General features: G+C 38.8%; 1 long non-coding RNA gene and 2 other non-coding genes across 3 annotated transcripts; 2 read left to right on the top strand and 1 right to left on the bottom strand.

Annotated features, from left to right (window-relative positions):
* The first annotated feature begins 7,572 nt into the window (after positions 1–7,572).
* Positions 7,573–8,415, top strand: LOC130955041 (uncharacterized). The gene is made up of 3 exons (XR_009076568.1): positions 7,573–7,634; positions 8,129–8,173; positions 8,345–8,415. It is a non-coding gene; the product is annotated as an uncharacterized LOC130955041 (long non-coding RNA).
* Positions 8,416–26,693: 18,278 nt separating this feature from the next.
* LOC130959776 (small nucleolar RNA R71) lies at positions 26,694–26,801 on the bottom strand. The gene has a single exon (XR_009078843.1). It is a non-coding gene; the product is annotated as a small nucleolar RNA R71 (small nucleolar RNA).
* An 11,843-nt stretch (positions 26,802–38,644) lies between these two features.
* Positions 38,645–38,752, top strand: LOC130959716 (small nucleolar RNA R71). The gene has a single exon (XR_009078784.1). It is a non-coding gene; the product is annotated as a small nucleolar RNA R71 (small nucleolar RNA).
* The last annotated feature ends 33,337 nt before the right edge of the window (positions 38,753–72,089 follow it).

Below are 72,089 nucleotides of genomic sequence, written 5' to 3'. Positions count from 1 at the left end.
TTCTGAACCTCAGAGGATAAAGTGAGATGCTAAAACTGTTTGGAGGCAAAAAGCTACTAGTCCCGCTCATCTAATTTGGAGCTAAGTTTCATTGATAATTTGGAGTCTATAGTATATTCTCTTCTTTTTATCTTATTTGATTTTCAGTTGCTTGGGGACAAGCAACAATTTAAGTTTGGTGTTGTGATGAGCGGATAATTTGTACGCTTTTTGGCATTGTTTTTAGTATGTTTTTAGTATCTTTTAGTTAGTTTTTATTATATTTTTATTAGTTTTTAGTTAAAATTCACTTTTCTGGACTTTACTATGAGTTTGTGTGTTTTTCTGTGATTTCAGGTATTTTCTGGCTGAAATTGAGGGATCTGAGCAAAAATCTGATCCAGAGACTCAAAAGGACTGCAGATGCTGTTGGATTCTGACCTCCCTGCACTCGAAGTGAATTTTCTGGAGCTACAGAAGCCCAATTGGCGCGCTCTCAACGGCGTTGGAAAGTAGACATCCTGGGCTTTCCAGCAATATATGATAGTCCATACTTTGCCCAAGATTTGATGGCCCAAACCGGCGTTCAAAGTCACCCTCAGAAATTCCAGCGTTAAACGCCGGAACTGGCACCAAAATGGGAGTTAAACGCCCAAACTGGCACCAAAGCTGGCGTTTAACTCCAAGGAGAGTCTCTACACGAAAATGCTTCATTGCTCAGCCCAAGCACACACCAAGTGGGCCCGGAAGTGGATTTTTATGTCATTTACCCATCTTTGTACACCTTAGGCTACTAGTTTTCTATAAGTAGGACCTTTGACTATTGTATTTGACATCTTGGTAGCTATCTTTGAGTTTTATGCTATCTTAGATCATTGGGAGGCTGGCCTCACGGCCATGCCTAGACCTTGTTCTTATGTATTTTCAACGGTGGAGTTTCTACACACCATAGATTAAGGTGTGGAGCTCTGCTGTACCTCGAGTATTAATGCAATTACTATTGTTCTTCTATTCAATTCCGCTTGTTCTTTGTCCAAGATATCACTTATTCTTCAACTTGATGAATGTGATGATCCGTGACACTCATCATCATTCTCACTCATGAACAAGGTGACTGACAACCACTTCTGTTCTACAAGCAATCAAGGCTCTAGTGTTTATCTCTTGGATTCCTGATACATGATGCATGGTTGATCGCCTGACAACCGAGTGCTCGCCTGACAAACGAGCCAGCCATCCCGTGAGATCAGAGTCTTCGTGGTATAGGCGAGAACTGATGGCGGCATTCAAGAGAATCCGGAAGGTCTAACCTTGTCTGTGGTATTCTGAGTAGGATTCAATGATTGAATGACTGTGACGTGCTTCAAACTCCTAGCAGGCGGGGCGTTAGTGACAGACGCAAAAGGATCGATGGATTTTATTCCGGCCTGACCGAGAACCGACAGCTGATTAGCCATATGCTGTGACAGAGCATGGGAACATTTTCACTGAGAGGATGGGAGGTAGCCACTGACAACGGTGAAACCCTACACGAGCTTGCCATGGAAAGGAGTAAGAAGGATTGGATGAAGACTGTAGGAAAGCAGAGAGACGGAAGGGAAGGCATCTTCATACGCTTATCTGAAGCTCTCACCAATGATATACATAAGTACCTCTATCTTTATCTTTATGCTTTATTCGTTTATCACTATACCCATTTGAGTCTGCCTGACTGAGATTTACAAGGTGACCATAGCTTGCTTCATACCAACAATCTCCGTGGGATCGACCCTTACTCACGTAAGGTATTACTTGGACGACCCAGTGCACTTGCTGGTTAGTTGTGCGAAGTTGTAGTGATCACAATTTCGTGCACCATTATTCCACCTCTGGTTTCCATTGTTATCTCTGACTCCTCTGTTATGATTGTCCCTCCAACCCTAGTTAGAATTATCTCTCCAGCCTTGGTTGGGGTTATCCTGCCATCCATGGTTGTAGCCGCCACCTTGATTGTACCCTTAATTGGGGCGGTCATAGAAGTTGTGGGTGGCTGCCACAGTGTGGTCTTCCTATTGGAGTTGCAGACATTCATCAGTATAATGACTGTAATCGGCACAGATCCCGCATACTCTTTGTGGAACCAACTGTTGGTTGTGCTATGGTGGAGAAGGGTGAACTTACTGAGCTTATTGTTGACTTAGTTGCATCTGCTTTAGTAAGTTGGTTGGTGCACGAAATTATGATTTCTAATAATGGCATTCAACTTGGTATGCGCATATACTAACTCAGCACTTTCTTCACAACTCTGCACAACTAACCAGCAAGTGCACTGGGTCGTCCAAGTAATAAACCTTACGTGAGTAAAGGTCGATCCCACGGAGATTGTTGGTATGAAGCAAGCTGTGGTCATCTTGTAAATCTCAATTAGGCAGATAATAAAGGATTATGGAATTTTTGAATAATAATAATAAATAAATAGAAAATAAAGATAGAAATACTTATGTAAATCATTGGTGAGAATTTCAGACAAGTGTATGGAGATGTTTGTCCCTGTTGGATCTCTGCTTTCCTACTACCTTCCTTCAATCTTTCTTACTCCTTTCCAGGGTAAGCTGTATGTAGGGCATCACGATTGTGAATGGCTACATCCCATCCTCTCAGTGAAAAAGGTCCAAATGCTCTTGTCATAGCACGACTAATCATCTGTCGGTTCTCGATCATGTCGGAATAGAATCTATTGATTCTTTTACGTTTGTCATCACGCCCAACAATCGCGAGCTTGAAGCTCGTCACAGCCATTCAATCCCTGAATCCTACACAGAATACCACAGACAAGGTTTAGACTTTCCGGATTCTCATGAATGCCGCCAACAATTCTAGCTTATACCACGAAGATTGTGATTAAGGAATCCAAGAGATATGCGTTCAGTCTAAGGTAGAACGAAAGTGGTTGTCAGTCACACGTTCATAGGTGAGAATGATGATGAGTGTCACGGATCATTACATTCATCATAGTGAAGTGCAACGAATATCTTAGAACAGGAATAAACTGAATTGAATAGAAAATAGTAGTAATTGCATTGAAACTCGAGGTACAGTAGAGCTCCATACCCTTAATCTATGGTGTGTAGAAACTCCACCGTTGAAAATACATAAGTGATGGTCCAGGCATGGCCGAATGGCCTGCCCCCAAAGTCTAAGAACTAAACATCCAAAGATGTGGTCAAAAGACTAGACACTAGTACAATAGTAAAAAGTTCTATTTATACTAAACTAGCTTTCCCATCAAGAGAGAATGGGAAAGCTTTTAACAGAATAGAAGTTTCATCAGTACCATCACGCTTAACGGTAGAACAAGCTGTCTGAAAATCTCTAAGGTGCTTGATAGGCTCTTGAGCAGGTAAGCCATGAAACTTGGGCATCAAGTTGAGTAGTGCAGTCTTTATTTCAAAATCCACAACCACTGCTGGGTGGCGTGCCTGGTATAGTTGTAGTGTAAAATCAGGGGCTCCAGCCTCCTGGATAGTGACTCTCCTAGGTGCTGCCATGTCACCTGCACGTGAATCAACTGGATCAGTAGAGGGGGAGCTTGTTTCTTCCTTAGATGACGTTTCAGATTTGTCCTCGGAGAGGACTAGCCGACACCGAGCTTGCCCTATACGTGAAATAGTTCTTTCAATCTCAGGGTCAAATACTAGCAAGCTTGGATAAGGAAGTGAACGCGTCACTTAATGAAAGAAATGTGCAGCTCATAGTAACAAAATAAAAAGAAAAAATGCAATTAAATAGATTCCAATCAATAAATTAGCACACTATTGCAACTCCACAGCAACAGCACCAAAAATTGACGTGAGCGGAAATTGATAGATTAAGAATTAATGAGAGAAATAGCGTTGCGAGTACAATTCTTAACCGGTGAAAATCCACTTATCAATTTAGAAAAAGGGTTGTCACAAATTTTAGAAATAAAATACTGGGAGTATGAGTCCCAGGTCGTCTCCCAACGAGTTGCAGGAAGATGTGCTATTTTATCAATCAGAGGTTTTCAAAAGGGGTTTTGAGTTTGATGAACAGAAAATTAAATTAGAGAAATTATATGATTTAAATAAAATCTTGACCGAGAGAAGATTAATTAGAAGTTCTATCCTTGTTAAAATTTTATCAAGAGCAATTAATAATTAGTCATTGTTTACATTTAGTTAACCCTCAATGAATGAAGGAAAGTCAAATTAAAAGTCAACTTCTATTCACAAGTCCTAATCCTCTCCCTTGGGAAAGATTATAGTTAGTGACTAACAAGCCAACCAACAATGAACCAATTACAATTGAACTCTTGAGTATTCTAACTCAAGGTTCTCCTTTTAATCAACTCCCAATCAAGTTGGGGGACTACTCCATCATCATAATTTTAAACTTCACAAAATCAATGAGAGAAATAAGAGAAGACATAATAAATAATAATGAAAGAGATTAATTAAAAGTAAAAATAGTTTTGTATTAATAAACTATGAAAATAATCCAATGTCAACTCTGGAAAAATTAGGAATATGGAAGAGTAAATGAAAAGTAAATAACAAACTATGATGACCAGTACCGGAGGTAGACTCTTCTCAAAAGCTAAAGCCAAAAATCTTCAAATCCTAATTTCTGAATGTCAAAAGAGAAAAACCTAGAGGATGAGTAAAATCAGATCTAAAAACTTGAAATTATGCGGAATGAATTGTTATTCTTGTCTTTGCATGTTCCCTGGCTCTAATCTGTATTTCTGGGCCGAAAACTGGGTTGAAATGTGGTCCAGAATATGTGCCAGCGACTTTTGTAATTCTGCAGATTGCGCACGTCACGCGGCCGCGTCGTTTACGCGTTCGCGTCACTCAGCGTTTTTCGTACCACGCGTGCGCGTCGTCCACGCATTCGCGTCGTTCGTGCAGCTTCCAATCCGCACGGTCGCGTCAGGCACGCGAGCGCGTCACTGTGATTTCTTCCATTTCGCGCAGTCGCGTGAGCCATATGACCGCGTGACTTCTCGCTGGTCATCTCCTCAATTCCTTGTGTTCCTTCTACTTTTGCACGCTTCCTCATCATTCCTTATGCCATTCCTGCCCTATGAAGCCTGAAACACTTAGCACACAGATCACGGTATCGAATGGTACGAAGGAAAATAAAAATATACAACTAAAAGGTCTTTAGGAAGCAGGTTTTCAATCATAGAATATTTTTAGGAAGGAATTGTAAAAACATGCAAATCATATGAATAAGTGGGCGAAGACTTGATAAAACCACACAATTAAATACAATATGAATCACAAAATAGCAGTTTATCATGGAGCCAAAAATTGATGGGCGGAAAATTGCCGATTAAGAATTTATAATAGGAATAACGTTGCAGGTACAGTTCTTAACCGACGAAAATTCTGCTTATCAATTTAAAAAGAGTTGTCACAATTTTAAGAATAAAATACTGGGAGTAGAATTCCCAGGTCGTCTCCCAACGAGTTGACAAAAGAGTGCAATTTATTAGTCAAGAGTTTTCTGAGAAATTTTAGAATTGGGGAATAGAGAAATAAATGACTATCAATTAAAGCAATAAAAATTAACACGAGGTTTTATGTAATTGAAATAAAAATTCTTGACTAGGAGAAGATTAATCGGAAGTTTTATCCTTGTTGAATTTTCCCAAGAGTAATAGTAAAAGATTGTTGTTTCTACTTAGTTATCCTTTACCGAATAAAGGAAAGTCAAGTAACTGAACCAACTCTGATTCACAAGTCCTAATCCTCTCCTAGGGAAGGATTAGCATTAGTGGCTAGAGAGTCAGGCAACAACTTCCAATTACAAATTAACACTCGAGTATTCCAACTCAAGAGTCTCCTATTAATCAACTTTAAAGTCAAGTTGGGAGCCTACTCCATTGACATGGATGCCATTGTCGCAAACATGTAAAGGGAGTAGAAAGGAGACATGGTAATTAAAATTAATTTAGTAAAAGCAATATTTTTGAAATAATAAGTTAAGGGAAGATGACATTCAAACAATTGATGAATTTAAATGTAAAAATAACTCTTGCATTAATACTTTCCAAAATCAAAGATATCCATATGTAACTCTGAACAAACTGAATGGAAAATAAAAGAGTAAGGAAATAAGGAAACAAACTGTAATGACAGAGACTTCAAACGGGCGTAGTAACTCTTTTCAATATCCAATCCAAAGGTATAAAACTAGAAAATCTATGAATGTGAAGAACCCTAGAGAAAGTATTAAATTCTCTCCAAGATTCAAAAACGAAAACTAAAACTAGTGAATGAGAATGTGTGTTGAATCTCTGCTGTCCCCTGGCTCTAGTCTGTGTTTCTGGGACGAAAACTAGGTCCAAACTCAGCCTAAAATTGCCCCCAATGTCTTCTGCAGTTGCAGCACGTGACGCACGTCACGCGTACGCATCGATGATCTTCTGCGAGTGTCACGCGTACGCGTCGCTGTGCAACTTCACTTGTCACGCGTACGCGTCGCTATGAAAAGCTCCAAGTCACGCGCACGTGTGAGCCACGCGTGCGCATCGGTCCTCGCTGGTTAGCTCCTTAGTCTCTTGTGTTCCTTCAATTTTTGTAAGCTTCCTTTCCATCCTCTGAGCCATTCCTGCCCTATAAAGCCTGAAAACACTTAACACACAGATCACGGCATCGAATAGTATAAAGGGGATTTAAAAATTGACAATTTAAGGACTTAGGAAGCAAGTTTTCAATCATAGAACAAAATTGGAAAGAACTTGTAAAATCATGCAGATTTTATGAATAAGTGTGCAAAGAATTGATAAGAATCACTCAATTTAGCACAAGATAAACCATAAAAAAGTGGTTTATTAGATTTCTAAAAATTCATTAAAAATTATCCTATGACTAAAGAATCATTACCAAGATTTTTTATGTGAAAAAAGTTATCATAAAATATAACTCTCTAAAATGGCATAAGAGTTAAAACTTGAATTTTTTCAGAGTCGAAAATAACAAATAGTTATATAATATAAAAAAGACCAACCATATTTATACTATATATGTAACTTGAAAAATAATTAAATTATATCAATTAAATTATCATTTAATTTAAGTAGTAAGCAGAATAAGTCTAATTCGAACATTATAACAATTAAGTACACTACACCAAATTAGATGAATAGCTACACTTATTTTATGACCCTTATTTAAACAGTCGTTATTAAATAAAATAGTGACACTTATTTATATAATTTTTTCAGTGTCACTAGCAATTTATTCCTTTCTCTCTTTTTTCTTTTTTTATTTTCTATTTCTGATAACCATTTCTATATTTTAAAATGAAATTGGATGGTGCTTGTTAAACGGCACCGTTTTGGTTTTTTCCCCCAACGTTCAGCCCTCACTCACCCCCTTCCCCCAACACCCCCTGTTCATGAATCACTATCTCTGAACTCAAGCAAAGTTCAAAATCACCCAGCCAAAACCCTAAGTTCTCTTTGCAACGATTCTGAGACAATGTCACCGTCGTCCGTACTGTCGGTGCCTCCGCGTCCTCTCTTGTAGCCCAGGCCCTCTCTTGTAGCTCAGCGTCCTCCCTGTCTTCTCTATTCGAGGTTGGAGTAGCTCACCGCCGTGTCGCCGCCGTGTCGCCGCCGGTCTCCGTTCGTGTCTCCATCGAAGGTTAGTCGCACTACTTTCACTTCTTCGGTTCTTCTCTTCCTTTTATGCTTTGTTTGCTAATTTTTTAATGTGAAATTGTGAATGGATTAATGTAAATCAAATAACCTATACATGATTGTTATTCTTTGGTACTGTTACTTGTGATTTTAAATTTTTCATTGATTCTTCGTCTGAGAGATCATGCTTTGTATCTTATTATATGGAGGATTGTTTTGTTGGAAGCTTTAAATTTTGTTTGTTTTAAAATTTATTTTGATTTTACTTGCACACAACCTGTTCGATGAAATGTTTCAACTAAAATTATGGCTGACTTGATACATTTCTAATTAGAAGGATAGATAATATAAAATTGATGCACTGATATGGTAGACCTCTCCTCGTCATCTCTCTCTGTTTCAAGGCTTCAAGCTCTCTCTTCGACAAGTAGCACTCCTCCACTATAATAATATCCCCTTTTAGAGTGATTTTAATTTCATTTCTATTGTGTTTCGCAGTGGATTACAAGATTTTTACTCACTTTAATTCCTCACTTCAGAAAGGTATGTGTGCTTTATCCTTATTGAGTTATGGTAATGCTTCAATAATTTCTTTCTTTGTCTTTTTAAATAGAAATTTATTGTGTGCTTTAATTATATGATTAATTTTTGAAGCATGAATTTGTGATTATGGTATGTAAGCATAATGCATTGTTGCCTTTAACTTTTGTGCAGATTTTGTTGTCGGCTTTTGAGTGTCCTCATTGTGGTGAGAGGTGAGTTACTCTTTATTGTGAAGTGTGTTTATTGGCTGCAATGTGATTGCTTGCCCTAATTTCATATCAATTTTCTTTCGTAAGAAGAACAAAAGCCTCTGGATTTATTAACTAAGAACATTATGGATCCAGGTGAAACCAATTGAATGTTCTAGATGTCTTGGCTTTAATTTTTTATGCAATTATTAATAAGCTAAGCTTTTTTAAGATTTTGTGTCATTTGAAGGAATTTCCAGAAGAGGCATAATGTAATAGCTGAATCCCACTTTATTGCCGTGCAATTGTATGAATAAAAATTAGTGTTTAACCTTTTCTTTCTTTAGTTTAATTTTTTATTTTGTATTTATTGTTTTTTAGCAACTTTGAAATTGAGGAAAATTATGAATTGTGGAACTTGAACTTTTGGGTGGGGTTCTTCTTAACCAGGATTATTGAGTGGAACTGTAATTTTTGATCCTATGCTTCACCTACTGAATTATAGTTCCCGCTTTGATCTCCAAAGGAGAACTATCATCTTTGTATGTCATAGTGTGAGCAGAACTTAGTATGATAAGATGAAAGTATTCTTTCCATAAGCTTAATTACACCGACAATAGTGAAATAGTTTGAATGAGCATGAATGTTGAAGCATATGTTGCAAACTGAAAGGGTTAAAATTACTTTTAAATAAAAAGAAATAGTTGATTTACTTTTCCCCAAAGGTAATTTTACAGGGGAAATGGGTGTGTTTTCAATCACAATTTTGTGAGCTCTTTAAACACACTTTATTTATTGTTATCTACTTTTTAGAGCATTTTGTATACTCTGTTATATTCAGGCACCAATGTCATACACTAAATCTAAAGTCTCAATGCATAACAAGAGAACAGATTATTGGATAATTTCCAATGTCATACATGATGACTACAACAATAATTGTGGATAAAAAACATGAGCCGGGAACCTTTTAGCTTCGTGATACACCCTGAGTTAGTCTATCAGATTTAAGTTTAGCTCCCTTCCTCTTCATCCCAGATATGTACGTCCAAATTTTATCTTTGACATGCCTTATAAACCTACCAATATGGTCATAACCTATAATTAAATAAGCTTAGGGAATTTTATAGGCTACCATTATTTGTATTTTCTAGCAAAGAATTTTGGTTTTAGCCCTAGGACGTGAATATATATTGTTATGGCTCATACATTGTACTATTAGTTATAGTTCTATGTCCAAGTTCTGACATACATAAATCATATGGTAGCTTTAAAAGTAGGCCGTAATGGGTGAATACTTTTTCGCCATGCTTATCTCCTGCTTGATTCTTTCTCTTTTGTTATTTGGTCAAAATACTTGTTTTGGCAGTGAAGGCAATAAACATTTATTCTTTCTAAAATATCTTCTCTCATCACCCTCCAATGACAAGCCACATCATGCAACTCGAGTGTTTGACATCTTTGATGACTTTTACATTGCAGATTTATGTGCTATTGGAATTTGGTTGTATCTAGTTGCTTGTAGTATGCAAGTCACATTTCCTTTAATAGCTTCACTAATTGTTACTTGATAATTCTCGTTATTTCTAATAGTCTGTTTTCACTGGTTATCAGGCAATGTTGATTCATCCCAACAAAAATATGGGTAATGAAAAGGCTGCAGAAGCTTTCAAGGAACTTCAGAATGCATACGAGGTATAATCTGTTCATGGTAGAAAAATCATAGGCTATAAAGTGCGGTGGATGACCATCAATTATCCTTCCTTGATTGATTTTGGTATGCTATCGTTCATTGTACATTGTTTTAAATGGTTTGTTATGTTGTTGCTGGGACTAAATCCAAACATGTGCAATTTATCCGGTGTTGCTTTCAGGCTCAATGATGCAAACTCTGACCCATTTCATTTTGAACCAGTTGAGCAACACTAGTAAGTTAGTTGTTTTCCATTATTACCCTTAGATATTTTTGTTCCTATCTTGTAAATCTAGTATTTATGTGATGATCTTACTTTGTCAGAGGTATTTTTCATAGAGGAAAAACCACTGAAGTTGAAGTTGAATTTGAGAAGCTCTTGCACAAGAGGTTTTATGCAATCTGCTACTACAAGTGGACCATCAAGAACCGAATATCATATATTTATTTAGCACTTAGATATATGAATTATGTTACAGGGTTGATACTTTTATTGTGTATGGTAGTATTTACTCTTTATAGATACATGAATTTTGAATCAAATGAACAATGAATTAGATCTATGATTGTATAAATATTTTGGTGTAGAAAATTTTATTAAGAAGGAAACTTTTGATGTTGTAGTATTTATATACATATAAATTATTATTTATAATAGAAATAATTTTTGTAATAATTAATAAAAGAAAGTTTTGATGTTGGAGAGATTATGACAGTTTAAAACCGTCACTAAGTACAGGAAAAACTATCACAGAAATTAGTAACTTAGTGATGGTTTTAATTCAAAAAACTGTCACTAAAAATATTGCGACAGTTTAAATAGTCACTAAATATACCTAAGAACTGTCATAAAGACAAGTAACTTAGTGATGGTTTTAAATTGTTGCTAAATATTGTGACTGTTTAAAACAGTCACAAAGATATAAGAAAAAACTGTCACAGGATTTAGTAATTTAATGACAGTTTTAAAATGTCGCGAAATATAATATAAAAAATACGTTTACAAGTGTTACAAATTAGTGACGGTTTTATACTTTAAAAACCGTCACAAATAATTTAGCGACACTCCTTACCAACGGTGGTCCAAAACCGTCACTATGCCAGCTGGCGACGCTCAAATCTGTGACGCTTTTTTTAGCCGTCGCAAAAATATTTAGTGACAGTTAAAACCGTCACCAAGCATTAAAAAAAATCGTCGTCAAAATGCTGTTTTGTTGTAGTGGTATTAAATCGAATTGATTCGATTTACTGTTATATGCTGTTAATTCGAATTAAGTTGATTCGATTTACTACTGATATAGGATAAAATGAAATTAATTTAATTCGATTTATATAAATATATTCAGGACAGGACGTAGATCAGAACTAATTCTGATTTAGAACATTAATTAGCATAAATTACTCTTAATTTTTTTATTTCTTTTTTAATAATTATTATTATTATTTTGTTGTTTCATTTTTTTTCTTGCTTCTTCTTTTGTTTTTTTTCTCTTGTTTCTTCCTCTTCTCTATCTTATTTTTTCTTTTTACTCTTCTCCTTTCGTTTTTTTTTCTTAAAAAGACAAAGAAAAGTTAAACAAAATAAAAACAAAAAATAAAATGGATAAATACAGAATTTTTGTGTTTTCATCCATAAATTTCTATATTTTTCAAAAGTTTCTATGTTTTTAACTAAACGTCACTTAAGAAAAACATTTATCCTTAAAAATAAAAAAAAAAAAGACAATAGTTTCAATAACAAAATACATAAAAATTTGTAAAGTTACAAATAGAATAATCACATAGATAAAATAAAAAATATATACATTTTTAACTACACAAATATAAAAATTTCATAAAAAATGACATCTCAATAACTTGATATATATCCTACCAAAATTAAATATAGAATTATGTTTTAATAAACATAAAAGCTCAATTTTTGTGATTTTTTTTTCTATCTTTCTCTTGTAAAATTTATGTATTTATTATAAAAAAATTCTATATTTATTGTCAAAGAGGAGCCAAATGAAGTAAACATAAATAACACAGAATTTATGTGTTTTTATCTATAAATTTCTATAATATATTAAACATTTGTTATAAGAATTATCTTTAAATAAAATAATAAAAAATACAAAAATTTCAGCAAAAGAAAATACAAAAATTTCAATTAGAAAAAATATATAAATTTGTAAAGTTATACACAAAATAATTATGCAAATAGAATAAAAAAATATAAAACTCTTAATTATAAAACACAAATTTTTGCTACATAAATACAGATTTTTGTGTTTATATATATGAATTTATATGTTTGTTATTTAAAAATGTATGTATTTTTTTATTTCTTATGCATTTTTTTTGGGTTTTACTTTTTTTTTTCACTTCTTTATTAAAAACAAAAGGAAGGAAGGAAGGAAGGAAGGAAGGAAGGAAGTATTTTGTCGAGTTTTAGTAAATCGATGGTGGTTCGATTCTAATGGTCTTGGAGAGAAACCTACTCCTCTTTTGCAGGTACCAGTTCTATAAGTGCATCAATGGTTCTCGAATTAGACGAGTATTAAGATAGAAAATAAGTTCAAAAAGTGCAAGAAGGATAAAAGAAGTGTAAAAGAAAAGATTTGAAAAGTAAACTTGACTAAAATCGAAATGACTTATTCTGAATTATAAAGAAAGTGATTAAAATGCCTTCGATTTGATCAAAGGGCTTTTGACAGAAAACTTAAAGATGCTGAAACATAAATGGGACAAATAAGTAAAGGAAACTTTGAACGTAAATCTGACAATAAAATTAAAGGATGCTTTGAAGATAAATCTGACAGGAAAATGTAAAGTTTACAGAAATTATAAATGGAAAACTAAAGACAATGGAAGGAACCTTACAGAAATCGAACTCGAATGCAAACTCAAAAATTCGTTGGGGATGTGAGTGTACTTGAGTGTATTTCTGAAGAAAAGTTCCAACCCTTATTTCCTAGAACTCACTAATATTTATAACCCATATCCGTAACCGACCATTAATTATACGACGCTGCCTTGTATGCAGACTCTTAGGTAACTATTCCTGCTCTTTTGCTCATAGACATTACCCATAAATTCTTTACTCAGAGAGAGAGCCTTCAACTTCTCTACTTTCATAACTGCTCGATTCTCTATTCGAAAGTACCATTCGATTCTTTATTCGGATTAATTTCCCAATTCGTTAAGGTATCAGAATCGAGTACGTGTCAGATAACTTCCATTTAACACTTGCACGCGTATCTTTTCGATTTCTACTCCCTTCCTAACATCTTTCCAACCTTCCAAATTAGCTTATAATTTTAAAAGTATTTTTCGACCAATAAATTGCTCCCTAGGGTTAACGTGTTTACCTTCAAAGTCATTCTTTGGAAGATGAAACACTTAATCCTAATTTAGTTTTCAATCACTTTAACTGACCATAATTATCATTTACCTTTTCCATTAATTCTGACCCGTTTGACACGTTTCTCGCGACTTGCGCTTTCTCTCTCCACCGCTTCGCCTTCTTTGCAAAGTTACCTCTTTTCTCTTTGAATCCCCTTCTGTAATAACGGCTAAACAAAAATCCCTTTAAATTTGTTCAACTTTCTCGAACCCTTTCTTCCTCAATTTCTTTTGCATTCACCCTTCTTGCATAACTTTTACTCTTCAATCTTCAATCTTCTTTGCGCTTCAATGGCTACTTCTTCATCCCACGTTGCTGCACAAGACAAAGGCAAAGGCCCCATGGTGTAACCACCAGCTCCTCCAACTCTTCACGTGTTAAATCAGGTTAATGATGAAGTCATCAATGACCCACAACTTCAAATCAATGACCCTAGAATCCTTGTTTCTTTTACTGTGGGTGAAGATATCCATTGTTTCATTGGTCCCATCGAGAATTTAGAAAGGGCAAGCAAAAAACTCCTTTTCTTCCCCAGTGCTCAAAGGGAAGACTTGTTGACCAATAAAGACCTTGATATCTCTTTCTTCACCAACCAAAAACCATTTAGGAACAACCCTAAGATCACTCCTCTAGGAACTGACTTCACAGCCTGGTATAAACATCTTGCTCCATCAAAGAGTACTGCTTGGGGGACTCTCGGGATTCAAGATCTTTTAAGACTTTCTCACTTTCTCGACACTCCCTTGGATGATCGGAGCCGTGACCTTTTTCTAGAATAGGACTACCAATAATTTTCACCTTCCTTGTGGGATGATTGGTATGTCACTCCCGATGTGGCATCCAACGCAACAGTACAACATTGCCCCCACAACTTGTTACAGTGACTTTATTGCTCATCACATGGGCGCAGATGGCACTGCATTGCAGATGATGAACATGTAGCCTTTCTGTTCTACTGGCTAAATGCAATTGTCTTCTGCTCTCGAAGTGTACAAATGTCAAAGCTTTTCCTTTCTCTTGCCGCTCAACTTCATGAAGGGAACAACTTTAACTTGGAGAGTTTGTTAATTGTCTTCGAAATAACTATTTAATCAGTACAGGTAGTCCTCTCTGGTTTCTTCAACTATGGCTCAATGCCATTTTTGAAAAGTATATGACAAAGATTGGAGGTGGCGCTACAGACAAACAACACGTTGAAGGCTTCCGATTGGCCAATTTCAAGCCAAATTTTTCAGAAGCACAATCGGATGAAGACCAATTTTGGGCTGTCTTTTCTCTTTTTCATTCTTGCAAAGACTTCCACAATGAAGACCTCAATTTCACCCTTTTTTGCGTCGAAATTGTGGTCCTGCTTGGCTTGAACGCCTCCTCTTCCCCCATGATACTAAAGAAAATGAGCTTGCTAATAGGAGTTGGGCAAATTTACTGGTTGTACAGGTAATTCCTACAGGGCTACCTCAACATAAAAAAGAACGTTTCATGGTAACTCTATATGCCCCTCATTACACAGCCAGACAGCTTGGCTTCTCAAAAGCTATCCCAACTCCACTCCTCAAAAACAACAGGCTGATGAATGGTTTTTTGTGTGGTCTAGAATTTTACAATAAACTCTCGTTGCAAGTATAGTTTCAAAACCAACAATAATCCTTTCATACAAAAAGCTGTATGTCAAAAGTACAAACCCCTAAAATTAATAACCGAAGTATTCAAACCTCGGGTCGTTCTCCATAGGAATTGCAACAAAGTATTCTTGTTATTGGTTATGAGTTATGTTTGGGGTTTTGATAAGAGACATGAAAAGTAAGTGGCAATGTAAGTAAACTAATAGCTATAAAGGTCTTGGCAAGGGTTGGTGGTCAAGGATCTCAATCCTAATCACTAACCACTTGAGAATTGGCAATGATCAATCCCATTAAGTCATCTTCTAACTAGTAGTAAAGGAAAGTCAAATGAGCTATATCAATCCTAGTTCATAAGTCCTAACTCTCCACTAATTCATTTAGTGAGAACTAGAGTTAATGGATCCCAATCATCAATTACTTAGACATTAGTAACTCAAAAGTTCCTAAGTTACCTTTCCAAGCCAAGAGCAAAAAAATCTACTCTAACATCCTTCCAAGCATAGTAAAATTGGAAGGAAAGTAAATTTACACTACTCAATTACAAGGAATTAAACAACAACAAATCAAATGAACAATAAAGGAAATCAAAACATGAATTGCATAAAAAGGAAAATGGAAGAACAAAAATGCATCAACATAAAAGTAGAGAATTACAAGAATTAAATGTTAAACTAGAGAGAAGAGATGTAGAAGAAGAAGAATTACAAAAGGAAAAGTGAATCAAAGCATGAAATTAACCTAGATCTAAAAATTCTAAATCTAGATCTAACCTAATCCTAATCCTAGAGAGAAGTGAGAGCTTCTCTCTCTAGAAACTAAATTTTCCTCCTAAAACTTAAACTAAAACTAACTATGACTAAAGATGCCTCATCCCTCTTCAGTCTTTGGGTTAAATAGCATCAGAAATGAGTTGGATTGAGCCCAAAATGCTTCTAAAATCGCTGGCCACGAGTTGCATTTAGTGAATCAAGTGCAGCCATTGGTGTGTACGTGTATAGTGCGCGTACGCGTCCCTATACACGCGGCAACTATGGCAAATCTTATATCATTTCGAAGCCCCAGATGTTAGATTTCCAACGCAACTGAAATCGCATCGTTTGGACCTTTGTAGCTCAAGTTATGATCGATTAAGTGCGAAGAAGTCGGGCTTGACAGCTTTGTGATTCCTTTATTTCTTCATGAGTTCTCCATTTCTACATGCTTTTTCTTCATTCCCTTGATCCAATCATTGCCACTAAACATGTAATCTCTTAACAATCATATCAAGGCATCTAATGGAATCAAGGTGAATTAAACTTAGCTATTTTATGTCCCAAAAAGTTTATTTTCACTCTTAAGCACAATTAAAGGAGAATTTACAAAACCATGTTATTTCTTTGGATAAGTGTGAGAAAAGGTTGACAAAATACTCTAAATTCAACACAAGATAAACCCTAAAAATGGGGTTTATCAACCTCCCCACACTTAAACGATAGCATGTCCTCATGCTAAACCAAGAAGGACAAGAAAAGGGGTATGAACATTTATTCAATACAATCTATCTATATGCATCCTATCTAAATGAATGCAACTAAATACAAAATGATCCTACCTACTTGGTTAAAAAATAAATCAATCCTCCAAGAACATGTATAAATGGGTAGGGCTAAGGTCATATGACGACTCATGAATCCTACCAATTCAAGTATAAAAAGGAAGTTCAAGTAGACTTGCAAGAAGAACGCTCATGAAAGTCAGGAAGCAAGGAATTGAGCATCGAACCCTCACCAGAAGTGTTTGCACTCTAGTCGCTCAAGTGTGTAGGGTCGATTCTCTCAATTCTCCCCTAATCATGCTTTCCAAGATTTGTTTTTCATCTAACAATCAATAATTATTCAATGCATGCATACATTCATCATGAGGACTTTTTCAAAGGTTGTAATGGGGCTAGGGTCAAGGTAGGATCATATATGGATAAGTGGACTAGAATTTGAATCTTTGATTGACTTAAGCTTTCCCACCTAACCTATATAATAGCCTATACAATTAAGTGCTAACATAACTATCATCCTTCACTTTTTCACATACTCATGCATTTTCTTTTTTCATTTCACAACACTTATGCATTGACTCTTATTGGACTCACTTGGGGGCACTTTGTCCCCCTTTTTATTGTTTTTCTTCTTTTTATTTCTTTTTCTATTTTTTTTTCTTTTTTTCTTTTCTTTTTCACATTTATTTTTTTTCTTTTTCTTCTTCTTTTGTTTTTCTCATTTTTTTTCTTTCTTTCAAGCTACATACAAGAACATCAATGCATAAGGTTTATACATTTAATCAATACATGAGTATGCACCCAATTCCTAAATATAGAAATACAAAACACCCTTTTATCCCAACCAATGTTCCCAAATCTCCCTAAATTTGAATAATAAACACTCTCACTAGCCTAAGCTAATCAAAGATCCAAACAAGGGACTTTTATTGTTTTCCGCTTTAGGCTTGTAATGTGCTAAAATAAAGAACAATTGGGTTAAGCGTAGGCTCCAAATTGGTTAACAATGGAGAGTAAAAGGTAGGCTATTTGGGTAAGTGAGCCAATGAAACAATGGCCTCAATCATATAAGTGCTTGAATACAAGGAATAATAGGCATATAGAATTAAACAAATCAAATATCGCAATCATAGAAAGAGAACAATTACACACAAGAAGGGAAAATAAGTGGTTATAAGATGTAACCATGTCATTAGGCTCAAAACTCACAAGCTTGTGTTCTTAGCTCAAAAACCATGTTCCAAAATAAATTCTTCAAGCAAGTTCAACAAAAAAAATTTTACAAATTGGTAGGGTGCCCTAAAACAGTTTCTTGGAAAAGAAATCATCACCCTAACCAAGTAGTCCTAATAAGAAAGAAGTGGTAAAAAATATGTACAAATTCTAACTACATCCAACCTATCATGCAATGCAACAACTAGCTAATATTGGTATTGAAAAAGAAAATTGTTACCCATGGAGATCGGTCGGACGATCTCCCTACACTTAAAAATTGCACCGTCTTCGGTGCATGCAAAGAAGAGCAACGTGGATGGGTTGCTACAATTGATTAGCCTCCTTAAAAGATTGTGCGGATGAACTTGTTTGTTGCCCCCATTTAGAAACTTTTTCTTTTTCCTTCTTGGTGGCCAACCTAAAAGGAGAGAAAAAGAAAGAAAATTAAGCCTACAACAAAGATATCAATGCAAATAGAACGTAGGCGGGGGCTAATGCCAAGTAAGAGTATGGTTCTCTACTACATGGTAGCTACGACATGTGAGTGAGAAAACAATAGAAGCCAAGGCATATCAACTAATACTTGATGCAAGAATAGAGTCAAAGCATGAAGAGCATTTAAAAGCATCAAGTTCGAACAAGAAAGAGTGGGTCATAAAAGACAATATGAGATCATATCAATGCACAAAGACACAAGAGTCATAAAAGATTGAGCATTGATGTTAAAAGTTTCATCACCCAACAATATTAAACAAGTCAAGAGGCACAAAAATAATGCAAGAAATTCTCAACAATTGAGTAGGAATATGCAACACCATTATTAAAATGAGAAACGTAGAAAATAAAATGAAAACAGACTATAAAAACAAAATTGAAATGCAAAGAATAGAAGTATACGAATGCGATAAACAAAAGAAAATGGAAGAGGAGAAAAAAAAAACTCTTTTTTTTAACCGATGTGGACGCGTCATGCACGCTCACGCGTCGATGCGCAGATTGGCATAAGGACGCATACGCGCCAGGTGCGCGCACGCGTGGGTCGGATTAGGCGCAGGGCATAGCGTTAGCCCAAGGTTGGCCCAACTCTCTGGAAAATATACCAGGAGGGTAGGTGGCGCTATCGACGTGCGTGCGTACAGCGTGCGTACGCATGCATTGCGCAATTAGTATCAAGGACGCGTACGTGCCAAGTGCACATACGCGCGGGGTAGTTTGTGCCTAAGGTGCAATGTTCGCACAGTACAGGTATAACTCTCAGGTTTTTAGCTGGGGTGGAATTTTTGCATTCACGCGTACGTGCCATGTACGCGTCCACGTGGATGGTCGAAAATGCTTGGATCACACGTTCGTGAGCATGATGCATACGCGTGGGTTGGTGCTCTGTTTTTCAAAATTTTTCCAAGTTCTTGCACCAAGCCAAGCCTTCCAAACCTCCAAACAGCTACCAAAATGCCATAAAACCTTATTCAAATTGCTAATCTACCAAATAAAATTAACTAATCAAACAAAACTTGAAATTAAACCTATTCTTAGCAATATTTACAAAAAAAGAAAATGAAAAAAATTTACCATGGTGGGTTGTCTCTCACCTAACACTTTTGTTTATTGTCCTTAAGTTGGACTTATGGGAAGCTCCTCATCAAGGTGGCTTGTGCTTGAACTCATCTTGGAACTCCCACCAATGCTTGGTTCTCCATTGTGCCCAAAGATTTCTAATAAGTTGCACCAAGTCTTGATGGAGTTCCTCACAAGCTTGGGGCTCCCAAAGTCGTTCCTCTTCTTATAATCCGGGATCCCATACCTTATTTTTACACCCGTCTTGAAGTTGATTCTCATTATTAGTCCATCCGGGTGGTGAGCAAGATAAATTCTCTATGAAGTGCCCAACAATCCTCCTAGACCTATCTAGTTGAGCACTATTCCAACCTTTATGTTCCATCTTTCATGTATCAACCATAATGAACCTTGATTTGCAACACCAACCACGAAACATCTTTGTTTACGCTTCATCCCACAAAGCATCCTAAGTTGACCATCCGTTTCAAGCAAGCCATATACGAGTGGGATAATAAAGGTAATAGAAATAAATTTACCCACTCAAATGTAGGAGTAGATGGCAAGATAGGCAAAAAAGCTCCTATGGGTCTTGATAAAGCATAACTAACTCTCATCCTTCTTTTTCTAAGGACTTCCACCTCTTTACAAGATTCCTCAAATGTAATCCTTTATTCAACAATTTTATCTAAGCCCTTTCCCTTACCCAAATCATAGTTAGGAGGATGAGAGAAGTTTACCTCCACAACACTTCCAAGTTCACCGGGAAAAGGTTCTCCAAGTGCAAAGGATTCTTCACCACTAAGACTTGATGCTTGATCTTGATTGCCAAGGGAACTCAATTCTTGCTCTATCCCGTCCAACTCTTCATATGGGATATGCCTTGGAGGTTGTGCACATTCCTCCTTGACATCAATTTCAATCTTTTTAGAGGGGTTTTCTTCAACTCTAGGTTCCCATGGGGGTTTCGCATCTCCTAGGTCCTCAACCACTTCTTCCTTTTCTTCAATAATCCTAGCTTCCTCCAATTGTTCCAACACAAAGCAACTTCCCTCATTTCCCACCGGAGTTTCCAATCTCTCCTTCATGATATGCTCTTCATTAGATTCTCCACATGTAGCCATGGGAGTTCCTTGAGTGTTCAAGCATTGGGAGGCTAATTGATTTGTTACCGCATCCAAGGCGGCCATGAAATTTTGCACATCCCTTTTCATCTCTTCTTGCCCTTGAACAAGAACACCAAGGATGTCATCCATTGGAGGTTGGGGTGGATGGAAGGGTTCATCATTTTGGGGGAAGGGTTCATAATAGGAAGGTGGTTCATCATAGTGAGGATGTGGTGGTTCTATGTACTCCATTTGTTCTACTTGTTGCTCAACACACTCCAAACCAAGTTGAAATTCTGTAGTTCCCTTCATGCTACCCTCTTCGGTTACTCCTCCACAATCATTCTTGGACCTATGGTATGAGTCCCATGCATCTAACCTTTCACGGATGGTTGCTTGAAGCTAATCCATTGCTTCCTTAAAAGACGGACATGTATATTCTTCCATGGAGGGTTGTGGTGGAAGGTAGAATCCATCTTGTGGTTGAAAATTTGCATCTATTGGAGGTGGTTCATCTTTATCATAATATGGAAGAGGTGGTTCTTGGAAGGGTTGATATTGTGGTGGTTTCATATATGATTCATATGGCTCAAAGGGTGGTTGGTATGGTGGATATGGATTAGGATCATATGGATGTAGTTGGTGAAAAGGAGCTTGTGAGTATGGTTAAGGGCTATGTTGAGGACATGGCTCATAGGCATATGGTGGTGGTTCTTGATAGTCACAAGGAGATTCACCATAGTCATCGGATTGGTATGCATCATAGAATGGCTCTTATTCATAGTGTATTGGTGGACGTTGTTGCCATGAAGATTGATCATATGCATATGGCTCCTCCCACCTTTGGTTGTTCCACCCTTGATACATCTCTTCAATGTAATCTCCACTTCCTACAACATAGTTGTAATCACACTCATAGCCAAAGTGAGAATTCATGATGAAAAGAAAATAAAAACAAAAACTAATAAGAAACAATGAAACAAAGTCCTAAACTAGCAAGACCAACAAGCAATCCAAAAATCAAACTATTCACACTAGCAACAAAATTCTAATGGAAAACAAGAGAAACAAAATTCTATAACTAGCAAATAAAGCAAAAAGCAAGATATTCACACTATTCACATATATACAATAACCAATAACATAACACCATTGCAATTCCTCGGCAACGGCGCCATTTTGATGAATAATTTTTTGTGTGATTTAGAATTTCACAATAAACTCTCGTTGCAAGTATAGTTTCAAAACCAACAATAATCCTTTCATACAAAAGATTGTTTGTCACAAGTACAAACCCCTAAAATTAATAACCGAAGTATTCAAACCTCAGGTCGTTCTCCCTAGGAATTGCAACAAAGTGTTCTTGTTATTGGTTATGAGTTATGTTTGGGGTTTTGATAAGAGCCATGAAAAGTAAGTGGCAATGGAAGTAAACTAATAGCTAAAAAGGTCTTGGCAAGGGTTGGCGGTCAAGGATCTCTATCCTAATCAGTAACCACAACTTCAAAATTAGCAAGGATCAATCCCATTAAGTCATCCTCTAACTAGTAGTAAAGGAAAGTCAAATGAGCTATATCAATCCTAGTCCAGAAGTCCTAACTCTCCACTAATTCAATTAGTGAGAACTAGAGTTAATAGATCCCAATCATCAATTACTTGGACATTAGTAACTCAAGAGTTCCTAAGTTACCTTTCCAAGCCAAGAGCACAAAAATCTACTCTAACATCCTTCCAAGCATTTCATCAAACACTTAGAAGGCATAAAAGGAAAGCATAGTAAAATTGCAAGGAAAGTAAATCTACACTACTCAATTGCAAGGAATTAAACAACAACAAATCAAATGAACAATAAAGGAAATCAAAACATGAATTGCATAAAAAGGAAAATGGAAGAACAAAAATGCATCAACATAAAGTAGAGAATTACAAAAATTAAATGTTAAACTAGAGAGAAGAGATGTAGAAGAAGAAGAATTACAAAAAAAAGTGAATCAAAGCATGAAATTAACCTAGATCTAAGAATTCCTAATCTAGATCTAACCTAATCCTAATCCTAGAGAGACGTGAGAGCTTCTCTCTCTAGAAACTAAATTTCCCTCCTAAAACTTAAACTAAAACTAACTATGACTAAAGATGCCTCATCCCTCTTCAATCCTTGGGTTAAATAGCATCAGAAATGAGTTGGATTGTGCCCAAAATGCTCCTAAAATTGCTGGCCATGAGTTGCATTAAGTGAATCACGTGCAGCCATCGGCGCGTACGCGTACAGTGCACCTACGGATTCTTATACGAGTGGCAACTATGGCATATCTTATATCATTTCGAAGCCCCGGATGTTAGATTTCCAACGCAACTAAAACCGCATCATTTGGACCTCTGTAGCTCAAGTTATGATCAATTAAGTGTGAAGAGGTCGGGCTTGACAGCTTTGCGATTCCTTTATTTCTTCATGAGTTCGCCATTTCTACATGCTTTTTCTTCATTCTCTTGATACAATCTTTGCCACCTAAACCTGTAATCACTTAACAAACATATCAAGGCATCTAATGGAATCAAGGTGAATTAAATTTAGCTATTTTAAGTCTCAAAAAGCATGTTTTCACCATTAAGCACTGATGAGCGGATAATTTATACGCTTTTTGGCATTGTTTTTAGGTAGTTTTTAGTAGGATCTAGCTACTTTTGGGATTTTTTTATTAGTTTATATGCAAAATTCATATTTTTGGACTTTACTATGAGTTTGTTTGTTTTTTTGTGATTTCAGGTATTTTCTGGCTGAAATTGAGCGACCTGAGCAAAAATCTGATACAGAGGCTGACAAAAGACTGCTGATGCTGTTGGATTCTGACCTCCCTGCACTCGAAGTGGATTTTTCTAAAGCTACTATACATCAAATGGCGCACTCTCAATTGAGTTGGAAAGTAGACATCCAGGGCTTTCCAGCAATATATAATAGTCCATACTTTGCTCGAGTTTTGACGATGCAAACTGGCGTTCAAACGCCCCTTCTCTGCCCTATTCTGAGGTTAAAACGCCAGAACTGGCATAAAAGTTGGAGTTAAACACCCAAACTTGCACCAAAGCTGGCGTTTAACTCCAAGAGAGGTCTCTACACAAGTAAAGCTCAATGCTCCGCCCAAGCACACACCAAGTGGGCCCAGAAGTGGATTTCTGCATCATTTACCTATTTCTGTAAACCCTAGTAGCTAGTTTCATTATAAATAGGACTTTTTACTATTGTATTTTCATCTTGGAATCTTGGGACCATTGTTCACGTTTTGGGAGGCTGGCCATTCGGCCATGCCTACCCTATTTGCACTTATGTATTTTTAATGGTGGAGTTTCTACACACCATAGATTAAGGTGTGGAGCTCTGCTGTACCTCGAGTTTTAATGCAAGTACTACAATTTTCTATTCAACTCAAGCTTATTCTTGTTCTAAGATATTCACTCGCACTTCAACTTGATAAATGTGATGATCCGTGACATTCATCATCATTCTCACCTATGAACGCGTGACTGACAACCACTTCCGTTCTACTTACGATTGAGCGTGTATCTCTTAGCCTCCATTCCGAAAGATCAGAGTCTTCGTGGTATAAGCTAGAATTATTGGCAGCCATTCCTAAGATCTGGAAAGTCTAAACCTTATCTGTGGTATTCCGAGTAGGATTTGAGAAGGGATGACTGTGACGAGCTTCAAACTCGCGAGTATTGGGCGTAGTGACAGACGCAAAAGGATCACTGGATTCTATTCCAACATGATCGAGAACCGATAGATGATTAGCCGTGCGGTGACAGCGCATTTGGACAATTTTCACTGAAAGGACGAGAGGTAGCCATTGACAATGGTGATACATGAACATACAGCTTGCCATAGAAAGGAGTATGAAGGATCAGATGAAGGAAGTAGGAAAGCAGAGATTCAATAGGGATGAAGCATCTCTATACGCTTATCTGAAATTTCCACCAATGAATTACATAAGTATCTCTATATTTATTTTATGTTTTATTTATCTTCTAATTATGAAAACTCCATAACCCATTTCAATCTTCCTGACTGAGATTTACAAGGTGACCATAGCTTGCTTCAAGCCGACAATCTCCGTGGGATCGATCCTTACTCACGTAAGGTATTACTTGGACGACCCAGTGCACTTGCTGGTTAGTTGTGCGAAGTTGTGACAAAGTGTGATTCACGTTTGAGATCTCCAAGTCTTTAGCGCCATTGTTGATGATCACAATTTCGTGGACCAAGTTTTTGGCGCCGTTGCCGGGGATTGTTCGAGTTTGGACAACTGACGGTTCATCTTGTTGCTCAGATTTGGTAAATTTTCTTCTTGTTTTAACCATTATTTTGCTTTCAAAAAAGTTTTCAAAAATCTTTCAAAATTTTTCCTCTTTTTCGTTCTTCTAAAAATAATTCTCGAAAAAAATCCAAAAAAAATCATAAAATCATAAAAACCTAAAAATATTTCATGGTTCTTGTTTGAATCTAGGGCCAAACTTTAAGTTTGGTGTCAATTGCATGATTTTAATTGTCTTGCAATTTTCGAAACACATGCATTGTGTTCTTGATGATCTTCAAGTCATTCTTGATGAATTGCTTTGTTTGATCTTCATGATTTATTGATTTGCACTGCATGATGTTCTACATATACATTATTGCATTCATATGGCCCAAACATGAGAAAGTTCTAAGTTTGGTGTCCTCCATATTTTCTTTCATTAAGAAAACTGAGTTTTTGATGTTCATCTTGATCATCAAGATTGTTCTTGGTGTTCATCTTGACGTTCATAATGTTCTTACATATATCTTGTGTTTTAATCCAAGAATTATATGTTTTTACTCATTTTGTTGTTTTTCAAAATTGAAAACATATCTTCTTGAATAAAGGATTTAGCAAAATGAAGATCCAAGAACATAAAGCAGAGGAATTATAGAGAAAAAGATGGGCGTTCAAAACGCCCAGTGAAGAAGGAAAACTGGCGTTTAAACGCCCAAACTATGCAGCAATTGGGCGTTAAACGCCCAAAACATGCAGCTCCTGGGCGTTTAACGCCAGGATGACACAAGGAGAGGAATTTTGTTTTCAAATCAAATCTTTTTCAAATCTTCATATTTTTTTTTAAATCAAATCTTTTTCAAATCAAATATTTTCAATCATGTCTTTTTCAAAATTATTCAAACATATCTTTTTAAAAAAAAATCAAATCTTTTTAATTTCCTTTTCAAATCTTTTTCAAAATAAATTTCAATCATATCTTTTCAAACATATCTTTTTTAAATCATATCTTTTTCTAAATCAATTTCAAAATCTTTTCTAACTTCTTATCTTTTCAAAATTGATTTTCAAATCTTTTTCAACTAACTAATTGACTTTTTGTTTGTTTTAGTATTTCTTATCTTTTTCAAAACCACAACCAATTTTTCAAAATTATTTTAAATTTTCATTTTTTTCAGTTATTAAATTTTTCGAAAATTTCCCCCCTTCTCTCATCTGTTTCTATTTAAACACTAACATCCCTCCTCCATTGTCAATTCGAACTCTATCTCTCTTTGTGCGTTTGAAATTTTACCTACCTCCTTCTTTTATTCTTATTTTCCTCTGACACCTCAAGGAATCTCTATACTGTGACATAGAGGATTCCATATTCTCTTTGTTTTTTTCTCTTTCATATGAGCAGGAACAAAGATAAAGGCATACTTGTTGAAGCTGATCCTGAACCTAAAAGGACACCGAAGAGGAAGCTAAGAGCAGTTAAAGCACAAAACTATAAAGAGGACCTCACTGAAATTTTCGAAAAGGAAGTAGCAAAAGAAACAATTATGGCCAAACCAAACAACAATGCAAGGAAGATGCTTGGTGATTTTACTACACCAACTTCCAACTTCTATGGAAGAAGCATCTCAATCCCTGCCATAGGAGCAAACAATTTTGAGCTAAAGCCTCAATTAGTTTCTCTACTACAACAGAACTGCAAGTTTCATGGACTTCCATCAGAAGACCCTTATCAGTTCTTAACTGAGTTCTTGCAGATCTGTGATACTGTTAAGACCAATGGAGTTGATCCTGAAGTCTACAAGCTTATGCTTTTCCCTTTAGATGTAAGAGACAAAGCTAGAACATGGTTGGACTCACAACCTAGAGATAGCATGGACTCTTGGGATAAGCTAGTCACGGCTTTTTTAGCCAAGTTCTTTCCTCCTCAAAAGCTGAGCAAGCTTAGAGTGGATGTTCAGACCTTCAGACAAAAAGATGGTGAGTCCCTCTATGAAGCTTGGGAAAGATACAAGCAATTAACCAAAAAGTGTCCTTCTGACATGCTTTCAGAATGGACCATGTTAGATATATTCTATGATAGTCTGTCTGAATTTTCCAAGATGTCACTGGACCACTCTGTAGGTGGATCCATTCACCTAAAGAAAATGCCTGCAGAAGCTTAGGAACTTATTGAAATGGTTGCAAATAACCAATTCATGTATACCTCTGAGAGGAATCCTGTGAGTAATGGGACACCTCAAAAGAGAGGAGTTCTTGAAATTGATGCTCTGAATGCCATACTGGCTCAGAACAAAATATTGACCCAACAAGTCAATATGATCTCTCAGAGTCTGAATGGATTGCAAAATGCATCCAACAGTACTAAAGAAGCATCTTCTGAAGTAGAAGCTTATGATCCTGAGAACCCTGCAATGGCAGAGGTGAATTACATGGGTGAAGCCTTTGGAAACACCTATAATCCTTCATGGAAAAATCATCCAAATTTTTCATGGAAGGATCAACAAAAGCAAGGCTTCAATAATAACAATGGCGGAAGAAACAGGTTTAGCAATAGCAAACCTTTTCCATCATCATCTCAGCAACAGACAGAGCATTTTGAGCTGAATCCTTCTAGCTTAGCAAACATAGTCTCTCATCTATCTAAGGCCACTTTTAGTTTCATGACTGAAATAAGATCCTCCATTAGAAATTTGGAGGCACAAGTGGGCCAGCTGAGTAAAAGGGTTACTGAAACTCCTCCTAGCACTCTCCCAAGCAATACAGAAGAGAATCTCAAATGAGAGTACAAGGCCATTGATATAATCAACATGGCCGAAACCTTAGAGGAGGAGGAGGACATGAATACCAATGAGGAAGACCTCAGGGGACGTCCAATGGTCAGTACGGAATCCCCTAATGAGGAACCAAAGGAATCTGAGGCTCATACAGAGACCATAGAAATTCCCTTGGACCTCTTTTTACTATTCATGAGCTCTGATGACTATTCATCTTCTGAAGAGGATGAAGACATTGTTGAAGGGCAAGTTGCCTAATATTTAGGAGCAATTATGAAGCTGAATGCCAAGCTGTTTGGTAATGAGACTTGGAAGGAAGAGCCTCCCTTGCTCACCAATGAACTGAATACATTGGTTCAGCAAAATTTACCTTAAAAGAAGCAGGATCCTAGTAAATTCTTAATACCCTGTACCATAGGCACCATGACCTTTGAAAAAGCTCTGTGTGACCTGGGGTCGAGGATAAACATGATGCCACTCTCTGTAATGGAGAAACTGGGAATCTATGAGGTACAGGCTGCCAAATTCTCATTGGAGATGGCGGATAAATCTATGAAAAAGGCTTGTGGACTAGTAGAGGACGTGCTAATCAAGGTTGAAAGCCTTTACTTTCCTACTGATTTCATAATCCTAGACACTAGGAGGGATAAGGATGAGTCCATCATCCTTTGAAGACCCTTCCTAGCCATAGCAAGAGCTGTAATTAATGTTGACAGAGGAGAGTTGATCCTTCATGTGAATGAAGAATGCCTTGTAGTAAAGACTCAAGGTTCTCCATCTGTAACCATGGAGAGTAAGCATGAAGAACTTCTCCCAATACAGAGTCAAACAGAGCCCCCACATTCAAGCTCTAAGTTTGGTGTTGGAAGGCCGCAGCCAAACTCTAACTTTGGTGTTGAGAGATCTCAACCATACTCTGATCATCTGTGAGGCTCCATGAGAGCTCACTGTCAAGCTATTGACATTAAAGAAGCGCTTATTGAGAGGCAACCCAATTTTATTTTAATTTTATCTATATTATTTTGTTTTCTTTTAGGTTGATGATCATGTGAAGTCACAAAAACAATTAAAAAAATAAAGAAGAAAATCAAAAATAGCATTGAAAACAGCACACCCTAGAGGAAGGACTTATTGGCGTTTAAACGCCAGTAAGGGTAGCATAATGGGCGTTTAAACGCCCAATCTGGCACCTTTCTGGGCGTTTAAACGCCATAATAGGGCACCAGACTGGCGTTTAAACACCAGAACAGGACAACAAACTAGCATTTAGACGCCAAAACAGGAAGGAAAGCTGGCGTTTAAACGCCAGAACAGGGCAGTAGACTGGCGTTTAAACGCCATGATTGCACTCTAAGGAGTTTTGAATGCCCAATTGGAGCAGGGATGAGAATTCCTTGACCCCTCAGGATCTGTGAACCCCACAGGATCCCCACCAACCTCAACTCACTCTCTCTCCTCTTCACACCTTTCTACAACACTCTTCCTCAAATACCCTTCACCAATCACCTCCATATCTCTTCCCCAAATACCCTTCACCAATCACCCCCTTAACTCTTCCCTAAAAACCCCACCCACCTTTAAAATTTAAAATCATTTCCCTCCCAAACCCACCCAAACCATTCGGCCACTCTCCCTATAAATTCCCCCCTTCACCCCTTCATTTTCACACATCACAACCACCTTTTTCTACCTTTGGCTGAACTCTATACACCCTCTATCTCCTCCATTTTCTTTTTCTTCTACATCTTTCTTTCTTCTTTTTCTCAGGGACGAGCAAATATTTTAAGTTTGGTGTGGTAAAAGCATTGCTTTTGTTTTTCCACAACTATTTATGGCATCTAAGGCCGGAGAAACCTCAAGAAAGAGGAAAGGGAAGAGAAAAGCTTCCACCTCCGAGTCATGGGAGATGGAGAGATTCATCTCAAAGGTCCATAGCTCAATAGTAGAGCATTTGACTGCACATCAAGAGAGCCCACTCATGGACCTCAACAAAAGCATGAGGAATTCCCTCATCAAGAAATTCCTGAGATGCCTCAAGGGATGCAATTTCCTCCACACAATTATTGGGAGCAACTCAACACTTCTTTGAAAAGCTTGAGTTACAACATGGACCAATTAAGGGTGGAACACCAAGAGCACTCCATCATTCTCTATGAGATTAGAGAAGATCAAAGAGCTATGAGGGAGGAGCAACAAAGGCAAGAAAGAGACATAGAGGAGCTCAAGAGCACCATTGGTTCTTCAAGAGGAGGAAGACGCTACCCTCACTAAGGTGGACTCATTCCTTAATCTCCTTGTCTATTTATTTTTCTATTTTTTGGCTTTATGTTGTATGTTCTATCTATGTTTGTATCTTCACTACATGATCATTAGTGTCTAATGTCTATGTCTTAAAGCTATGAATAAATCCATGAATCCTTCACCTCTCTCACATGAAAAATGTGCTTAATAACAAAAGAACAAGAAGTACTTGGATTTCAAATTTTATCTTGAAATTAGTTTCATTATTTTGACGTGGTGGCAATACTTTTTGTTCTTTGAATGAATGATTGAACAGTGCATATTTTTTATCTTGTTGTTTATGAGTGTTAAAATTGTTGGCTCTTGAAAGAATGATGAACAAAGAAAAATGTTATTGATAATCTGAAAAATCATGAAATTGATTCTTGAAGCAAGAAAAAGCAATGAAAAAAATGGCGAAAAAAAAAAGAGAGAAAAGAAAAAGAAAAAGCAAGCAGAAAAAGCCAATAGCCCTTTAAACCAAAAGGCAAGGGTAAAAAGTATCCAAGGCTTTGAGCATTAATGGATAGGAGGGCCTAAAGGAATAAAATTCTGGCCTAAGCGGCTAAATCAAGTTGTCCCTAACCACATGCTTGTGGCATGCAGGTCCAAGTGAAAAACTTGAGACTGAGTGGTTAAAGTCGTGATCCAAAGCAAAAGAGTGTGCTTAAGAACTCTGGACGCCTCTAACTGGGGACTTTAGCAAAGCTGAGTCACAATCTAAAAAGGTTCACACAGTTATGTGTCTGTGGCATTTATGTATCCGGTGGTAATACTGGAAAACAAAGTGCTTAGGGTCACAGCCAAGACTCATAAAGTAGCTGTGTTCAAGAATTAACGCACTGAACTAGGAGAATCAATAACACTATCTAAAATTTTGAGTTCCTATAGATGCCAATCATTCTGAATTTCAAAGGAGAAAGTGAGATGCCAAAACTGTTCAGAAGCAAAAAGCTACAAGCCCCGGTCATCTAATTAGGACTAAGTTTCATTAATACTATGGGATTTATTGTATATTCTCTTCTTTTTATCCTATTTTGTTTTCAGTCGCTTGGGGACAAGCAACAATTTAAGTTTGGTGTTGTAATGAGCGGATAATTTATACGCTTTTTGACATTATTTTTAGGTAGTTTTTAGTAGGATCTAGCTACTTTTTGGGATGTTTTTATTAGTTTTAATGAAAAATTCATAATTTTGGACTTTACTATGAGTTTGTGTGTTTTTCTATGATTTCAGGTATTTTCTGGCTGAAATTGAGGAACCTGAGCAAAAATCTTATTCAGATGCTGACAAAGGACTGCTGATGCTGTTGGATTCTGACCTCCCTGCAGTCTAAGTGGATTTTCTGGAGCTAAAGAACTCCAAATGGCGCGCTCTCAATTGAGTTGGAAATTAGACATCTAGGGCTTTCCAGAAATATATAATAGTCCATACCTTGCTCGAGTTTTCACGATGCAAAATGGCGTTCAAACGCCCCTTCTCTGCCCTATCTAAAGTCAAAACGCCAGAACTGGCATAAAAGTTGGAGTTAAACGCCCAAACTGGCACCAAAGCTGGCGTTTAACTCCAAGAGACGTCTCTACACATGTAAATCTCAATGCTCAGTCCAAGCACACACCAAGTGGGCCCATAAGTGGATTTCTGCATCATTTACCTTTTTCTTTAAACCCTAGTAGCTAGTTTCATTATAAATAGGACCTTTTACTATTGTATTTTCATCTTGGAATCTTGGGACCACTGTTCACGTTTTGGGAGGCTGGCCATTCGGCCATGCCTACCCTATTTGCACTTATATATTTTCAACGGTGGAGTTTCTACACACCATAGATTAAGGTGTGGAGCTCTGCTGTACCTCGAGTTTTAATGCAAGTACTACAATTTTCTATTCAATTCAAGCTTATTCTTGTTCTAAGATATTCACTCGCACTTCAACCTGATGAATGTGATGATCCGTGACACTCATCATCATTCTCACCTATGAACGCGTGACTGACAACCACTTCTGTTCTACTTACAATTGAGTGTGTATCTCTTAGCCTCCATTCCGAAAGATCGGAGTCTTCGTGGTATAAGCTAGAATTATTGGTGGCCATTCCTGAGATCCGGAAAGTCTAAACCTTGTCTGTGGTATTTCGAGTAGGATCTGGGAAGGGATTACTGTGACGAGCTTCAAACTCGCGAGTGTTGGGCATAGTGACAGACGCAAAAGGATCACTGGATTCTATTCCAACATGAGCGAGAATCGACAGATGATTAGTCGTGTGGTGACAGCGCATTTGGACCATTTTCACTGAGAGGACGGGAGGTAGCCATTGACAACAGTGATACCTGAATATACTGCTTGCCATAAAAAGGAGTATGAAGGATCAGATGAAGGCAATTGGAGAGCAGAGATTCAAGAGGGATGAAGCATCTCCATACACTTATCTGAAATTCCCACCAATGAATTACATAAGTATCTCTATCTTTAATTTATGTTTTATTTATCAAACTCCATAACCCATTTGAATCTGCCTGACTGAGATTTACAAGGTGACCATAGCATGCTTCAACCGACAATCTCCGTGGGATCGAGCCTTACTCAAGTGTGTGCGAAATTGTGATCACTACTTTTCACAACTCAAATAATCCCTAGTAATGGCCCCAAAGACTTGGTGCTCAATACCATGGCATAAACACAACTTTGCACAACTAACCAGCAAGTGCACTGGGTCGTCCAAGTAATAAACCTTACGCGAGTAAGGGTCGATCCCACGGAGATTGTTGGTATGAAGCAAGCTATGGTCACCTTGTAAATCTTAGTCAGGTAGACTCAAATGGGTATAGATGATGAATAAAACATAAAGATAAAGATAGGGATACTTATGCAATTCATTGGTAAGAACTTCAGATAAGCGAATGGAGATGCTTTGTTCCTTCCGTCTCTCTGCTTTCCTACTGTCTTCATCCAATCCTTCTTACTCCTTTCCATGGCAAGCTTATGCAAGGGTTTCACCGTTGTCAGTAGCTACCTCCCATCCTCTCAGTGGAAATGTTCAACGCACCCTGTCACGGCACGGCTATCCATCTGTCGGTTCTCAATCAGGCCGGAATAGAATCCAATGATTCTTTTGTGTCTGTCACTAACGCCCCGCCCTCAGGAGTTTGAAGCTCGTCACAGTCATTCAATCATTGAATCCTACTCAGAATACCACAGACAAGGTTTAGACCTTCCGGATTCTCTTGAACGCCGCCATCAGTTCTAGCCTATACCACGAAGACTCTGATCTCACGGAATGGCTGGCTCGTTTGTCAGGCGAGCGCTCGGTTGTCAGGCGATCAACCATGCATCGTGTATCAGGAATCCAAGAGATATTCACCCAATCGAAGGTAGAACGGAGGTGGTTGTCAGTCACACGTTCATAGGTGAGAATGATGATGAGTGTCACGGATCATCACATTCATCAAGTTGAAGAACAAGTGATATCTTGGAACAAGAACAAGCGGAATCGAATAGAAGAACAATAGTAATTGCATTAATACTCGAGGTACAGCAGAGCTCCACACCTTAATCTATGGTGTGTAGAAACTCCACCGTTGAAAATACATAAGAACAATAGTGATTATTGGCTTCGGCCCCAAAGAGGGAACCAGAAGAACCAAGATGAAAATACAATAGTAAAAGGTTCTATTTATAGGAAACTAGTAGCTTAAGAATTACAACGATGAGTAAATGACATAAAAATCCACTTCCGGGCCCACTTGGTGTGTGCTTGGGCTGAGCATTGAAGCATTTTCGTGTAGAGACTCTTCTTGGAGTTAAACGCCAGCTTTTATGCCAGTTTGGGCGTTTAACTCCCATTTTGGTGCCAGTTCCGGCGTTTAACGCTAGGAATTCTGAAGGTGACTTTGAACGCCGGTTTGGGCCATCAAATCTTGGGCAAAGTATGGACTATCATATATTGCTGGAAAGCCCAAGATGTCTACTTTCCAACGCCGTTGAGAGCGAGCCAATTGGGCTTCTATAGCTTCAGAAAATCTACTTCGAGTGCAGGGAGGTCAGAATCCAACAGCATCTGCAGTCCTTTTCAGTCTCTGAATCAGATTTTTGCTCAGGTCCCTCAATTTCAGCCAGAAAATACCTGAAATCACAGAAAAACACACAAACTCATAGTAAAGTCCAGAAAAGTGAATTTTAACTAAAAACTAATAAAAATATACTAAAAACTAACTAAATCCTACTAGAAACATACTAAAAACAATGCCAAAAAGCGTACAAATTATCCGCTCATCACAAACACCAAACTTAAATTGTTGCTTGTCCTCAAGCAACTGAAAATCAAATAAGATAAAAAGAAGAGAATATGCAATGAATTTCAAAAACATCTATGAAGATCAGTATTAATTAGATGAGCGGGGCTTTTAGCTTTTTGCCTCTGAACAGTTTTGGCATCTCACTCTATCCTTTGAAATTCAGAATGATTGGCTTCTTTAGGAACTCAGAGTCTAGATAGTGTTATTGATTCTCCTAGTTAAGTATGATGATTCTTGAACACAGCTACTTTATGAGTCTTGGCCGTGGCCCAGAGCACTCTGTCATCCAGTATTACCACCGGATACATACATGCCACAGACACATAACTGGGTGAACCTTTTCAGATTGTGACTCAGCTTTGCTAGAGTCCCCAATTAGAGGTGTCCAGGGTTCTTAAGCACACTCTTTTTGCCTTGGATCACAACTTTATTTCTTTCTTTTTCTTTCCTTTTCTCTTTCTTTTTTTTTCGAATTTCTCCTTTTTTTTTTGTATTCACTGCTTTTTCTTGCTTCAAGAATCATTTTTATGATTTTTCAGATCCTCAGTAACATGTCTCCTTTTTCATCATTCTTTCAAGAGCCAATATTCATGAACCACAAATTCAAAAGACATATGTACTGTTCAAGCATACATTCAGAAAACAAAAGTGTTGCCACCACATCAAAATAATTAATCTGTTATAAAATTCAAAATTCATGCAATTCTTCTCTTTTTCAATTAAGAACATTGTTTATTTAAGAAAGGTGATGGATTCATAGGACATTCATAACTTTAAGGCATAGACACTAAGACACTAATGATCATAAGACACAAATATGGATAAACATAAGCATGAAAATTCGAAAAACAAGAAAATAAAGAACAAGGAGATTAAAGAGCGGGTCCACCTCAGTGATGGCGGCTTGTTCTTCCTCTTGAAGATCTTGTGGAGTGCTTGAGCTCCTCAATGTCTCTTCCTTGCTTTTGTTGCTCCTCTCTCATGATTCTTTGATCTTCTCTAATTTCATGGAGGAGGATGGAATGTTCTTGGTGCTCCACCCTTAGCTGTCCCATGTTGGAACTCAATTCTCCTAGGGAGATGTTAATTTGCTCCCAATAGTCTTGTGGAGGAAAGTGCATCCCTTGAGGCATCTCAGGGATCTCATGATGAGAGGGGTCTCTTGTTTGCTCCATCCTTTTCTTAGTGATGGGCTTGTCCTCATCAATGAGGATGTCTCCTTCTATGTCAACTCCTACTGAATAACAGAGGTGACAAATGAGATGAGGAAAGGCTAACCTTGCTAAGGTAGAGGACTTGTCCGCCACCTTATAGAGTTCTTGGGCTATAACCTCATGAACTTCTACTTCTTCTCCAATCATGATGCTATGGATCATGATGGCCCGGTCTAGAGTAACTTCAGACCGGTTGCTAGTGGGAATGATTGAGCGTTGGATAAACTCCAACCATCCTCTAGCCACGGGCTTGAGGTCATGCCTTCTTAATTGAACCGGCTTCCCTCTTGAATCTCTCTTCCATTGGGCGCCCTCTTCACAAATGTCAGTGAGGACTTGGTCCAACCTTTGATCAAAGTTGACCCTTCTTGTGTAAGGATGTTCATCTCCTTGTATCATGGGCAAGTTGAATGCTAACCTCACATTTTCCGGACTAAAATCTAAGTATTTCCCCCGAACCATTGTAAGCCAATTCTTTGGGTTCGGGTTCACACTTTGATCATGGCTCTTGGTGATCCATGCATTGGCATAGAACTCTTGAACCATTAAGATTCCGACTTGTTGAATGGGGTTGGTGAGAACTTCCCAACCTCTTCTTCGAATCTCATGTCGGATCTCCGGATATTCACTCTTTTTGAGTTTGAAAGGGACCTCGGGGATCACCTTCTTCAAGGCCACAACTTCATAGAAGTGGTCTTGATGCACCCTTGAGATGAATCTCTCCATCTCCCATGACTCGGAGGTGGAAGCTTTTGCCTTCCCTTTCCTCTTTCTAGAGGTTTCTCCGGCCTTGGATGCCATAAATGGTTATGGAAAAACAAAAAGCAATGCTTTTACCACACCAAACTTAAAAGGTTTGCTCGTCCTCGAGCAAAAGAAGAAAGAAGAGAGTAGAAGAAGAAGAAATGGAGGAGAGGGAGATGGCTTTGTGGTTCGGCCAGAAGGGGAAGAAGTAGTGTTTAGGGTGTGTGAAAATGAAGGAGTGAAGATGGGTTTAGAGAGGGGTAGGGTTCGGCCATTATGGGTGGGTTTGGGAGGGAAAGTGGTTTGAATTTGAGTGGTGAGGTAGGTGGGGTTTTATGAAGGATGGATGTGAGTGGTGAAGAGAAAGATGGGATTTGATGGGTGAAGGGTTTTTGGGGAAGAAGAAAGAGGGTGGTGGGGTTGGTGGGGATCCTGTGGGGTCCACAGATCCTGAGGTGTCAAGGAAAAGTCATCCCTGCACCAAATGGTATGCAAAAATGCGTTTTGGGCCAATTCTGGCGTTAAACGCTGGGCTGGTGCCCATTTATGGCGTTTAACGCCAAGTACTTGCCCATATCTGGCGTTTAACGCCAGTCTGGTGCCCCTTTCTGGCGTTAAACGCCCAGAATGGTGCCAGACTGGGCGTTAAACGCCCATCTGCTAGCCTTACTGGCGTTTAAACGCCAGTAGGTTCTTCCTCCAGGGTGTGCTGTTTTTCTTCCTGTTTTTCATTCTGTTTTTGCTTTTTCAATTGATTTTGTGATTTCTCATGATCATCAACCTACAGAAAACATAAAATAACAAAGGAAAATAGATAAAATATAACATTGGGTTGCCTCCCAACAAGCGCTTTTTTTTAATGTCAGTAGCTTGACAGAGGGCTCTCATGGAGCCTCACAAATGCTCAGAGCAATGTTGGAACCTCCCAACACCAAACTTAGAGTTTGAATGTGGGGGTTCAACACCAAACTTAGAGTTTGGTTGTGGCCTCCCAACACCAAACTTAGAGTTTGACTGTGGGGGCTCTGTTTGTCTCTGCTTTGAGAGAAGCTCTTCATGCTTCCTCTCCATGGTGACAGAGGGATATCCTTGAGCCTTAAACACAAAGGATTCCCCATTCACTTGAATGATCAGTTCACCTCTATCAGCATCAATCACAGCCTTTGCTGTGGCTAGGAAGGGTCTGCCAAGGATGATGGATTCATCCATGCACTTCCCAGTCTCTAGGACTATAAAATCAGTAGGGATGTAATGGTCTTCAACTTTTACCAAAACATTCTCTACAAGTCCATAGGCTTGTTTCTTTGAATTGTCTGCCATCTCTAGTGAGATTCTTGCAGCTTGTACCTCAAAGATCCCTAGCTTCTCCATTACAGAGAGAGGCATGAGGTTTACACTTGACCCTAAGTCACACAGAGCCTTCTTGAAGGTCATGGTGCTTATGGTACAAGGTATTGAAAACTTCCCAGGGTCTTGTCTCTTTTGAGGTAATTTCTGCCTAGACAAGTCATCCAGTTCTTTGGTGAGCAAAGGAGGTTTGTTCTCCCAAGTCTCATTTCCAAATAACTTGTCATTTAGCTTCATGATTGCTCCAAGGTATTTATCAACTTGCTCTTCAGTGACATACTCATCCTCTTCAGAGGAAGAATACTCATCAGAGCTCATGAAAGGCAGAAGTAAGTCCAATGAAATCTCTATGGTCTCATTTTGAGCCTCAGATTCCCATGGTTCCTCATTGGGGAACTCAGTGGAGGTCAGTGCACGCCCATTGAGGTCTTCCTCAGTGGTGTTCACTTCCTCTCCTTCCTCTCTAAATTCGGCCATGTTGATGGCCATGCACTCTCCTTTTGAATTTTCTTCTGTATTGCTTGGAAGAGTACTAGGAGGGAGTTCAGTAACTTTCTTGCTCAGCTGACCCACTTGTGCCTCCAAGTTTCTAATGGAGGATCTTGTTTCAGTCATGAAACTTTGAGTGGTTTTGATTAGATCAGAGACCATGGTTGCTAAGTCAGAGTGGTTCTGCTTAGAATTCTCTGTCTGTTGCTGAGAAGATGATGGAAAAGGCTTGCCATTGCTAAACCTGTTTCTTCCACCATTATTGTTGTTGAAACCTTGTTGAGGTCTCTGTTGATCCTTCCATGAGAGATTTGGATGATTTCTCCATGAAGAATTATAGGTGTTTCCATAGGGTTCTCCCATGTAATTCACCTCTTCCATTGAAGGGTTCTCAGGATCATAAGCTTCTTCTTCAGATGAAGCATCCTTAGTACTGCTTGGTGCATTTTGCATTCCAGACAGACTTTGAGAAATCAAATTGACTTACTGAGTCAATATTTTGTTCTGAGCTAGTATGGCATTCAGAGTATCAATCTCAAGAACTCCTTTCTTCTGGTTAGTCCCATTGTTCACAGGATTCCTTTCATAAGTGTACATGAATTGGTTATTTGCAACCATTTCAATTAGTTCTTGAGCTTCTGCAGGTGTCTTCTTCAGATGAAGAGATCCTCCAGCAGAGCTATCCAAAGACATCTTGGATAGTTCAGACAGACCATCATAGAAAATACCTATGATGCTCCATTCAGAAAGCATGTCAGAAGGACATTTTCTGATCAATTGTTTGTATCTTTCCCAAGCTTCATAGAGGGATTCACCTTCCTTCTGTCTGAAGGTTTGGACTTCCACTCTAAGCTTACTCAATTTTTGAGGTGGAAAGAACTTTGCCAAGAAGGCATTGACTAGCTTTTCCCAAGAGTTCAGGCTGTCTTTAGGTTGTAAGTCCAACCATATTCTAGCTCTGTCTCTTACAGCAAAAGGGAATAGCATAAGTCTGTAGACCTCAGGGTCAACCCCATTAGTCTTGACAGTGTCACAGATTTGCAAGAATTCAGCTAAGAACTGATGAGGATCTTCCAATGGATGTCCATGGAACTTGCAATTCTGTTGCATTAAAGAAACTAATTGAGGCTTAAGCTCAAAGTTGTTTGCTCCAATGGCAGGGATAGAGATGCTTCTCCCATAGAAGTCGGGAGTAGGTGCAGTAAAGTCACCCAGCACCTTCCTTGCATTGTTTGCATTGTTGTTGTTTTCGGCTGCCATGTCTTCTTCTTTGAAGATTTCTGTTAGGTCCTCTACAGAGAGTTGTGCCTTAGCTTCTCTTAGCTTTCACTTCAAGGTCCTTTCAGGTTCAGGGTCAGCTTCAACAAGAATGCCTTTGTCTTTGTTCCTGCTCATATGAAAGAGAAGAGAACAAGAAAATGTGGAATCCTCTATGTCACAGTATAGAGATTCCTTGAGGTGTCAGAGAAGAAGAAAATTAGAAGGAAGAGGTAGAAGAATTCGAACTTAATCAGATAGAGTTCGAATTGTGCATTGAGAAGGAGTGGTACTCCATAAATAGAAGGATGTGAGAAGAGGGGAAGAAAGTTTCGAAAATTAAGTGAAAGATTTTGAAAATATTTTGAAACACTTTAATTAATTTTCGAAAACCAAGAGTGGGAAAGAAATCAAGTAATTTTTGAAAAAGATTTTGAAATTAGAAATCAAAAAGATATGATTGAAAACTATTTTTGAAAAAGATGTGATTAAAAAGATATGATTGAAAAGATATGATTCGAAAAACAATTTAAAAAGATTTGATTTAAAAAATTAATGACTTGCCTAACAAGAAAAGATATGATTCAAACATTAAACCTCTCTCAGCAGAAAAGGCAACATACTTGAAATGTTCAATCAAATCATTAATTGTTAGCAAATATCTTTGAAAAAGGAAAGAAATTGATTTTGAAAAAGATTTGATTGAAAAGATATGATTTGAAAAAGATTTGATTTTGAAAAATTTTGAAAACTTGAAAAAAAATTTGCATTAAAAACAGAATCTTCCCTCTTGTGCCATCCTGGCGTTAAACGCCCAGAATGGTGCACATTCTGGCGTTTAACGCCCAATGCACTACCTTTTTGGGCGTTAAACGCCCAACCAAGCACCCTGGCTGGCGTTTAAACGCCAGTCTATCCTTCTTCACTGGGCGTTTTGAACGCCCAGCTTTTTCTGTGTAATTCCTCTGCTGTATGTTCTGAATCTTCAGTTCCCCGTACTATTGACTTGAAAATAGAACCAAGATCAAATAAACAATGCATGCAAGACACCAAACTTAAAATTAGACACTAGACTCAAACAAGAAACATAAAATATTTTTGGTTTTTATGATTTTGTAATTTTTTTGGTTTTTTTTTTTCGAAAATTAAGTGGAAAAAGAAAATAAAGGTATCAAAATTCTTAATGAGAATTCCAGGAATCATGCAATGTTAGTCTAAAGCTTCAGTCTAAAGGAATTAGACATGGATAGCCAAGCTTCAGCAGGACATTGCATTCAAGAGCTAAATTGATGAGAATCAATCAGCTTTGGTGATGATAAGAACATCACCTTGAAACACTAGAATTCATTCTTAAGAACTCTGAAAAATACCTAATCTAAGCAACAAGATGAACCGTCAGTTGTCCATACACGAAACAATCCCCGGCAACGGCGCCAAAAACTTGGTGTGCGAAATTGTGATCACTACTTTTCACAACTCAAATAAACCCTAGTAATGGCCCCAAAGTCTTGGTGCTCAATACCATGGCATAAACACAACTTTGCACAACTAACCAGCAAGTGCACTGGGTCGTCCAAGTAATAAACCTTACGCGAGTAAGGGTCGATCCCACGGAGATTGTTGGTATGAAGCAAGCTATGGTCACCTTGTAAATCTTAGTCAGGCAGACTCAAATGGGTATAGATGATGAATAAAACATAAAGATAAAGATAGGGATACTTATGCAATTCATTGGTAAGAACTTCAGATAAGCGAATGGAGATGCTTTGTCCCTTCCGTCTCTCTGCTTTTCTACTGTCTTCATCCAATCCTTCTTACTCCTTTCCATGGCAAGCTTATGCAAGGGTTTCACCGTTGTCAGTGGCTACCTCCCATCCTCTCAGTGGAAATGTTCAACGAACCCTGTCACGGCACGGCTATCCATCTGTCGGTTCTCAATCAGGCCGGAATAGAATCCAATGATTCTTTTGCGTCTGTCACTAATGCCCCGCCCTCAGGAGTTTGAAGCTCGTCACAGTCATTCAATCATTGAATCCTACTCAGAATACCATAGACAAGGTTTAGACCTTCCGGATTCTCTTGAACGCCGCCATCAGTTCTAGCCTATACCACGAAGACTCTGATCTCACGGAATGGCTGGCTCGTTTGTCAGGCGAGCGCTCGGTTGTCAGGCGATCAACCATGCATCGTGTATCAGGAATCCAAGAGATATTCACCCAATCGAAGGTAGAACGGAGGTGGTTGTCAGTCACACGTTCATAGGTGAGAATGATGATGAGTGTCACGGATCATCACATTCATCAAGTTGAAGAACAAGTGATATCTTGGAACAAGAACAAGCGGAATCGAATAGAAGAACAATAATAATTGCATTAATACTCGAGGTACAGCAGAGCTCCACACCTTAATCTATGGTGTGTAGAACCTCCACCGTTGAAAATACATAAGAACAATAGTGATTATTGGCTTCGGCCCCAAAGAGTGAACCAGAAGAACCAAGATGAAAATACAATAGTAAAAGGTTCTATTTATAGGAAACTAGTAGCTTAAGAATTACAACGATGAGTAAATGACATAAAAATCCACTTCCGGGCCGACTTGGTGTGTGCTTGGGCTGAGCATTGAAGCATTTTCGTGTAGAGACTCTTCTTGGAGTTAAACGCCAGCTTTTATGCCAGTTTGGGCGTTTAACTCCCATTTTGGTGCCAGTTCCGGCGTTTAACGCTGGGAATTCTGAAGGTGACTTTGAACGCCGGTTTGGGCCATCAAATCTTGGGCAAAGTATGGACTATTATATATTGCTGGAAAGCCCAAGATGTCTACTTTCCAACGCCGTTGAGAGCGCGCCAATTGGGCTTCTGTAGCTCCAGAAAATCTACTTCGAGTGCAGGGAGGTCAGAATCCAACAGCATCTGCAGTCCTTTTCAGTCTCTGAATCAGATTTTTGCTCAGGTCCCTCAATTTCAGCCAGAAAATACCTGAAATCACAGAAAAACACACAAACTCATAGTAAAGTCTAGAAAAGTGAATTTTAACTAAAAACTAATAAAAATATACTAAAAACTAACTAAATCCTACTAGAAACATACTAAAAACAATGCCAAAAAGCGTACAAATTATCCGCTCATCACTCACGTAAGGTATTACTTGGACGACCCAGTGCACTTGCTGGTTAGTTGTGCGAAGTTGTGACAAAGTGTGATTCACATTTGAGAGTTCCAAGTCTTTGGCACCATTGTTGATGATCACAATTTTGTGCACCAAGCACAATTAAAGGATAATTTACAAAATCATGTTATTTCATTGGATAAGTGTGAGAAATGGTTGACAAAATACTCTAAATTCAACACAAGATAAACCCTAAAAATGGTGTTTATCACAGGCTATTTGCCATATTACTTTGGCTTCAATGGAAGAACTTGATATCTGCCTCTTAAAAAATCAACAACAAAAAGAGAGCTATAATCACTTTGTTTACAATCGAAGCTTTTACATCACAAAATCTATCTTCGATTGGTGGACTGCTTACTATTCGAAGTACAGTCGCACCCTGGAAGAGATCAAGCATTCTGTTGTCGAAGCGGTCCCTGCTGCTGAGGGTTCTCCAAAGAAAACTCAAAAAAGAAAACTTAAGCTACAGCTTCTTCACGCCAACCACTAAGGATGAGTCGACGGACACCTTCAAAGACTTCAAGGAAGGTAACTATATTCATACACTCATTCTTTAACTGAGATTCTTCAATAATCATATTCACTTGCAACTCTTTTAATTTCAATCTTTCTTTAGTTATAGTTGCAACTGTCGAGTGAAAGTTCTGATGAAAGTGAGCCATCTGTTCAGAATATCCTTGTTGTATCCTCACAATCAGAGGATGCAATTGATTCAGATTCGGGCTCTCTATTAGTTTGAAGAACAAGACCCATTCCGATAACATTATATCATTTTCACATATATTTTAATTTAGTCAAAATAAATCTCAACTTATTGTACCTTGATTTTTAGCTCGTTACTGCTGCTCAATCAATCAACTCATCTCTGGCACTTGATCAGCCACATCAACAACAACAACAAGACTTAGGACAAACCACATCTCACTCATCAATCCAAGCCACAGAGTCTATTCAGCCTCTCCAAGTCGCGTTTCCAATTCTAACTGGGACACAGGTAGTTGACTTAACAAAAGAGCACACCCATCACTCTCCAACACAAACTTTGATCATTGGACATGTCTCTCCAACCAACCAGGCTGCACCTTCTACTGAATTTCAAGTGGCCTCTGATTCTGACTCTCCCTCTCAGGTCGTTGAGACTACTGTTCCAGATTCGGATTCTCCATCTAGAGTTCTGAAAACCCTTCCTTCTCCAATCCTCCATCTAGAGTTCTGGAATGACTGGTGTTGTGACTAGCTTAGCTTTCAGAGTCTCAAAGGCCTACAAACACTCTGTGTCAAAGACAAATGGTGTGTCAGCGGCTAGCAGATTGCTCAGAGGTTTTGCAATTTTCGAAAAATCCTTTATAAACCTCCTATAGAATCCTGCATGTCCTAGAAAGCTTTTGATTGTCTTAACATTGGCAGGTGGTGGTAATTTTTCAATTACCTCTACCTTAGCTTGATCCACCTCTATTTCCTTGTTCGAAATTTTGTGCCCAAGGACAATTCCTTCAGTCACCATAAAGTGACATTTTTCCCAATTTAAAACCAGGTTAGTCTCTTGGCACCTTTTCAGAACAAGTGCTAGATGGTCAAGACAAGAGCTGAATGAGTCTCCAAATACTGAGAAGTCATCCATGAAGACTTCCAGAAATTTTTCTACCATATCAGAGAAGATAGAGAGCATACATCTCTGGAAGGTTACAGGTGCATTGCACAGTCCAAATGGCATCTTTCTGTAGGCGAATACTCCAGATGGCAATGTGAATGCTATTTTCTCTTGGTCCTAGGGATCTACTGCAATTTGGTTGTAGCCTGAATAGCCATCCAAAAAGTAGTAGTAATCATCACCTGTTAGTCTCTCTAGCATCTAGTCTATGAATAGTAAAGGAAAATGATCCTTTCTGGTGGCTGTATTGAGCCTTCTGTAGTCAATACACATACACCACCCTATAACTGTCATTGTAGGAACCAGTTCATTCTTTTCATTATGAACCACTGTCATGCCTCCCTTCTTGGGAAAAACTTGGACAGGGCTCACCCAGGGGCTATCAGAAATATGATAAATAATCCCAGCCTCTAGTAACTTAGTGACCTCTTTCTGCACCACTTCCTTTATGGCTGGATTTAGCCGCCTCTGTGGTTGAACCATTGGCTTAGCATCATCCTCCAATAGGATCTTGTGCATGCTTTTGGTTAGGCTAATGCCCTTAATATCACTTATGGACCACCCAAGAGTTGTCTTGTGTGTCCTTAGCACTTGAATTAATGCTTTCTCTTCCTGTGGCTCTAAAGCAGAGCTTATGATCACGGGAAAAGTGTCATCCTCTCCTAGAAATGCATATTTCAGGGATGATGGTAGTGGTTTGAGCTTGGGTTTAGGAGGCTTCACCTCTTCCTAAGGAGTTTTCAGAGGTTCTTTTGTTTTCTCTAGTTCCTCCAAATCAGGTTGAACATCTTTAAAAATATCCTCTAGCTCTAATTCGAGACTCTCAGTCATATTGACCTCTTCCACCAGAGAGTCAATAATATCAATGCTCATGCAATCGTCTGGGGTGTCTGAATGCTGCATAGCTTTGACAACATTCAACTTAAACTCATCCTCATTGACTCTCAGGGTCACCTCCCCTTTTTGGACATCAATGAGGGTTCGTCCAGTTGCTAGGAAAGGTCTTCCTAAAATGAGAGTTGCACTCTTGTGCTCCTCCATTTTTAGCACCACAAAGTCAGTAGGAAAGGCAAATGGCCCAACCTTGACAATCATGTCCTCAATTATGCCTGATAGAATTTTAGTGGAGCCATCAGCAAGTTGGAGGCATATCCGGGTTGTTTTGACTTCTTCAGTCAAACCAAGCTTTCTGATAGTGGATGCAGGTATCAGGTTGATACTTGCCCCAGGATCACATAGAGCTGTCTTGGTACAAGCATCCTCTAATGTGCATGGTATCATAAAGCTTCTAGGATCTTTAAGCTTCTCTGGTAAGTTTTTCAGAATGACTGCACTGCATTCTTCAGTGAGAAAAACTTTTTCAATTTCTCTCCAATCCTTCTTATGATTTAAGATCTCTTTCATGAACTTAGCATAAGAGGGTATTTGCTCAAGTGCCTCTTGATGAGCGGATAATTTATACGCTTTTTGGCATTGTTTTTAGATAGTTTTTAGTAAGATTGAGCTACTTTTAGGGATGTTTTTCATTAGTTTTTATGTTAAATTCACATTTCTGGACTTTACTATGAGTTTGTGTGTTTTTCTGTGATTTCAGGTAATTTCTGGCTGAAATTGAGGGATTTGAGCAAAACTCTGAAAAAGGCTGACAAAAGGACTGCTGATGCTGTTGGAATCTGACCTCCCTGCACTCGAAATGAATTTTCTGGAGCTACAGAACTCCAATTGGTGCGCTCTCAACGGCGTTGGAAAGTAGACATCCAGAGCTTTCCAGCAATATATAATAGTCCATACTTTATTCGAAGAATGACGACGTAACTTGGCGTTGAACGCCAAGTACATGCTGCTGTCTGGAGTTAAACGCCAGAAAAACGTCATGATCCGGAGTTGAACGCCCAAAACACGTCATAACTCGGAGTTCAACTCCAAGAGAAGCCTCAGCTCGTGGATAGATCAAGCTCAGCCCAAACATACACCAAGTGGGCCCCGGAAGTGGATTTATGCATCAATTACTTACTCATGTAAACCCTAGGAGCTAGTTTATTATAAATAGGATGATTTACTATCATATTATCATCCTGGATTGTATTTTGAATCTAGTGATCACGTTTTGGGGGCTGGCCTCTCGGCCATGCCTGAACCTTTTACTTATGTATTTTCAACGGTGGAGTTTCTGCACACCATAGATTAAGGGTGTGGAGCTCTGCTGTACCTCAAGTATTAATGAAGTTCTATTTTCTTTTATTCAAATCTCTCTTATTCTTATTCCAAGATATTCATTCGCACCCAAGAACATGATGAATGTGATGATTAGATAACCCTCATTATCATTCTCACTTATGAACGCACGTGATTGACAACCACTTCCGTTCTACATGCAACAGAGCTTGAATGTGTATCTCTTAGATTCCCCAACAGAATCTTCGTGGTATAAGCTAGATAGATGGCGGCATTTATGAGGATCCGGAAAGTCTCACCTTGTCTGTGGTATTCCGAGTAGGATCCTGGGAATCCGGAAAGTCTAACCTTGTCTGTGGTATTCCGAGTAGGATTCCGGTAATGAATGACTGTGACGTGCTTCAAACTTTCAAGTGCTGGGCGTGATGACAAACGCAAAAGAATCAAGGGATTCTATTCCAGTAGGCGCAGGAACCAACCAGTGATTAGCCGTGCTGTGACAGAGTGCGTGAGCGTAGTTTTCACTGCGAGGATGGGATGTAGCCATCAACCATGGGTGATGCCTCCAGACGATTAGCCATGCGAGTGACAGCCGCAGAGGACCATTTTCCCGAGAGGATTGAAAGTAGCCACCGTTGATGGTGAACCCCTATACACAGCTTGCCATGGAAAGGAGTAAGAAGGATTGAGTTGAAGCAGGAGAATAGCAGGCGTCCTTGAGCCATACAGCATCTTCATATACTTAACTGAAATTCCTACCAATAAATCTACATAAGTATTCTATCCCTTTTATTATTTCTTCTTTTTATAAAATTTTCGAAATCATAAACAATATTTAATCTGCCTAACTGAGATTTACAAGGTAACTATAGCTTGCTTCATACCAACAATCTCTGTGGGATCGACCCTTACTCACGTAAGGTTTATTACTTGGACGACCCAGTACACTTGCTGGTTAGTTGAACGGAGTTGTGAATTCAACAAGAGACACAATAGTTTTTGTGTACATACCAAAGAGCCAAATTCAAGCATGATCACAATTTCGTCCACCAAGTTTTTGGCGCCGTTGCCGGGGATTGTTCGAGTATGGACAACTGACGGTTCATCTTGTTGCTCAGATTAGGTAATTTTCTTTTCAAAAATCTTTTTCAAAATTTTTCTTTTATTTTTCGTTTTTCCTAACATTATTTTCGAAAAAAATTAATAAAAATAAAAAAAAAATTAGAAAATCATAAAAACTAAAAATATTTTTGTGTTCTTGTTTGAGTCTTGAGTCAATTTTTAAGTTTGGTGTCAATTGCATGCTTTAAAAATTTTTCTTGCATTTTTCGAAAATTTCATGCATTCATAAGTGTTCTTCATGATCTTCAAGTTGTTCTTGATAAGTCTTCTTGTTTGATCTTGATGTTTTCTTGTTTTGTGTCTTTTCTTGTTTTTCATGTGCACTTTTGCATTCATATTTTTCATGCATTAAAAATTTCTAAGTTTGGTGTCCTGCATGTTTTCTTTGCATTAAAAATTTTTCAAATTTATGTTCTTGATGTTCATCATGATATTCAAAGTGTTCTTGGTGTTCATCTTGACATTCATAGCATTCTTGCATGCACTCACGATTTTGATCTAAAAATTTCATGCATTAAGTATTTTTGTTGTTTTTCTCTCTCATAATTAAAAATTCAAAAATCAAAAAAATATCTTTTCCTTATTTTCCTCCAAAATTTCGAAATTTTGGGATTGACTTGGTCAAAAATTTTCAAAATTAGTTGTTTCTTACAAGTCAAGTCAAAATTTCAATTTTAAAAATCTTATCTTTTCAAAATCTTTTTCAAAAATCATATCTTTTTCATTCTTTTCTTTTTTCGAAAATTTTAAAAAAATTATTTTCAAAATCTTTTTATTATCTTTACATCATATTTTCGAAAATTCACTAATAATTAATGTGATTGGTTCAAAAATTTGAAGTTTGTTACTTTATTGTTAAGAAAGGTTCAATCTTTAAGTTTTAGAATCTTGTCTTGTAGTTTCTTGTTAGTGAAGTAAATAATTTCAAAATTTTTGAATTAAATCTTTTTTTTATCTTTTAATTTATCTTTTTCAAAAATTTTATCTTTTTCAAAATTTGATTTCAAAATATCTTATCTAAACCTCTTATCTTCTTATCTTTTCAAATTTGATTTCAAATCTTTTTCAATCAACTAACTAACTTCTTGTTTGTTTCTTAACTTTTTCAAAACCACCTAACTACTTTTCCCTCTCTAATTTTCGAAAATATCTCATCCCTTTTTCAAAAATTCTTTTTAATTAATTAATTAATTGTTTCATGTTTAATTTTAATTACATTTTACCTCTAATTTTCGAAAATTACTAACCTCTTTTTCAAAAATTAATTTCGAAAATTCCCTTCTCTTGTCTTCTTCTATTTAATTATTTAATTACTAACACTTCTCTTCACCTCTCTTCATCCAAAAATCCGAACCTCCTTCTTCATTCTTCTACCCCCTTCTTTTTCTACTAACATAAAGGAATCTCTATACTGTGACATAGAGGATTCCTCTCTTTTCTTGTTTTCTTCTCTTTCATATGAGCAGGAACAAGGATAAAGGCACTCTTGTTGAAATTGATCCAGAACCTGAAAGGACTCTGAAGAGAAAATTAAGAGAAGCTAAATTAAATTATTCTAAAGGTAACCTTTCAGAAACATTACAACAAGAGAAGGAGATGGCAGCCGAAAATAATAATAATGCAAGGAGAATGCTTGGTGACTTCACAAAGCCAACGTCCAAGTTTGATGGAAGAAGCATCTCCATTCCTGCCATTGGAGCCAATAACTTTGAGCTTAAGCCTCAACTAGTTGCTTTAATGCAACAAAACTGCAAGTTTTATGGACTTCCATCTGAAGATCCTTATCAGTTTTTAACTGAGTTCTTGCAGATCTGTGAGACTGTAAAGACGAATGGAGTTGATCCTGAAGTCTATAGACTCATGCTGTTCCCTTTTGCTGTAAGAGACAGAGCTAGAGTATGGTTGGATTCCCAACCCAAGGATAGCCTGGACTCCTGGGATAAGCTGGTCACTGCCTTCTTGGATAAATTCTTTCCTCCTCAAAAGCTGAGCAAGCTGAGAGTGGATGTTCAAACCTTCAAACAAAAAGATGGTGAATCCCTCTATGAAGCTTGGGAAAGATACAAGCAGCTGACCAAAAGGTGTCCATCTGACATGTTTTCAGAATGGACCATATTAGATATATTCTATTATGGTCTCTCTGAATTTTCGAAAATGTCATTGGACCACTCTGCAGGTGGATCTATTCACCTGAAGAAAACGCCTGAAGAGGCTCAAGAACTCATTGACATGGTTGCAAACAACCAGTTTATGTACACCTCTGAGAGGAATTCCGTGAATAATGGGGTACCTCAGAAGAAAGGAGTTCTTGAAATTGATGCTCTGAATGCCATATTGGCTCAGAACAAAATGTTGACTCAACAGGTCAACATAATCTCTCAAAATCTGAATGGATTGCAACATGCATCCAACAGTACTAGAGAGGCAGCTTCTGAAGAAGCCTATGATCCTGAGAACCCTGCCATGGCAGAAGTTAATTACATGGGTGAACCTTATGGAAACACCTATAACTCATCATGGAGAAATCATCCAAATTTCTCATGGAAGGATCAACAAAAACCTCAACAAGGTTTTAACAATGGTGGACGCACCAGGCTGAATAATAGTAAGCCATATCCATCATCTTCTCAGCAACAGACAGAAAATTCTGAACAAAATACTTCTAATTTAGCCAATATAGTCTCTGATCTGTCAAAGGCCACTTTCAGTTTCATGAGTGAAACAAGATCCTCCATTAGAAATCTGGAGGCACAAGTGGGCCAGCTGAGTAAGAAAGTCATTGAAACTCCTCCCAGTATTCTCCCAAGCAATACAGAAGAGAATCCAAAAGGAGAGTGCAAAGCCATTGACATAGTCAATATGGCCGAATGCTCAAGGGAGGAGGAGGACGAAAATTCTAGAGAGAAAGACCTCCTGGGACGTCCCTCAAGCAAGAAGGAGTTTCCTATTAAGGATCCAAAGGAATCTGAGGCTCATACAGAGACCATAGAGATTCCATTAAATTTCCTTCTACCTTTCATGAGCTCTGAAGACTATTCATCCTCTGAAGAGGATGAAGATGTAACTAGAGAGCAAGTTGCTCAATATTTAGGAGCTATCATGAAGTTGAATGCCAAGTTGTTTGGTAATGAGACTTGGGAAAGTGAACCTCCCTTGCTCATTAATGAACTGGATACTTGGATTCAGAAAATTCTACCTCAAAAGAAACAAGATCCTGGCAAGTTCTTAATACCTTGTACCATAGGCACCATGACATTTGCAAAAGCTTTGTGTGATCTGGGGTCAGGGATAAATCTTATGCGACTCTCTGTAATGGAGAAGCTGGGGATCATTGAGGTACAACCTGCCTTGTTCTCATTACAATTGGCAGACAAGTCAATGAGACAAGCTTATGGAATAGTAGAGGACGTTCTAGTAAAGGTTGAAGGCCTTTACATCCCTGCTGATTTCATAATCCTAGACACTAGGAAGGAAGATGATGAATGCATCATCCTAGGAAGACCTTTCCTAGCCACAGCAGGAGCTGTGATAGATGTCAACAGAGGTGAGTTAGTCCTTCAATTGAATGGGGACTACCTTGTGTTTAAGGCACATGGCCATCCCTCTGTGACAGAAGAGAGTAAGCATGAAGAGCTTCTCTCAGTTCAGAGTCAAAAAGAGCCCACACAGTCAAACTCTAAGTTTGGTGTTGTGAGGCCACAACCAAACTCTAAGTTTGGTGTTCATACCCCATATCCAAACTCTAAGTTTGGTGTTGGGACCACACTTAAATTGACCTGATCACCTTGTGGCTCCATGAGAGCCACTGTCAAGCTATTGACATTAAAGAAGCGCTTGTTGGGAGGCAACCCAATTTTATTTATCTAATTTTATTTTATTTTGTTTCTTTATTATTTTTGTGTTTAATTAGGTACATGATCATGAGGAGTCACGAAAAAAATCAAAAAAATTAAAAACAGAGTCAAAAACAGAAGAAAAAAATTTTTCACCCTAGAGGTAGCGCAGACTGGCGTTCAACGCCAGTAAGGTGCATCTGGCCGGCGTTCAACGCCAGAACAGAGCACCATTCTGGCGCTGAACGCCAGAAACAAGCAACAACCTGGCGTTAAACGCCAGGAACGTGCACAGAGAGGACAAACTGGCGCTGAACGCCAGAAACAAGCATGAAACTGGCGTTCAACGCCAGAAACATGCATTACATGGGCGTTGAACGCCCAGAACATGCACTAATGGGCGTTTGAACGCCAGAATGATGCATGAAGGCATTTTACATGCCTATATGGTGAAGGAATGGTATTTGTTTTCACCTCAGGATCTGTGGACCCCACAGGATCCCCACCTACCATATTCCCACCTTACCTTTTAATCCTAATCACACTCTCCTAATCCAAATCTCATTTCACCCTTCCCCATATCACACTTCCCAAAAACCTTCACTAATCACCTCAAGTCCTCTTCCCAATTACCCCATTCACCATTCACATCAACCTCCTCTTCCCCATAAACCCCACCTACCCTCATAAAATTCAAATTCAATTTCCCACCCATTCCCACCCAAAATGGCCGAACAACCACCCTCCCTCTCCCTATAAATAACCTTCCATTCTTCTTCATTTTTCACACAACACAAACCCCTTCTTCACCCATATAGCCGAACCTACTCTCTCCCTCTCTACCATATTCTCTTCTTCTTCTTCTACTTTTCTTTTCTTTCTTGCTCGAGGACGAGCAAATTTTAAGTTTGGTGTGGTAAAAGCATAAGCTTTTTTTATTTTTCCATTACCAATGGCACCTAAGGCCGGAGTTTCCTCAAGAAAAGGGAAAGGGAAAGCAAAAGCTTCCACCTCCGAGTCATGGAAGATGGAAAGATTCATCTCCAAGAGCCATCAAGACCACTTCTATGATGTTGTGGCAAAGAAGAAGGTGATCCCTGAGGTCCCTTTCAAGCTCAAGAAGAATGAGTATCCGGAGATCCGACATGAGATTCAAAGAAGAGGTTGGGAAGTCATAACCAACCCCATGCAACAAGTCGGAATCTTAATGGTTCAAGAGTTCTATGCCAATGCATGGATCACTAGGAACCATGACCAAGGTATGAACCCAAGCCCAAAGAATTATCTCACAATGGTTAGGGGGAAATACTTGGATTTTAGTCCGGAAAATGTGAGGTTGGCGTTTCACTTACCCATGATGCAAGGTGATGAACGCCCCTACACAAGAAGGGTCAACTTTAATCAAAGGTTGGACCAAGTCCTAATGGACATATGTGTGGAAGGCGCCCAATGGAGAATAAACTCCAAAGGCAAACCGGTCCAACTAAGAAGACTGGACCTCAAGCCTGTAGCTAGAGGATGGTTGGAGTTCATCCAAAGATCCATCATCCCTACAAGCAACCGATCTGAAGTTACTGTGGATCGGGCCATCATGATCCACAGCATCATGATTGGAGAGGAAGTAGAAGTTCATGAGGTCATCTCCAATGAACTCTACAAAATAGCCGACAAGTCCTCACCCATGGCACGGCTAGCCTTCCCTCACCTCATTTGCCATCTATGTTACTCAGCTGGAGTTATCATAGAGGGAGATGTCTCCATTGAAGAAGACAAGCCCATCACCAAGAAGAGGATGGAGCAAGCAAGAGAAGCTCCTCACGGCCCTCAAGAGATGCATGAGGGAGCTCATCATCAACAATTCCCTGAGATGCCTCAAGGAATGCACTTTCCTCCCAACAACTATTGGGAGCAACTCAACACCTCCTTAGAAGATCTGAGCCATAATGTGGAACAATTAAGGGTGGAACATCATGAGCACTCCATCATTCTCCAAGAAATAAGAGAAGATCAAAGAGTAATGAGGGAGGAGCAACAAAGGCAAGGAAGGGACGTAGAAGAGTTGAAGAACATCATTGGTCCTTCAAGAAGAAGACGCCACTAGAGGTGGATTCATTCCTTGTTCTTTATTTCTTTCTGTTTTCGGTTTTTAATTATCGTGTTTATCTATGTTTTGTGTCCTTATTTCATGATCATTAGTATGTAACTATGCCTTAAAGCTATGAATAAAATCCATTAATCCTTCACCTCTCTTAAATGAAAAATGTTTTAATTCAAAAGAACAAGAAGTACATAAATTTCGAAAATAGCTCTTGAATTTAGTTTAATTATATTGATGTGGTGACAATACTTTTTGTTTTCTGAATGAATGCTTGAACAGTGCATATGTCTTTGGATATTGTTGTTTATGAGTGTTAAAATTGTTGGTTCTTGAAAGAATGATGAACAAAGAGAAATGTTATTGATGATCTGAAAAATTCATGAAATTGATTCTTGAAGCAAGAAAAAGCAGAAAAAAAAATGGCTAAAAAGAGTATATAGAAAAAGAAGGAGCAATAGAAAAAGCCAATAGCCCTTAAAACCAAAAGGCAAGGGTAAAAAGGATCCAAGGCTTTGAGCATCAATGGATAGGAGGGCCCAAGGAAATAAAATCCAGGCCTAAGCGGCTAAATCAAGCTGTCCCTAACCATGTGCTTGTGTCATGAAGGTCCAAGTGAAAAGCTTGAGACTAAGTGGTTAAAGTCGTGATCCAAGGCAAAAGAGTGTGCTTAAGAGCTCTGGACACCACTAACTGGGGACTTTAGCAAAGCTAAGTCACAATCTGAAAAGGTTCACCCAGTTATGTGTCTGTGGCATTTATGTATCCGGTGGTAATACTGGAAAACAAAGTGCTTAGGGCCACGGCCAAGACTCATAAGTAGCTGTGTTCAAGAATCAACATGCTTAACTAAGAAAGTCAATAACACTATCCCAAATTCTAAGTTCCCCAGAGACGCCAATCCCTCTAAACTACAAAGGAAAAAGTGAGATGCCAAAACTGTTCAGAAGCAAAAAGCTACAAGTCCCGCTCATGTAATTATAATTAATATTCATTGATATTTCTGAATTTATAGTATATTCTCTTCTTTTTATCCTATTTGATTTTCAGTTGCTTGGGGACAAGCAACAATTTAAGTTTGGTGTTGTGATGAGCGGATAATTTATACGCTTTTTGGCATTGTTTTTAGATAGTTTTTAGTAAGATTGAGCTACTTTTAGGGATGTTTTTCATTAGTTTTTATGTTAAATTCACATTTCTGGACTTTACTATGAGTTTGTGTGTTTTTCTGTGATTTCAGGTAATTTCTGGCTGAAATTGAGGGATTTGAGCAAAACTCTGAAAAAGGCTGACAAAAGGACTGCTGATGCTGTTGGAATCTGACCTCCCTGCACTCGAAATGGATTTTCTGCAGCTACAGAACTCCAATTGGCGCGCTCTCAACGGCGTTGGAAAGTAGACATCCAGAGCTTTCCAGCAATATATAATAGTTCATACTTTATTCGAAGAATGACGACGTAACTTGGCGTTGAACGCCAAGTACATGCTGCTGTCTGGAGTTAAACGCCAGAAAAACGTCATGATCCGGAGTTGAACGCCCAAAACACGTCATAACTCGGAGTTCAACTCCAAGAGAAGCCTCAGCTCGTGGATAGATCAAGCTCAGCCCAAACATACACCAAGTGGGCCCCGGAAGTGGATTTATGCATCAATTACTTACTCATGTAAACCCTAGGAGCTAGTTTATTATAAATAGGATGATTTACTATCATATTATCATCCTGGATTGTATTTTGAATCTAGTGAGCACGTTTTGGGGGCTGGCCTCTCGGCCATGCCTGAACCTTTTACTTATGTATTTTCAACGGTGGAGTTTCTGCACACCATAGATTAAGGGTGTGGAGCTCTGCTGTACCTCAAGTATTAATGAAGTTCTATTTTCTTTTATTCAAATCTCTCTTATTCTTATTCCAAGATATTCATTCGCACCCAAGAACATGATGAATGTGATGATTAGATAACCCTCATTATCATTCTCACTTATGAACGCACGTGATTGACAACCACTTCCGTTCTACATGCAACAGAGCTTGAATGTGTATCTCTTAGATTCCCCAACAGAATCTTCGTGGTATAAGCTAGATAGATGGCGGCATTTATGAGGATCCGGAAAGTCTCACCTTGTCTGTGGTATTCCGAGTAGGATCCTGGGAATCCGGAAAATCTAACCTTGTCTGTGGTATTCCGAGTAGGATTCCGGTAATGAATGACTGTGACGTGCTTCAAACTTGCAAGTGCTGGGCATGATGACAAACGCAAAAGAATCAAGGGATTCTATTCCAGTAGGCGCAGGAACCAACCAGTGATTAGTCGTGCTGTGACAGAGTGCGTGAGCATAGTTTTCACTGCGAGGATGGGATGTAGCCATCAACCATGGGTGATGCCTCCAGACGATTAGCCATGCGAGTGACAGCCGCAGAGGACCATTTTCCCGAGAGGATTGAAAGTAGCCACCGTTGATGGTGAACCCCTATACACAGCTTGCCATGGAAAGGAGTAAGAAGGATTGAGTTGAAGCAGGAGAATAGCAGGCGTCCTTGAGCCATACAGCATCTTCATATACTTAACTGAAATTCCTACCAATAAATCTACATAAGTATTCTATCCCTTTTATTATTTCTTCTTTTTATAAAATTTTCGAAATCATAAACAATATTTAATTTGCCTAACTGAGATTTACAAGGTAACTATAGCTTGCTTCATACCAACAATCTCTGTGGGATCGACCCTTACTCACGTAAGGTTTATTACTTGGACGACCCAGTACACTTGCTGGTTAGTTGAACGGAGTTGTGAATTCAACAAGAGACACAATAGTTTTTGTGTACATACCAAAGAGCCAAATTCAAGCATGATCACAATTTCGTCCACCACCTCTGCAAATGGGATCTTTATTTCAAGAGTCCTGAGATAATCTGCAAAGCGGGCAAATTGTTTATCCTATTTCGCTTGGCAGAGTTTTTGCGGATAAGGCATCTTGGCTTTATATTCTTAAACCTTAGTTTCTGCAAGTTTATTCCCTACAAAGGTGGTTGGAGAAGCCTGCTTAAGGGGGTTGTTATCAACACTTGCAGGTGTCTGACCCCTCATTGGCGTTTGAATGCCAGGATTGGGGGCTGGATGGGCATTTAACGCTAATTTTCCACCCTTTTTTGGCATTTGGATGCCATAATTGGGCATCCACTGGGCGTTTAACGCCAATTTTGCCCCTTTTTCTGGTGTTTGAATGACAGAATTATTCCTCTCTGGGCTCTTACGGTCCTCAAAGGGATTTTAGGCAGTGGCTTGTTCATCCTCTGTCAGTTGTCCCTTTCTTGGCTTTCTACTGCTTTGAGTTGAGGTATTCAATGTCTTTCCACTCCTCAAATGAACAGCTTGACACTCTTCTATTATCTGTTTAGATAATTGCTGTCTTGTCTGATCCAATTGTGCTTCCATATTCTTGTTAGCATTTTTAGTGTCTTGTAGCATTTTCTTAAATTTTGCTAACTGTTTTGTTATAAAAAGAAATTACTGATTTAGTTCAACAACTTGTTTCGGAGGACTAAGTTCAGTGGATACTGCTTTAGCCTCTTCTTTCATGGGGGACTCACTACTTGTTCATACCCTGGGTTGAGTTGTCCGACCCGGGATGTTCAAATAGCAAAGCGACCAACCTCTTTAGGTCAAGCAGACCGACTTCTTTACGACGAAGTCGGCCAAAGCAACAAGAAAAGCCCAAAGAAGGGCCCGACTCAAGGAACACGACTCAAACCCTAAAGGCAGCCCAAGCTTACAGAGAAAAGGGCGGTTCCCTTGAAGATAAGATGACCTCACTTGAAAAGATAAAATAAAGATAAGATAAGATAACTAACTTATCTTATCCACAGAAGGCCACATCTCACCATTATAAATACTCTGGAGCACCCAGGTATAACTCATACTCTGATTCTACTCAATACCTGTTTAATACCCTTGCTAACTTAAGCATCGGAGTCCCTTGCAGGTACCCCCTACCCTTCGGTGACAAGGGAACCGCAGTGCGGTCAGTCCAACAATTCGGACACGACAGCTCCGGCCGTCTTCCACCAGCTGGACTCGTTAGCACCGACCAGTACAGAAGATCTCGTCCGAGATCGACCTCCAGTTTCAGGTAACCCTCGGAACGTTGGCGCCGTTGCCGGGGAACCTGGAAGTCATCCCATCACCATGGCGGACGACCATGACAACGACCACGATTCAGATTTGGAAGATAGAACGCTGCACAAGAATGCGGATGTTACATTCCAAGATACTCCGGAGCCCAACGGGGACAAAAATTCATCAAATCCAGGAGTGATAGAGGCGCTTCAAGATCGATTAAGCAACTTGAGAAAGAAGCCCAACATCAACGTGAAAAAGAAGAGGATCTGCATCGGGAGATAAGGCAACGCCGAGAATTAGAAGATAAACTTCTAAAAATCGAAGCCGATCTCAAAACTAAAGCTACTAAATCCACTCCAGAGGATAGCTCTCGCAAGTATCAAGATCCTTTCACCAGGGAAATTATGTAGACCAAAATCCCAAAAGACTTCAAACTTCTGGATATGACTCTGTATGACGGCACTTCAGACCCCAACCATCATCTCAGCAATTTCAGAAGTAGAATGTACCTCAGTGACGCCTCGGATGCAGTTCGCTGCAAGGCCTTTCCAACAACTCTTACCAAGACAGCCATTAGATGGTTCGACAACCTACCTCCAAAGTCCGTCTCAAGCTTTGACGACCTGGCCAAAAAGTTCCTGGCCAGATTTTTCATACAAAAAGATAAGGCTAAATACGCACCCAGCCTACTAGGAATCAAGCAAGGAGATCGGGAGAGTCTTCGTAACTACATAGAAAGATTCAACAAAACATGCATGGACATACAAAGTCTACCAACAGAAGCTGCCATTATGGGCCTCATAAATGGCCTACGAGAAGGACCATTTAGCCAATCTATATCAAAGAAGTACCCTGCATCCCTTGACGAAGTACAAGAATGGGCGCAGAAATACATCAACATAGAGGAGAATTCTCGACTTGGGGAAGCCTCGAGGTTCGATTCTGCCTACCGAGATAAAGATAAAGAATCCAAGAAAAAAAAGATCGTTCCGGGGAGAAAATCAAAAAACATCATAACTACACCCCTCTCAAGGTATCCTTGGTAAATGTTTACAAAGAAGTCTGCCATACGAAAAAAATACCCCCAGCTCGGCCACTCAATGGCAAAAGAGGAGGAGGAAATCGGAACGAATACTGTGAATATCATCGAGTTCAAGGACATTCCACCAACGAATGCTTCGACTTGAAAAACATCATAGAAAAATTAGTAAGAGAAGGAAAACTAGATCGGTTTTTGGCCAACCGAGACAAAGAGCCAAGAAAAAGAAGAATGGAGGAAGATATCGGACGGTCTGAATGATCACCTCGCATACCAGAGAGACACGTCCACGTGATATATGACGGATTTACGGGAGGAGGAATCTCCAAGTCATCTCGCAAGTGACACCTCAAAAAAGTATACCATGTCGAAGGAAAAAAGGAGGCGCCAGACATCCCAGCAATCACGTTTACCAAAGAAGACGCATCTGGAATCATCTCGGGACACGACGACCCCATGGTCATCACTATCATACTGGCAAACGCCAACCTCCACCGTACATTAATTGACCAAGGAAGCTCCGCCAACATCTTATTCAAAACTGCCTTCGACAAGCTCGGCCTAGAAGAAAAAGAGCTAAGAGCATATCCGAACAGCCTGTGCGGACTTGGGGATATCCCAGTACAACCACTGGGATACGTATCGCTGTATACAACCTTTGGAAAGGGGAACCAGTCCAGAACACTTAAGATAGATTACATCGTGGTTGACATAAGCTCAGCTTACAATGCCTTAATAGGTTGGACGACATTAAATCAACTCGGTGCAATAGTTTCAACTCCACATCTATGTATGAAATTCTCAACTGCAGAAGAGATAGCTACAATAAAAGCAGATCAAAAGATGGTGCGTCGCTATTATAATGAAAGTCTAAACCTCAAAGGCGAAGGAGGAGAGTTCCACCCAATCAAACTTGGCGGAGTTCATAGACGAGAAGAACTCTGTCCACAGCCCGAAGGTGAAGTAGAGAAAGTTCAGATCGGAGACACCTCGGATAAGACAACTAATATTGGCACGATCCTGAAAGGAGACGCAAAGGAATCATTCATACAGTTCCTACGAGATAATGTTGATCTCTTCGCATGGAAAGCTACCGACATGCCAGGCATAGATCCCGAACTGATGAGCCACAAGTTGGCAGTCTATCTAGGATCCCGGCCAGTACAACAAAGACGAAGAAAACTCGGGCCAGAACGGTCTCAGGCCGTAGCAGAACAGGTGCAAGCACTACTAGAGGCAGGGTTCATAAGAGAAGTTAAGTACCCACTATGGCTAGCAAACGTCGTCTTGGTGAGAAAGTCAAATGGGAAGTGGCGAATGTGCACCGATTACACCGACCTCAACAAAGCCTGCCCAAAAGACCCTTATCCACTACCAAGCATCGACGCTCTAGTAGATGCCTCATCGAGATATAAATATCTCTCGTTTATGAACGCATACTCGGGGTACAACCAGATCCCAATGTATCCACTGGATCAAGAAAAAACCTCGTTTCTAACACCCAAAGCAAACTATTGTTACATCGTAATGCCTTTCGGCCTTAAGAACGCAGGTGCTACTTATCAGAGGCTAATGAATAAGGTCTTCTCAGATCACATCGGAAAAATCATGGTGGTCTACGTGGATGACATGTTGATAAAGACACAAAGTGAAGAAAGATTACTGTCCGACTTGGTTCAAGTATTCGACACCATACGGAAGCATGGCATGCGACTTAACCCGGCTAAATGCACCTTCGCAGTGGAAGCCGGTAAGTTCTTGGGCTTTATGCTCACACAAATAGGAATCGAGGCAAATCCAGATAAATGCCAGGCCGTACTTAACATGAAGAGCCCAACCTGCATCAAAGAGGTATAACAACTCAATGGGAGACTGGCAGCCTTATCCAGATTCCTAGCAGGGTCAGCGATAAGATCTCTCCCTTTCTACGCTACTTTAAGGAAGGGAAAAAACTTTGAGTGGACAACGGAATGTGAACAAGCCTTCCAAGACTTCAAAGAATTCTTGGGACGGCCACCTATCCTATCTCAACCACGAGAAGGGGAACCACTCATATTGTACCTCGCAGTAGGAAGTCGACCAATAGCCTCAGCACTAATTAGAGAAGACAAGGGTAGGCAACAACCCGTCTACTTCATTAGTAAAGCACTGCAGGGGTCAGAGCTGAACTACCAGAAAATAGAGAAGTTTGCCTATGCTCTCATACTCACATCCCGACGACTACGCCCGTACTTCCAAGCGCATACCATTAAGGTTCGGACCAACCAGCCCATAAAGGGGATATTGCAAAAAACAGATCTAGCAGGAAGAATCCTACAATGGGCAATTGAGTTGTCAGAGTTCGACCTCCAATACGAAGCGCGGACAGCCATCAAATCACAATACCTAGCCGACTTCATTGCAGAATTCACAGACGCCCCGGAGATCCCCAAAGAGTGGAATATATACGTAGACGGTTCCTCGAATAACGCCGGAAGTGGTGCAGGTGTGATAATCGAAAGCAACCAAGGAACCCAACTCGAGCTTTCCCTCAAATTCAGATTCCCGGCCTCAAACAACCAGGCGGAATACGAAGCATTATTAGCTGGCTTGAAGCTGGCTAGAGAAGTTGGAGCTCGAAAACTCAACATCTACAGTGACTCACAAGTCGTTACTTCACAAATAACAGGGAGCTACTGATAAACCCCATTTGTAGGGTTTATCTTGTATTGATTTATGGGGATTTTATCACCTTTTACCCACATTTATTCAATGAAATAGCATGGTTTTATAACTTCTCCTTTAATTGTGCTTAAGAGTGAAAACATGCTTTTTAGGTCTTAAAATAGCTAAATCTAATTCTCCTTGATTCCATTAGATGCCTTGATATGTTTGTTAAGTGATTTAAGGTTTAGGAGGCAAAGATTGGATCAAGGGAATGAAGAAAGAAGCATGAAAAAAGTTGGAAAACTCATGAAGAAATGAAAGAACCGGAAAGCTGTCAAGCCGACCTCTTCGCACTTAAACGACCATAACTTGAGCTACAGAGGTCCAAATGATGCGGTTTCAGTTAGGTTAGAAAGCTAACATGGGGGCTTCAAAACAATATAAAATTTGCCATAGTTGCTACACGTATGGTGGCGCGCACGCGCAAGGTACGCGCACACGCCGTTGCTGCCACCTGGTTCACTTAAAGCAAAACGTGGCCAGCGATTTTAGAAGCCTTGTGGGCCCAATCCAACTCATTTTTGATGCTATTTAAGCCAAGGATTGAAGGGGAATCAACATACTTTTCATACTTTTACATGTTAGTTACCATTAGTCATAGTTTAGTTTTAGAAGTAGTTAGAACTAGTTTCTAGAGAGAGAAGCTCTCACTTCTCTCTAGAATTAGGATTAGGATTAGGTTTAGTTCTTAGATCTAGATTTAGATTTATCTTCTTCTACTTCTATCTTCTCAATTCTTTGTAGTTACATTCATTCTTCTCCTATTCTTTTGGTGTAATCTCTTTTATGTTGTTCTTATATTTTGTTGTAGATCTAGTATTGTTCCTTCTACTTTCTTTCAATTCAATTCAAGGTAATTCATAATAATTGTGTTTCTTTTGATTGTTGTTATTAATTTCTTTCAATAATTGTTGTTAGATTCTCTTCTTGTTGTCAATTTGCTTTGCTTTTCTTTTGTGCCCTCCAAGTGTTTGATGAAATGCTTGGTTGGATTTTAGTATAGGTTTTGTTCCTCTTGGCCTAGGTAGAGTAATTAGTGACTCTTGAGTTATCTAATTCTTTTGTTGGTTGATAATTAGAAGTTGCTAATTGATTTGAATGCCTCTAAAGCTAGTCTTTCCTTTAGGATTTGATTAGGACTTGAGGAATCAAATTGATTCATCCACTTGACTTTCCTCCATGGTTAGAGGTTAACTAAGTGGGAGCAATACACAATTCTCATCACAATTGAGAAGGATAACTAGGATAGGACTTCTAGTTCTCATATCTTGCCAAGAGCTTTGTTAGTTGTTAGTTTATTTCCTTTGCCATTTATAATTCTTGTCTATAATCTCAAAAACCCCAAAATAACTCACAACCAATAACAAGACACTTTATTGTAAATCCTAGGGAGAACGACCCGAGGTTTAAATACTTCGGTTTATAGATTTTAGGGGTTTGTACTTGTGACAAACAAATTTTTGTATGAGAGGATTATTGTTGGTTTAGAGACTATACTTCGACGAGATTTCATTTGTAAAATTCTAAACCGTCAAAAATCCAATCATCAAAATGGCGCCGTTGCCGAGGATTTGCAATGGTGTTGTGTTATTGGTTATTGTATAAATGTGAATATTGTGAATATGTTTACTTTTTGCTTCTTTGTTAGTTTTTAGTTTGTTTTCTTCATTTGTTACTATTTTTTGTTTTTTCTCTCTCTTGCTATCATGAATTCTCACCTTGGCTTTGAGATTGGTTATCAACATGTTGTAGGAAATGAGGACTATAATGAAGAGATGTATCAAGGATGGGATAACCAAAGGTGGGAGGAGCCATACGCAAATGATCAATCCTCATGGCAACAACCTCCACCAATGCACTATGAAGAAGAGCCATTCTATGATGCATATCAATCCAATGGCTATGGTGAATCACCTTGTGACTTTCAAGAACCACCACCATATGCCTATGATCCATACCCTCAACATAACTCCCAACCACACTCGCAAGCCCCTTCTTACCAACCACCTTCATATGACCCTAATCCATATCCACCATTCCAACAACCATATGATCCATATGAACCACATAAAGAGCCACCACCACTCCAACATCAATATTTTCAAGAGCCACCTCCAATAAATGACAATTTTCAACCACAAGATGAATTTTACCTTCCACCACAATCTCGCATGGAAGAATATTCATTTTCATCGATCCAAGAGTCATATGATCCCTATCATGATATCCAAGCGGAACAAGAGTCAAGGAATCGTCTCAAGGAAGCATTGGATCAATTTCAAGCAACCATGGAGCATGTTGTGCAACAAGTGGAAAAAGTGGAGAATATTGAACCACCACAACTCTACCAAGAAGAACCACCTTCCTATTATGAATCCTTCCCCCAAAATGAGGAACCCTTCCACCCACCCCAATCTCTAATGGATGAAACCCTTGGTGTTCTTGTTCAAGGACAAGAAGAGATGAAAAGGGATGTGCAAAATTTCATGGCCGCCTTGGATGCGGTAACAAATCAATTAGCCTCCCAATGCTTGAACACTCAAGGAACTCCCACGGCTACATGTGGAGAATCAAATGAAGAACATAGCATGAAGGAGAGATTGGAAACTCCGGTGGGAAATGAAGGAAGTTGCTTTGTATTGGAACAATTGGAGGAAGCTTTAATTATTGAAGACAAGGAAGAAGTGGTAGAAGACTTAGGAGATGTGGAGCCTCCATGGGAACATAAAGTTGAAGAAAACCCCTACAAGATGATTGAAATTGATGCTAGGGAGGAAAGTGCACACCTTCCAAGGCATATTCCATATGAAGACTTGGATGGGATAGAGAAAGAATTGAGTTCCCTTGGTGATGAAGATCAAGCATCAAGTCTTAGTGGTGAAGAATCCTTTGAGCATGAAGAACCTTCTCCCGTTGGATTTGAAAGCGTTGAGGAGGTAAATTTTTCTCACCCTCCCTATTATGATTTGAGTAAAGGAAAAAGTTTTGATAAAATTGTTGAAAAAGGATTGAGATTAAGAGATCTTGTGAAGAGGTGGAAGTCCCTAGAAATAAAAGAACGAGGGTTGGTTATGCTTTGTCAAGATCTTTGGAAGCATCTTTGCCTAGGTTGCCATCTACACCTTCATTTGAGTGGGTGAATTTCATTTCTATTAGTTTTATTATCCCACTTGAATATGGTTTGCTTGAAACGGATGGCCAACTTAGGGAAGTTTGTGGGATGAAGCGTAAGCGGAAAAGGTTTTGTGGTGGGCGTTGCAAATCAAGGCTCATTATGGTTGATGCATCAAACATGAGATATAAAGGTTGGAGTAGTGCTCAAATAGATGGGTCTAGGAGGATTGTTGGACACTTCATAGAGAATTCATCTTGCTTACCACCCGGATGGACTAATAATGATGATCAACCTCAAGACGGGTGTGAAAACAAAGTGTGGGATCCCGGATTACAAAAAGAGGACCAACTTTGGGAGCCCCAAGCTTGTGAAGAACTCCATCAACACTTGGCTCAACCCATAGGAAATCTTGGGGCACAATGGAGAACCAAGCATTGGTGGGAGTTCCAAGATGAATACAAGCACAAGCCACCTTGATGAGGAGCTCCCCATAAGTCCAACTTAAGGACAATAAACAAAAGTGCTAGGTGGGAGACAACCCACCATGGTAAATTCTTTTCATTTTTCCTTTTTGTACATATTGATAGAATTAGTTTAATTTCATGTTTGTTCAGATAGTTGAGTTTGATTGGTAGTATAATATGATAAATAAGGTTTTGGGGCGTTTTGGTAGCTGTTTGGAGGATTGAAAGGCTTGGATTGGTGTAAGAACTTAGAAAAATATTTTTTGAAAAACAGAACACCATCCACGCGTGCGCGCACCTAACGCGTACGCGCACTGTACGCGTACGCGTGGATGCAAAAAAATTCTACCCCAGCCAAAAACCCGAGAGTCAGGCCTGCACTGTGCGAACATTGGGCCTAGGGCACAAGTCTACGCACGCGTGCGCGCACCTGGCGCGTACGCGCACATGATCTTAAATTCGCAATGCGCGCGCGTCGATTGCACAATCTGCACCCCCGGTACTTTTACCTGAGAGTTGTGCCAGACTTGGGCCGACACTAAGCCTCTTTCCTAACTCGACGCACGCGTGCGCGCACCTGGCGTGTACGCGTCCTTCAACCAATATTCCCATTGACGTGTAAACGTGCATGACGCGCACGCGTCGGTAAAAAAAAAAAAGAGTTTTTTTTCTCCCCTTCCATTTTCTTTTGCTTATCACATTCGCATACTTCTACTCTTCCCATTTTCATTTAGTTTTTGTAGCATGTTTTCATTTTTTTTTAGTCATTTTAATAATGGTGTTGCATCTTCCTACTCAATTGTTGAAGATTCCTTGCATTATTTTGGTGCCTCTTGATATGCCATTTTCTCTTATTGTTTCCTCCTCTACATGTTGTAGCTACCATGTAGTAGAGAACCATACCTTTATTTGGCATTAGCCCCCGCCTATGTTCTATTTGCTTCGATATCTTTGTTATAGGCCTAATATTCCTTTCCTTTTCTATCCTTTTAGGTGGGCCACCAAGGAGGGAGAAAGGAAAAGCTTTCAAAGGGGGCAACAAACAAGTCATCCGCACAACCTTTTGAAGGAACTCATCAATTGTAGTAACCCGTCCACCCTGCTCTTCTTTGCATGCACCGAGGACGGTGCAATCTTCAAGTGTGGGGAGGTCGTCGACCGATCTCCATGGGTAACAATTTTCTTTTTCAACACCAATGTTAGTTAGTTATTGCATTGCATGATAGATTGCATGTTAGTTAGAATTTGTACATATTTTTACCACTACTTTCTTATTAGGACTACTTGGTTAGGGTGATGATATCTTTTCCAAGAAAATTTGTTTTAGGGCACCCTACCAATTTGAAAAATTTTTGTTGAATTTTCTTGAAAGAATGTATTTTGGAACATGGTTTTTGAGCTAAGAACACAAGCTTGCGAGATTCGAGCCTAATGGTATGGTTACATCTTATAACCACTTATTTTCCTTCTTGTGTGCATTATTCTCTTTCTATGATTGTAATCTTTGATTTGTTTGATTCTTTATGTCCATTATTTTGTATATTCACGCATTTATATGATTGAGGCCATCATTTCATTAGCTCACTTACCCAAATGGCCTTACCTTTTATCTTCCTTTGTTAGCCAAATTTGAGCCTACGATTAACCCACTTTGTTCTTAATTTAGCACATTACAAGCCTTAAAGCGAAAAACAATAAATGTCCTTAATTTGGATCTTTGATTAGCTTAGGCTAGTGTGTGTGAGTATCATTCAAGTGTGGGAACCTTGGGACATTAGGTGAATAAAAGGGTAGTTTTGTATTTTTATTGAAATTATTGGAAATTGGGTACATGTTCATGTATTGATCAATTGTAAAACCTTATGCATTGATGCTCTTGTATATAGGAAGAAAGAAAAAAAACAAAAGAAAAAAAAAGAGAAACAATATGGAAAAGAAAAAAATATAGAAAAAAATAGAAAAGAAAGAAAAAGAAAAACAATAAAAAGGGGACAAAATGCCCCAAAGTAAAGCTCAAATAAAAGTCAATGCATATGTGTTGTGAAATGAAAAGAGAATGCATGAGTATGTGGAAAAATGAAGAATGGGTAGTTAGGTTAGAATATAGGATGTCATAGGTTAGGTGGGAAGTCTAAGCCTATTAAAGATTCAAACTTCAAGCTCACTTGACCAAATATGCATCCTACCTTAACCCTAGCCCCATTACAACCTAAAGAAAAGACCTCATGATAATTGTATGCGTGCATTGAATAATTGTTGATTGTTAGATGAAAAACAAATCTTGGAAAGCATGATTAGGGGAGAATTGAGTGAATCAACCCCAAACACCGAGCGACTAGAGTGCAAACACTTCCGGCGAGGGTTCGATGCTCAATTCCTTGATTCCCGGCTTTCACGAGCGTTCTTCTTGCAAATCTATGTGAACTTCATGTTTATACTTCAATTGGTAGGACTCATAAATCGTTATATGATCTTAAGCCCTACTTGTGCATGTATGTCTTGGAGATTGATTTATTTTAACCAAGTAGGTAGAATCATTTTGCATTTAGTTACAGTCATGTAGATAGATGCATATAGTTTATTTACATTGATTAAATGTTGATACCCTTTGCTTCTCTCTTGGCTTAAGCATGAGGACATGCTTGGTTTAAGTGTGGGGAGGTTGATAAACCCCATTTGTAGGGTTTATCTTGTATTGATTTTTGGGGATTTTATCACCTTTTACCCACATTTATTCAATGAAATAGCATGGTTTTATAACTTCTCCTTTAATTGTGCTTAAGAGTGAAAACATGCTTTTTAGGTCTTAAAATAGCTAAATCTAATTCTCCTTGATTCCATTAGATGCCTTGATATGTTTGTTATGTGATTTAAGGTTTAGGAGGCAAAGATTGGATCAAGGGAATGAAGAAAGAAGCATGAAAAGTTGGAGAACTCATGAAGAAATGAAAGAACCGGAAAGCTGTCAAGCCGGTTAGAAAGCTAAAATCCGGGGCTTCGAAACGATATAAAATTTGCCATAGTTGCTACACGTATGGTGGCGCGCACGCGCAAAGTACGCGCACGCGCCGTTGCTGCCACCTGGTTCACTTAAAGCAAAACGTGGCCAGCGATTTTAGAAGCCTTGTGGGCCCAATCCAACTCATTTCTGATGCTATTTAAGCCAAGGATTGAGGGGGAATCAATATACTTTTCATACTTTTACATGTTAGTTACCATTAGTCATAGTTTAGTTTCAGAAGTAGTTAGAACTAGTTTCTAGAGAGAGAAGCTCTCACTTCTCTCTAGAATTAGGATTAGGATTAGGTTTAGTTCTTAGATCTAGATTTAGATTTATCTTCTTCTACTTCTATCTTCTCAATTCCTTGTAGTTACATTCATTCTTCTCCTATTCTTTTGGTGTAATCTCTTTTATGTTGTTCTTATATTTTGTTGTAGATCTAGTATTGTTCCTTCTACTTTCTTTCAATTCAATTCAAGGTAATTCATAATAATTGTGTTTCTTTTGATTGTTGTTGTTAATTTCTTTCAATAATTGTTGTTAGATTCTCTTCTTGTTGTCAATTTGATTTGCTTTTCTTTTGTGCCTTCCAAGTGTTTGATGAAATGCTTGGTTGGATTTTAGTGTAGGTTTTGTTCCTCTTGGCCTAGGTAGAGTAATTAGTGACTCTTGAGTTATCTAATTCTTTTGTTGGTTGATAATTAGAAGTTGCTAATTGATTTGAATGCCTCTAAAGCTAGTCTTTCCTTTAGGATTTGATTAGGACTTGAGGAATCAAATTGATTCATCCACTTGACTTTCCTCCATGGTTAGAGGTTAACTAAGTGGGAGCAATACACAATTCTCATCACAATTGAGAAGGATAACTAGGATAGGACTTCTAGTTCTCATATCTTGCCAAGAGCTTTGTTAGTTGTTAGTTTATTTCCTTTGCCATTTATAATTCTTGTCTATAATCTCAAAAACCCCAAAATAACTCACAACCAATAACAAGACACTTTATTGTAAATCCTAGGGAGAACGACCCGAGGTTTAAATACTTCGGTTTATAGATTTTAGGGGTTTGTACTTGTGACAAACAAATTTTTGTATGAGAGGATTATTGTTGGTTTAGAGACTATACTTCGACGAGATTTCATTTGTAAAATTCTAAACCGTCAAAAATCCAATCATCAGCTACCAAGCCAAAGATCCTACTATGAAAAAATATCTGGATAAAACTAAAGAACAGGTCGGACAACTCGGGGAATATAGGATCTGCCACATACCCTGCGAGCAAAACGCCCGAGCTGACGCACTCTCAAAACTAGCCAGCACCAAACCAGGGGGCAACAATAGAAGCCTCATCCAGGAAATACTACAGAACCCGTCAATATTTGAAGAAGAAAAAGTCCTAGCCATAACAGGTCGGGATCAAGGATGGATGACCCCCATAATTAACTACCTCAAAACAGAAGCGCTCCCTACAGATGAAAAGGAGGCAAAGAGGTTAAAAACGGAGGCACAGTACTACACTATCATAAACAACACCTATACAAAAGAGGGATCTCAGCACCATTGTTAAATTGCGTACCGACCTCCAATACAAAGGAAGTCTTGGAGGAAGTACATAGCGGCATTTGTGGCAATCATCTCGGAGCGCAAGCTCTCTCTAAAAAGGTACTTCGGGCGGGATTCTATTGGCCAACTCTACGAAAGAAAGCTACCGAATTTGTAAAGACATGTCCACCATGCCAGAAGCATGCCAACTTTCACATCGACCCGCCGGAAAAGCTCATCAGCGTGACCTCACCCTGGCCATTTGCAAAGTGGGGACTCGATCTTCTCGGACCCTTTCCCCAGGGATCAGGACAAGTTAAGTTCCTCATAGTGGGGGTAGACTATTTCACAAAATGGATCGAGGCAGAACCCCTAGCCAACGCCACTGCTCAAAGAAGTCGGAAATTCCTATATAGGAACATCATTACAAGGTTCGGGGTCCCAAACTCCATCACCACAGATAATGGCACCCAATTCACAGATGCAGGCTTCAAAAAACTAGTGGCCAACTTGAATATAAAACACCAGTTCACCTCCGTCGAACATCCCCAAGCCAATGGACAAGCCGAAGCGGCCAACAAAGTCATATTGGCCGGGCTGAAATGGAGACTGCAAGAAGCAAAGGGAGCTTGGGCCGAGGAACTTCCACAAGTCCTATGGGAGTATCGAACAAACCCCCATTCTACTACGAACGAATCATCATTTCGATTAGCATATGGAGTGGAGGCAATGATTCCAATAGAAGTAGAAGAAGGGTCTCCCCGAGTAGTCCATTACAATGAACAAACCAACTCTCAACTTCAAAGAGAAGATCTCGACCTACTTCCGGAAATCCAAGAAAGAGCTCGGATCAGAGAAAAAGCACTAAAGTGGCGAATGGCCTCCAAGTATAATCAAAAGGTAGTGCCAAGAGGTTTTCCTGAGAATGATCTCATCTTAATCCGAAATGATATTGGAACAACTCGACCCGGAGAAGGAAAGCTGGCAGCCAACTGGAAAGGACCCTACCGAGTCACAGAAGTACTTGGGAAGGGCTACTACAGACTGTCCGAACGAGGGACGAGAACTCCCCAGATCATGGCACGCCTGTAACCTAAGAAGGTACTATAGTTAAGAAAGATAAAAAGTCTCATCACAAGATGCACTCTTTTTCCTGAAAAGGTTTTTTAATGAGGCGTCAAGATTGAGATTTAATCCGACTTAAGGGTATGAAAAACACCCGCCTGTATATATTTGCACTTTCTTTAAATAAAATACATTTCAGATATTCTAAAAATTCCCAAGATGCATTAATCTGAAGCATTCATCGTCCGATTATAAAGCAACAGATCGAACAAAAAGTGAAGAACAGATTCACTATACGATCTCGATAGGAATGATCGACCGACAAAGGTGAAAACGCAATTCACCTAAAGGTCGATTAAACCAGGACAGAAACCACCATCTATAAATCGGCAAAGATGAACACAGAATAATGCAAGAAGTTATCGAAAGTGATCCCAAAAAGAACCTGACGAGGTCTTATGGATTGCTATATAATAACTTAAAGAGACTGGCCGACACTAAAAGTTGGACCAAGTCAACCCAAGTTATCAGTAAATCCCTGGAAAGAGGTCTAGCCAACCCTATTAAAGAGGAATTGCTATAACTTAGAAGAGATCGACCTAACGAAGTCAGTCTCCTACAAGACAAGTTGTAAAAGTAATCCCTGAAAGAGACCTAACAAAGGTCCAAGAAAGAGGATTACAAAAACAACTTAGAAGAGATCGACCTAACGAAGTCGTTCTCCTACAAGACAAGTTGTAAAAGTAATCCCTGAAAGAGAACTAACAAAGGTCCAAGAAAGAGGATTACAAAAACAACTTAGAAGAGATCGACCTAACGAAGTCGGTCTCCTACAGGACAAGTTGTAAAAGTAATCCCTGAAAGAGAACTAACAAAGGTCCAAGAAAGAGGATTACAAAAATAACTTAGAAGAGATCGACCTAACGAAGTCGGTCTCCTACAGGACAAGTTGTAAAAGTAATCCCTGAAAGAGACCTAACAAAGGTCCAAGAAAGAGGATTACAAAAACAACTTAGAAGAGAACGACCTAACGAAGTCGATCTCCTACAAAACAAATTGTAAAAGTAATCCCTGAAAGAGACCTAACAAAGGTCCAAGAAAGAGGATTACAAAAACAACTTAGAAAAGAATGACCTAACGAAGTCGATCTCCTACAAAACAAGTTGTAAAAGTAATCCCTGAAAGAGACCTAACAAAGGTCCAAGAAAGAGGATTACAAAAACAACTTAGAAGAGAACGACCTAACGAAGTCGATCTCCTACAAAACAAGTTGTAAAAGTAATCCCTGAAAGAGACCTAACAAAGGTCCAAGAAAGAGGATTACAAAGACAACTTAGAAGAGAACGACCTAACGAAGTCGATCTCCTACAAAACAAGTTGTAAAAGTAATCCCTGAAAGAGACCTAACAAAGGTCAAAGAAAGAGGATTACAATAACAACTTAGAAGGGGACCAATATGAAGAAATCGATTATAAGGCGCTAAAAATACAAGCCAGAACGAGAAAAACCGAGAAACAAATCGGACCCACACAGTCACAGCCTCAAAGGAATCCAAGCTACGAACAACAAGTAAGAAAGCAACCCAAAGAAGTCAAGCAGCAAGATTCCAAAACCAGAAGAGATACCATGCTAAAAGCACAATAAAAGCATAGTATGATAAAGCTTCAAAAGGCCACCGAAATCTACCTCGAAGCGCTACTTTTGTTTTTCAAAGTAAAAAGTTGCCAGGCAGACAACTAAAAAAGTGTCAGCAGTTAAACAAAACAATAAACAGTTCAAAAGCCCACAAACTGGGCTATTTACACAAAATACTCAAATAAAAGGAGGTCAACCAAGA

The sequence above is a fragment of the Arachis stenosperma genome, chromosome 10 (assembly GCF_014773155.1).
Source record: "Arachis stenosperma cultivar V10309 chromosome 10, arast.V10309.gnm1.PFL2, whole genome shotgun sequence".
Lineage (NCBI taxonomy): Eukaryota > Viridiplantae > Streptophyta > Magnoliopsida > Fabales > Fabaceae > Arachis > Arachis stenosperma.
Note: the sequence above shows the minus strand (reverse complement) of the source record. Positions and strands in the feature narration are given on the sequence as shown.